At 38.3% G+C, this 72,089-nt stretch overlaps 3 protein-coding genes, 1 long non-coding RNA gene, 1 other non-coding gene and 1 pseudogene across 6 annotated transcripts in view; 2 read left to right on the forward strand and 4 right to left on the reverse strand.

The window, feature by feature from the left end:
* The window catches only part of LOC110803989 (uncharacterized mitochondrial protein AtMg00810-like), a 1,207-nt gene extending 102 nt beyond the window's left edge, over nucleotides 1–1,105 (reverse strand). Inside the window, exons 1-2 of the mRNA XM_022009537.2 lie at nucleotides 452–1,105; nucleotides 328–410 (exon numbers count right to left, since the gene is read on the reverse strand). Coding sequence (XP_021865229.2) covers nucleotides 328–410; nucleotides 452–1,105 — 737 coding nt within the window. The remainder of the gene's footprint in view (nucleotides 1–327; nucleotides 411–451) is intronic.
* Nucleotides 1,106–28,604: 27,499 nt separating this feature from the next.
* LOC130460456 (small nucleolar RNA R71) lies at nucleotides 28,605–28,711 on the forward strand. Its single transcript, XR_008920321.1, has one exon. It is a non-coding gene; the product is annotated as a small nucleolar RNA R71 (small nucleolar RNA).
* Nucleotides 28,712–34,252: 5,541 nt separating this feature from the next.
* LOC130460373 (uncharacterized) lies at nucleotides 34,253–34,352 on the reverse strand (annotated as a pseudogene).
* A 6,123-nt stretch (nucleotides 34,353–40,475) lies between these two features.
* Nucleotides 40,476–44,843, forward strand: LOC130460107 (uncharacterized). The gene is made up of 5 exons (XR_008920029.1): nucleotides 40,476–40,714; nucleotides 42,934–42,990; nucleotides 44,187–44,262; nucleotides 44,348–44,443; nucleotides 44,527–44,843. It is a non-coding gene; the product is annotated as an uncharacterized lncRNA (long non-coding RNA).
* Nucleotides 44,844–47,370: 2,527 nt separating this feature from the next.
* Nucleotides 47,371–48,465, reverse strand: LOC110803990 (uncharacterized). The gene is made up of 2 exons (XM_056841518.1): nucleotides 48,060–48,465; nucleotides 47,371–47,825 (listed from the first exon to the last, which is right to left on the reverse strand). The coding sequence occupies exons 1-2, from the start codon at nucleotides 48,463–48,465 to the stop codon at nucleotides 47,371–47,373; spliced, it is 861 nt and encodes a 286-aa protein (XP_056697496.1).
* Nucleotides 48,466–54,793: 6,328 nt separating this feature from the next.
* On the reverse strand, nucleotides 54,794–62,497 carry LOC110803992 (sugar transporter ERD6-like 5). Of its 2 annotated transcripts, XM_022009541.2 has the most exons (18): nucleotides 62,051–62,497; nucleotides 57,993–58,055; nucleotides 57,809–57,898; nucleotides 57,384–57,443; nucleotides 57,238–57,303; nucleotides 57,081–57,146; nucleotides 56,921–56,996; nucleotides 56,774–56,838; nucleotides 56,601–56,693; nucleotides 56,434–56,514; nucleotides 56,238–56,322; nucleotides 56,009–56,052; nucleotides 55,869–55,931; nucleotides 55,723–55,782; nucleotides 55,579–55,632; nucleotides 55,365–55,424; nucleotides 55,134–55,248; nucleotides 54,794–55,038 (listed from the first exon to the last, which is right to left on the reverse strand). In XM_022009541.2, exons 1-18 carry the CDS (start codon nucleotides 62,261–62,263, stop codon nucleotides 54,914–54,916), a joined length of 1,479 nt encoding a protein of 492 aa, XP_021865233.2. In that variant the 5' UTR covers nucleotides 62,264–62,497; the 3' UTR covers nucleotides 54,794–54,913. The 2 variants fall into 2 exon arrangements, with proteins under 2 accessions (XP_021865233.2, XP_021865234.2); XM_022009542.2 differs by lacking the exon at nucleotides 57,809–57,898.
* Nucleotides 62,498–72,089: the final 9,592 nt, after the last annotated feature.

The following is a 72,089-nucleotide window of genomic DNA, read 5'->3' on the forward strand; positions in this document are numbered from 1 at the left end:
TGTCAGCATCAGTAGTATAACCAACACCCCCCCTCAAGCTAGAGGTTGTAGTAGAAACTCATAGCTTGGATAAAAGCTCTTTGAAATGAGGAGAAGGTAAGGCTTTGGTGAAACATCAGCCAATTGAGAATGAGTGGGTAAATAAGTTAGCTGACTGAGACCTTCCATAACCTTGTCTTTAGTAAAGTGACAGTCAATCTTGATATGTTTGGTCCTCTCATGGAGAAGACTGGATTTTTGGCAATGTATATTGCAGATTGATTGTCACAATGGAGGGTTACTTGTTTCATATTTGTCACTCTAATTTCTTCTAAGAGTTTGACTAACCATGTAACCTTTGATGCTGCACCTGCCATATCCCTGCACTCAGCTTCTGACGAACTTCTAGGAATAGTATTCTGCTTCTTAGACTTCCAGGAAACAGGAGATTGTCCAAAAAGTAACAAGTAACCTGTAATGGATCTTCTCGAATTGGGGCATGCATCCCAATCATGATCACTTTCAGAAAGGCTTGTAGGGAAAGAGAATCAGAAGCTCTCATCAAAATACCCTGGCCTTCTGTGTGAGCAACATACCTAAGAACGTGATGGAGTGCTGCAACATGAGGCATCCTTGGAAGATGCATGAACTGACTAAGTAATTGAACTGCATAGCATAGATCAGGCCTGGTGTGAGTGAGAAAGTTGAGTTTGCCAACTAGTGTTCTGTAATGTTCTGGACAGTCATAGGGAAAACCTTCATCTGTAAGAAGTTTGGTGTTGATGGGTAGAGGTGTGACTGTAGGTTTGCTGATGTCAAAACCACAATTAGCCAACAAAGATTTGGTGAACTTTTTCAGAGTAAGGACAATCCCATCAGGCAGATAACCAACTTCAATCCCTAGAAAGTAATTCATGATCCCTAGATCTTTGATGCTGAAAGTAGTGTCCAAGTGTTTCTTCAAAGCTGTAATTGTGGGTAGGTGATTGCCAGTAAGGAGAATGCCACCCACATACACAGCTGCTAGGGTGATATGTAAGGCATCCTTCTTTATGAACAAAGAATAGTCAGTTTTTGATTGTACAAATCCTTGCTTCTGGAACTCCCCATCTAATTTGGCAACCATTGCCTTCAAGCTTGTCTAAGTCTATACAAGGACTTAGTGAGCTTACAAACTTTGTTTCCTGGGTTAGGTATGCCATCAGGCATCCTCATGTAAACTTCCTCATGTAAATCTCCATGAAGAAAAGCATTATTAATATCCAATTGATAGATATCCCATTTCAAACTAGCTGCCAGAGCCACAATTCACCTTACAGTAGCCATCTTGACCACTGATAGGCTAAAGTCGTATCACCTAATAAAAAATAACCTAAGTTCACTAGCTAGGTAGTAAAGGGAAGTCAGGATCGAATCCACAGGGAAACAGTGTTCTTTCTATTACTAATTAACTGATCCAGACTATTGGTATCAAAAGGGTTTGAATTGGTTTGTAGATTAAACTAATGCAATAATTAAAATAGAAAATATCAATGATAAAGGAATCTAGGGAAGCGGTTCACCACAAATGCAGACTGGGATTGGACAACGGACAACAACAATCAATTAACAATCATAACTAGGAAAGCATGCATCTCTCGAATCTTATGAATTCCTTAGGCAATTATAACTAGCAGGCTCTCGCTATGTACCAATTACAATTCCTATCTATTAGCCATGGATCAAAAACATCAGATTTATACCTCTCGGCGCATAATCTAAGGTTAATAAAACTCAAATCAAAATAGTCCGGCCGAACAGAATTGACGAGCAATAATGATAAGCTATAGAAATTATAATCAATCAATCAATAATCAAGTCCACATATAATCCCAATCATGCATTCATGGATCCCCTAAACGTTAGAAAATAGACTACTCACTCATGATAACAAATAACAAATAACAAAGCAAGCATATTATTGAAAGCATAATTAAAACAAAGTAATAAATCAAAATAAGAAAATAATACCTAAATGAAGAACAACGGAAATTGAAAGCTTGAATTTTTATATAAATTGAAACTAAGTGTTGGAACAAGTTTGAGAGAATAATAAGCTAAGGAAAATAAACTCACTCTTCAATACTAGAAAATAAGGTTCCTCTAAAAATAACCAAGGCTAGTATATATAGTTTGCCCAAAATAAAGCCTAAAAACTGGAAACATAAACACGCATTAAGCATCAGAGGTTGGCGTCGCCCGATCAGGCGACGCTTCACGCGATCGGGCGATGTGCTCGATAGTCGGCCCGATCGGGCCAAAATGCTCCCGATCGGGCGGTTTGCGAAAGTCCCACAGTAGTACCCAGATGGCCGCCCGATCCAGACCGGACGAAGTGCGCCCGATCGGGCGCGCATGGAAAGATTCGGTTCTCTTTTCTTTCGCTCGATCTTCGCGTTTCTCCCTCAGCTCACAGGGAGATTTGCAATCGTCAACATCATTCGCCCATATCACCGTGTCTAACTCCCGGGGCTCAACCATAAGCATCTAAGGCTCCCGAAAGTCGAGGATAATGGTCCCGAACTTTCTCGGGCTCGTTTAGTGGCCTAAATCGTCATGAAATGGGTCTATAAAGACCAATTTCTCACTAATCAAACCTGAAACTCAAGGCACACTCAATAACACATATTAGTACTAAAAACAGCTCCCAAGGGCTCATTTGATGCATAGAAGTACTAAGGGAAGGGGGTAAAACTCTATATAAAACACACATATCAAACTCCCCCAAGCTAGATCCTTGCTTGTCCCTAAGCAAGGAAATCATCGATGAATACAAGACCAACTTCACCACCAAACTATTTCATAATGAGAAACATAATTCAAGGGAAAATCTAACGAGCATGCATCAATGTCAACCAATCAAATCCACCCAACCACAAATCCTCCCTAACAATTGTCACGCAAAGCGAACCACAAGTGCACAATGGAATTCAAGACTAGTGCTCACACACTCGTCACTCATTTATGTGGAGGGTAAAAGATGTACCCGTTCGCTCTCCTCCCAACATATAAGTGAACAATGCCCTACCAAACTCACAACACTCGTGTGTCTAGAAAAACATACACTCAACCTAGTAGTCGACTCGAAATGTGTCATGTCATAACTTGCATTGATAAACAACTATTTTCACATTAATACGACTCTATGCACAAAGGTCGGAAGGTCTTTCAAGCTTGTAATGATAGGCTTAGGTAAGGGTGTGGTAAATTTGGGTAAAATGTGAGCTTAAAGCCTTGGCTTTGGGGAGCGTAAATCCTAGTAAATCCATGATCAACCACAAAGGGTGACCACAACTCTCCCACTCAACACATGAATAGAACAACAAACAAACAACACCATACTTTGTTGCCTATTTTCCACAATTACAACCAATCACTCATAAGGATAAGAAATTACAAAACCGGAGTGACAAAAGCTTTGAATTATTTTGAGAGTAACGATTTTTTTTTTCTTTTTGCTCAATCTCATTTTTTTTCTCTTTTTTTTTTCTTTTGGAACCTTCACATTCTTTTTATTCTCCTCGTCTCATTATTTTTTAACTCATTTTTTCAACAACAATCATGATAAGGAGAACTTCCCTTTTCAATAATCAATATGCTCAAAAAGTACCACACTACAATTCCCTCGCCTCACTACTATTAGCTCCCCCAAGCTAGGCTTGGGACTAGTAACCAATGGGAATTCACGGGCTTGTAATGTGGTTAGTCACCGAATAAAGGGCACAAGCACGACATGGGTAGAAAAAGAGGGAACAAATGTATCTAAATTCATCTGAAGGCTACCTAAATATAAAAAAATGCCTTCGTCCTCTACAATGTGCATGTATATGAGTCATAAAACACTACTAACAGTTTCAAACCAATACTCAAAATCAAAGACACACCAGGAAGCTATCACACAACCTAACCAATTCAACTAGTCAAGCACCAAGTCCACAAATAGTTAGTCGGAGTTGACTCATGTCATGGCATCAAAGTAATCGAATATTAAATCATGGCTGATACATCTACATTGCTCATCATCAAATACCAAGAATCAAAAAAAATTTCAATCAAAGGGGCACAGGGAAGCATGATTTTGTATTCATCGGAACGTATTTTTGTATTTTTTTTTTAAAGCAATAAACTAATCTAGAAAGCAATAAACACACCAAAAAAATAAGTAAATGCAAAAATAAAAGGAAAAACATACCTAAAATGTACAAGTGAATGAAACACCCCCCCAAGCTAAATCAGACAATGTCCTCATTGGCTCAAGGGGTATCGAACCATCTCGATCATCCTCATCATCATTGATGGCCTTGACCATCATCACCATCATCACCATCATCACCACCTCGACCACCATGACCGCTAGTGCCCGCTCCATACCCACCGTAGTGGGTGGGTGTGAAGGTGCCCATGGAACCGGGAGCTCCATATCCCTCCGCGGGATAGGTAAACCAGGAATGGTGCTGGGCATCCGGAGCAATATAGCCCTGCCTGGCATACTAATCATAGATAGGGAACATGTCCCTCAGGTGATCACTCGCGAACTCATGAAAACCGATCTCAAGCCTGCCCAACCTCTCATGAACGGCCCCCTGCTCCTCCTCGGGTGTCATGCCACCCTGTGGCCTCCCCTCATCCCCTCGAAGCCCCCTCCTAAAGTAAGTGCGAGGCTCGGGCTGAAACTGGTGGGGCTCTGGCTGTGGGTCAGGCTGGGGCTCAGGCTGCTTGTCTTACTCAATCCCAACATATAAATAGTGAGCCTGGCCGGGTCTGAAAAGGGTGCGGCCCTGAGGGTCAGGCAAGGAGAAAAGCTTGTTCCCCTCGAACATCCAATACATGGCACCCGGCATATAGAACCCATGCTCACCCTGCAAGCGGCGAAGCCCAGCAAAATAGGCCAAGTCTAGTAAGTTGCTACCCAAAATCGGAGTCTGGTTAGCCTCAACAAAGTTTACCGTGGCCATGGCAATGTGGGTGATCAACCTACCAATGGTGATGCGAGTGGTGTGCGAGCTAGTGGCTATTGAATAAAGTTAGGAAGCCATATGATGGGCTAAGTTCATTGTATACCTCGCTTCCCCCTCTAGAACATAGCCACCCAAAATCTCCAGCTGTGTACTCCTAACATTATGAGTCTCCTCTCTACCAAATATGGTGAACCCTAGGAACCTGTAGAATACAATGGGGACAGGGTGTTATATCTTGAAAGCATGCAAGTGTTGCATGCTTCCGGGATCACTATTTACGGTCAGCTTTCCCCACATTTCACAATTATTATGGGCACTACCAGGCTTCCTGAAGGAAATATGTCCTTCATCCAAGGTGCATTAAGTCTAATACCAAGGTTCAGATTAATTGCGAACAATTAATTCAGTGAGATCAAGTGATCGGAACAGCTAGCTGGAGCAATGCTTCCGATCAGTGAGTTCTAATGGATATTGAACTCACAACTTACTCTTGACTGAATCTACAAGGTCACACCAATGACACGTAATAGATCACCGGATTAAATGAATCGGAAATTCTTTTAATAGCTTTTCGGGAATTAGTTGGAAACGTATTATACGATACGACCTTTGTCGAAATCGTATATCGTATCGCGAATATTCGTAAGCTGGGCGACACGAATAAATCGTATCGTACGACGGTGATTCGTCGTATACGAAACGATAAATAATATATCGGAAATATATTAAATCGCGAATACGAAGGGAATCGGAGTTGCCGGCCCGTCGAGCCAAGCACGTAAGCGTGCAAGGCCCAACGAGCCAACAAGCTCGCGAGCAAAGGCGAGCAAGCCCAGCCCATTGGGTGCGAGCACGCAACAGCGCATCGCAACGACGAGCGAGCAGGCCCACGGCCCAGCTGCTCGGCGCGCGCGCTGTGGGCTTCGACCTGCAGTGTATCGCTGGGCGCGGGCGTGTTGTCCGTGTGTGCTTGCGTGATGTGGCCGGTCAAGGCCTTTGGTTCTTGGCCGGTTACATCATTAATACAATAGGCATATTGTATTTCCAACAACACACAATTCATATTACTCAAACCCTAGAGACACAGAGAACCCTAATTCTCTCTGTGCCTCCAAAGTGAGTTCTTCCCAAAAGCAAAGTATCTTGATCGATTGTCTAAGCTACGATAATCAAGACGGATCTGACGTGTCGGTGAACCAAGTAGAGGAACGACAAGTGGAGTCCTTTGTTCGTGTTCGTTGACAGATTATTGTGGAAAACACGCTTCGAATGTAAGTTTGCTTAATCTGTGCTTTATACATGTTTCCTGGCTTTGGGGATTGTTCCGCACATGTTATTATGTTTAACTGTATTCCCCCGACCAGTGGTATCATGAGCCTTATGTATTCAAAGCATGAATTAGCATGATTATTATTGTTTTTGGATCTGTCGAAAATTTGGAAATTTTTGTTGATTTTTCGGAATTTTTACGAATTATTGGATGAATTGCGTAATAATCAGGTCCGAAATAAAAAATGTTCGTTTTTTCGAGTTTTAAAACCCTAATTTGATTGAAAACGATTTTCTAAGATCAATTCATGAGAACGGAATTGCAAAAACAGGCCTCCAAGTATCGTTTATTGGGCGTTTTTGTTAATTTTTCATTAAAAATTAAAAGTGTCGGACAGTAATTCAATTAAAAGGTCGAGCTAAACTACTCGAAATTCCTTGAAATTTTTACAAAATGTTGTTGGGTACATGCTTGATCTATGGTAAAATTTCAGATTTTTCCGATAAGTATAAACCCTAATTTTTCCTTTCCCCAATTCGTAAAATTTGAAACCCTAATTGAATTTTATTTAATTTTGGTTTAATAATTCGGTTAATTGGGAAAGGGAATATAATTTCATGGGCCAGTGGCTGATTTTAAAAATTATTGGATTAAAATTTTGAATGGTTTCGTTAATTTTAATCGCACATAAACCAAATTATTAAAAATCTGAAATTTAATTGTTTATGAACGATTTAAAGCTTCGGATTTTATTAATTAAAAGTTCAAACTTTAATATTGATCCGATCGTTCTTAAAAGTTTGAATATTGTTAGCCCTTGATTTATTAATTTTACGAAATTGGATTGTCGTTAAAGTTTATTAAATCGTTAAAAATCGTTGTTTTTCGAAAATAAAATCGTAACCTTTTTGAAAAATAAAATTAATGCAAGTTCGTGAATTAAATTTAATTTTAATTAAGTTGGTCCGTATTACGAACCAAAGGCACGAACATGAGCATGGTGGACGTATGGCTCGTCGAGCCATACGAGGCCATTGTGCTTGGACCGAGCCGCATGCGTCATGGGCAGCAGCAGCTACGCTGCGTGCCTCGTGCGCGTTGGGCGAGGAAGGGCAGGCGAGCATTGCTTGCGGGGCTGCGACGAAGCAAGGCGCAAGCCTTGCGACGTCCAGCACACACACGATGCACAACACGCACGCAGGGGCAGCTACGCTGCGGGGACGCGGTGCACGCGCGCGATGGGGCTTGGGTGTGCGAGCCTTGCTCGTGCGCTCTTGGGCCTCACGCAAGGCATGGGGCTGGGCGCAAGCCTAGCCCGACTAAGTAATTGGACTTTTTTTGTTAAAAATCGTTTAATTTGTTTGGCTTCGTATATTTGCATTAATTTGGGCTAACGGGATATTTAATTTAATATTTTATTTGCTTGGGCCGGGCCGCGGTTTTTATTTAACATTTCATAATTAATTATCCGGAATAATTATTGGTTTGAGTGGGAGCCACTAAATGAAATTAAAATGAAATAATTATTTTTTAATTATTTTCGTAGGTCGCATTATTTTAATTAAATTCAATTTTAATTAGAATAAAGTCTAAGGATTAATAATTTGGAAATTGATTAATCTTTTAGGACGCGTTTATGTGAACGTTAATTTTAATTAATTCACGTAAATACTTGCATATTTATATGGGCCATTCGTTTTAGCATACGAATGGGTGACTGCGTAGAATATATATATTTTATGCAATGCAGGTACTCCAAGTGACTAGTATGGCCAATTTAGGATAGTTAAATACGGTCTGCGCACCGTTCTATCTTTGAATGTAAAGTTTTAAATATGGTCTGCGTACCATGGAAATTTTGATGTAATTATTATTTTCAAGTATTTCTAAGTTTAGAACTTTAAGTTAGCATTTGAACGAAGATTCAAGACGATGCCAAGATAACAAGGAGGAGATGAAGATTGGATGCATCAAGACAAGATGTTTTGGGCCATACTAGATCACCATTTATTTATGCACTTCTATTTATATATTATGCGTGAATGTATGAATGTATGTATGCTTTGCATGAATAGGTTGTTTCATATGACTCGATTAGATTAAGTTCACTAAATAATCGAACCAACATAGAAACAACTAGGTCCAAAGTAATATTGAGTTTAAAAATTGCCTTCCAAATCAAGCACTTACAAAAATCTAAGGATCTAAGGTAGTAGGTTTACGCTAAAGCGAGGTGCTATTTTAGTTGACTTAGGTGGTAAAGCGTCCTAAAGGAGCACGTTGATTGTGGTTTCAACTCAAACAACAATGGCATTATGTTGTGGCAATGGGATAAATTATGGTATTAATTTATTAACCAAGAGTAATTTGGAGATTACTAGCAATAGGTTTTGCTTACCTGAAATCTTAAACTACTTAAGACATGCTAAAGCTGCTTAAGGATTTAGGACTTTTGGGGTCTTGGAATCGTTTCGTTCATTTTGGACCATGTTTTTTCTTTTTGCATGAATGAAATGTTTAATAGCTTTGATGATTGCGTGAATGCTTTTATTTCAAGTTATTAAAGTATGATAAATGTTTTTCTTTGCTAGTTCATTTTGTAGAATCGTAAATCTTCAACTTTATTGCGTTCGGACGATAGAACTGCGATATTTCCTCGGTCGATTGGTAACTATTTTGAGAGCGATTCTCAAAGAAAAGGAGAGTGAGAGCGTATCTTGAGCGCTATTTTCTTATATTGATCTTCATGGTTGTTTTCAAACTAAAAATTTGAATGGTAGACCAATTGGACCTCATATATTCAGAATACTGGGTAGTTTTGAAATAATGAAGTATTGAGTTAAAGACTCATGTATAACCAATGGTTAACAACCAATTTTCTTTTGATTCGATAATGAATTAGACTCATTAGATGTTGTCATTCAAAGTGAACAAAAGAAAGGGACTTTGTAAGCGTAACAAAGTAAGAAGATCAAGCAAAGAGTAAAATCTTTAGGACTATAAGAAAACGTGCTAGAAAGGATAGAAAAGGGGAACAAAAGAAATGAATTCAAGATTCAATTTCTACCTTGAAGTTTATGTTAAAGAGAAACGACTTAGCAAATAGACTCCTATGGTATTAGATTACCGCTTGAGATTCTAACTCTTGTTAAGAACTCAAATTCCGGGAGCTAAGTCTGGTTGCTTGACCTACAAGTGGGAAATGAAGCAAAGTTGTGCTACATTAATTGTAGGGTCATCACGTTTGTTTTAAAGTCCTTCTAAAGGCTGGAACTTAATGGTATTATGTTCCATTAATCATCATAATCAATTTCTGTTTGGACAACGAAAAGACTCACATTCAAAGTAAACAAAAACATTCGTTAAGTGTTTATTTGAATGAAATGGTCATTTAAGGGTTGAGTCATATGATTGATTAATAAACAAACGAATCTCTTCACACTCAAACTTCAGAAGGTTCAAATCAAACATTTGATTTGTGTTCCACATATCTTTGGAAATGTCATACGACCATATCAACAAGTCAACATTCTATGATTCCATGGCATGGATTTTTGAAAGTTGGTTAATTAAAGACATGTAGGTCTTGCTTGTTGAACATGACATAGAAATGGACTATTGTTAGAAGTTTCTAGACAATGAAATTCATGGGCCAAAGATGGATTTTATGACTTACCTATTTCACAAGAATTTGAGAAAATATAGCTATATTTACTCAAAGTGAAATGTGTGAAATGCTTCAATGCAATTCACAAAAGGGTATAAAATCAACTTGGCAAGAATTTTGGAACATCTAGGCTGGGTCAAGGTGATGTTTGCATGAGCCAAGAAAGATTATCTAGATTGTTTATATGGAATTATAACAATCGAAGCTCCATAAGAATATGGTATGTCCAAATGGAGAAATTGGAATCTATTCCGATTTAACGATAATCACGACTATTTTCCTATATAGTTTCTAAATGATACTCTCAAGTGACTTTCACACTAAACAAAGTTGTCAAAGCTAAGGATAAGATGTCATAAGGATTGAACTTCGGTTCAGTACATCTTTTCAGTACATATATATCTAGGGTTGTCAAACCCAGTGGAGTTAGTGTTTACATCAAACAAACTCAAGTATAGATATATGTTTCTTTATGAGCGACTCATAGAAACAAAAGGTATTGATTCTACCACAAATCTGAGAACATATGGTTGTTGCTCTAGATAATGGCTTTTAGGAAACCATCATATTTTCAAAAAGGCAAGTGGGAGAAAAATGACCTCGAATGGACTTCGAGTCAAGCAACAAACAAATGTAGGATACTTAAGAGTCTTTGGAAAAGCTCCGTACTTAGAAGCCTTTGGAAGAGCTTCAGGAAGACTTTAGAAGTGCTTCAAGAGAATCCTAATACTCATTGGACTTGAGTAATGTATTTATAGACACTAACGTTTGATGTTCAATACCTACGTAAATCGTATAAGGAATAGAATTGAACCAAGATAGATACATAGATATCTTGAGGGATGAAAACTATGAAGACTTTGGAAAGTGCTTCAAAAACATACGACTTACAGGTTAGCTACGACGAATTAAAATTCCCAAGTAGGGTTTGAGGCCATCAAAAACATAAGCATGGTTCGAGGCCATACAAAATGGGTTGAGGCCATTTTATCCGAAATATCTTCATCTTAGAGAATCAAATCTATGATTTGGTTGATTTGCATAAAGGGTTTACTCCCATTGGTTGCAAACATATTTTCAAAACATACAAAGATGATATTGTATACACATACAAAAGAGAAGCTAGATTGGTGGTTAAAGATTGTAAATAACTTCACGACGTTGATGTTGAAATCTTTTTCACCAAGTCGGAATGCTTGAACTATTTTGGATAAATCTAGCAAGCATTGCATATGGCAATATGGCAATTGGAAAACGAAACACCTTACTCAATTGGATTTGTATAAAGGAATTGTGTACATCACACAATGTAAAAGTTTTGGATGCTAGATAAAAGAGCAAGCTTAAGAAATCTATTCGTAGATTAAAGCATGCAAGTGGGAATTGTACCATATTTGTTTAAAAGGCTATTGAGCAATCATAGATTTATGAAAATATGGATCATCTTATAGATGAGGAGTTTAGTGGGAGCTAAGTCATGTTTATTGGTTCTATATATGAGATACATATCTCTCTATTGAAAATGACATTCAAATTCTAAATGGTAAGATTTGAAAGTATTTGTCAATATTAGAACCAAGGCGAAACTTAGAACATATTGGGTTAAAGATCTATTGGATAGGATCTAAAGCGTTGTTTGGATTATATAAAAGTAATTACTAAGTCAAACACAATGGAGAGACTCAAAAGAGACTCTCAACCCATATGAGTAAGTCTAAGTTATGAATGCTTTAACTACGTATAAAGCTAGGCTGTTATCACTAAAGTTAAGCATGAAGGACCTTGAAGAGGTGCCTTCGCCTTATGTCACATGGCAATGCCAAGATTTTAGCAAGATTCAGTATCTCTTGAAACAGAATAAAGCTAAAAGTTACATGGATGGATTTTAAAATGCGAATGGTTTTTGCATTACAATCAATCATGTATAATGTGATATATAGATCGCCAAGATAACTCGTGAACATTGGATCGTGACGAGTTTATACCAATCTCTATTGATCTGGATCAAAGATCATTGGAACAGTATCAAGAACATCCAATACATTTGGATATGTAGGATGAGCACTTGATAAGAGGAAGTGAAGATAACTAAAGTTTTGATGCTACATGCATTTGCCTAAGCAAAAGTTGAATCTTGTTGTTAGGCAAACCATAAACATACACGGGCAATTAGGCGTCGTGATTAAAAGGTGGTAACATAGGTTCTAAACCATATGTGATGCATGGGAAACTGAATCAATGATTAGTTTCCAAGTTCTCAGTTCAAAGATGTATCTCCCACATCTGTGTGAACTGGTTGGAGCATTATTCCAAACGGAAGCATCATTTGAAATTCTACATAATTGAAATGCATTCATTGTTGCCTAAGAAGCAATGAAAGGAATTGTTTTTAGTGGGAGTTCTTCAATGAACTCAGGTTGATCACAAGTCTGCTACCTGGATGATTTTCTATTTTAGATATGATTATCATTATAAACAGCAACGAAAGACTAGATCATTCTAGAAACACATTCAAAGATCTTTTCATCTTACATCGAAAGGCTTTCGATAGAAAAGATGCTAAGGATAGCAAAGTATGATAAACTAAAACTCTCCATTGAATGATACACAACATTAATATGCAGATATAGAATCAAGTTTGAATTCCATGAATGTTTTAAGTATTGGGTGAAAGGCCTATATCTGTAAAACATTAAATGCTTGATTTTGGGTTAGAGGCCCACAAATTGGTAAGCATTTGGTTTAAACATTTATCATTTATGAAATTATATTTCATAGTTCATTTAATCTTGGTTTAGTATTAAATGATAAGTCCATGTGATTCGAATCATTCAAATGGGATGTCAAGATGGATTCTTCGACAAAGAAACACCCATAAGTGAACTTGAATATTGAAGTCACAAAGGATCCCTAATCCAGGTCATTGAAAGGTGGACGACCAATGACTAATGAAGATTAGATTGCAAGTAGATTACTTAGTTCTGTTTCTTGAACTAGAGTGACTGGATGTCAGAATCTTTTGCATAGATACTTATTGGATCTTGTATCGGATTGACCATGAGAACACTTTAAGAGATTAAAGTCATGTCATAGGTAGTTCTTATTAATGGTGATTAGAAACTGTTCCTCAGAACATGAGCGATTATGTCTGCTCGTTTGAGAATTAGTTCGCTTTGATACTAGCTAAACGTCGCACCGTAAAAGGAGGCTATAAAAGCAGTTATTGGGTGTACTATGAATCAAAGTGAGTGTTCATAGATTGCAAGAATGGATTGTCCTTCTATCTTTTATAGGATATGGTGTTGTTGTGTAACATGGCCTCTCGGAGAGTTAGATACTGTAAAATGCATGGCCGTGCTCAGAATGGTTAGGCTTAACCTTCTGCAAAAGTTTGACAGTTGAACTCTGTAATCCGAGAAACACTTCTGGACCTAATAAGGATGGCTTGGATCTTACCTTATGTTCAGTAAGTAACACTAAGTGACAAAGGAATGTGGATGCACACTTGTCTGAATGACAAGTGGGAGATTGAAGGAAATATGTCCTTCACCCAAGGTGCATTAAGTCTAATACCAAGGTTCAGATTAATTGCGAACAATTAATTCAGTGAGATCAAGTCATCGGAACAGCTAGCTGGAGCAATGCTTCCGATCAGTGAGTTCTAATGGATATTGAACTCACAACTTACTCTTGACTGAACCTACAAGGTCACACCAATGACACGTAACAGATCACCGGATTAAATGAATCGGAAATTCATTTAATAGCTTTTCGGGAATTAGTTGGAAACGTATTATAGGATACGACATTTATCGAAATCGTATATCGTATCGCGAATATTCGTAAGCTGGGCGACGCGAATAAATCGTATCGTACGACGGTGATTCGTCGTATACGAAACGATAAATAATATATCGGAAATATATTAAATCGCGAATACGAAGGGCATCGGAGTTGCCGGCCCGTCGAGCCAAGCACGTAAGCGTGCAAGGCCCAACGAGCCAGCAAGCTCGCGACCAAAGGCGAGCAAGGCCAGCCCATTGGGCGCGAGCACGCAACAGCACGCAACAGCGCATTGCAGCGACGAGCGAGCAGGCCCACGGCCCAGCTGCTCGGCGCGCGCGCTGTGGGATTCGGCCTACAGTGTGTCGCTGGGCGCGGGCGTGCGGTCCGTGTGTGCTTGCGTGATGTGGCCGGTCAAGGCCTTTGGTTCTTGGCCGGTTACATCATTAATACAATAGGCATATTGTATTTTCCAACAACACACAATTCATATTACTCAAACCCTAGAGACACAGAGAACCCTAATTCTCTCTGTGCCTCCAAAGTGAGTTCTTCCCAAAAGCAAAGTATCTTGATCGATTGTCTAAGCTACGATAATCAAGACGGATCTGACGTGTCGGTGGACGAAGTAGAGGAACGACAAGTGGAGTTCTTTGTTCGTGTTCATTGGCAGATTATTGTGGAAAACACGCTTCGAATGTAAGTTTGCTTAATCTGTGCTTTATACATGTTTCCTGGCTTTGGGGATTGTTCCGCACATGTTATTATGTTTAACTATATTCCCCTACACTTCCTACTAGGGGTAGTGGACAAACCAAAAATTCCACCAAAATCAACAATACTCAAATTAACATTACGGTTCATTAAACGAAAATGAACAGAAGATACATTCCTATAACCATCTCTACGTAAAAGCAAAGAACTCAGAAACTCCAATGTCAATCGCCTAAATGTGAGACACAACATGCTATACATATTTTTCATGCCAACACCACAAAAACTCGTTTTACATCTTGTTCATTACCCATATGATGAAGTGATTTTTGACATATAAAACGAGTAGGGATTACCTCCCTCTTTTTGAGGTGGATGAACCGATCACGTTGCCACTCCGTAGTAAAAATAACGTCCGGAAAGTCCCGGTCGGCTTCGAACTGGGGCGGCGGCGGTGGTGGTGTCGGCTCACGAGCTCGGCTTGTAGAAGCCTAATGTTGATTCCTTGCTTGCATGGTGCAATTCCTCTTAGGATGGCTAGACATTGTTGAAAATCTGAATTTTGAAAGTTTTGGGGTTTTTTGGTGGATTTTGGGATTTGGTGGAGAGTGGTGGAAACCAAAATTAGTTAGGTGTAGGTTGTAAAGGATGATGAGAGGAAGATTTTGATGTATGGTGTGTTGAATTTGGTGAAGAATTGAGTGAGATATGCGGGTTAGAAGTTTTGTGAGATTGGGGTTTAATGGAGGAAGAGAGAGAAAATAAGTTGTAGAAGAAGATGAAAGTGAAGGGATAGGGATAAGGGAGATTCGTGGCTTATGATCGCAGAATTGCATCTCGCCCGATCGGGCAGCGGTTCGCCCAATCGGGCGAAATAATAAACTTCAGAACTCGTCCGTGCGCGCCCGATCGGGCGCACTTCGCCCAATCCGGATCGGGTGATTTGCAAACCCCTTCGAAACTTCTTCCTTGACCAAATTTATGCCTCTTGACTTTTAGGTAACGTCATCATCAATCGCCCGATCGGGCGATTTACTCGCCCTTGGAGTCGATCGGGCAAACATCGCCCGTTCGGGCGATTTTCAAGCTTTTTCCTTGGATCGACACGCGCCCGATCGGGCGCACCTCGCCCGATCCGAATCGAGCGATTTGCAGGCTACTCCGTTTCAGCTTTAATTCCACTTTTTCGAACTTGGAGCCTTAGACCTGCAAGCATTAAACACCCAAGCAGTAAAATGCCCTCTTCTCACCTCTCCAATACCAAAAACTACACTGAAACACACACTTGAAAAGAATTATACTAAAGCACACAAACGAAAGCAAAAAGTACACTACTGAAAGCGATAAATGGATAGTGAAATACTCATCCCCCGATTAAATTGATGCAATGTCCCCATTACACAATCCCAGTTTATGCGCAGAAAACGAAAGGAAGGGGATGAGAGCCACGACAACTCATCGAATGGGGCACCAAAGATGGTGCCATCTGGTGTCAAATCAGTTGCCTTGGATGAGCTATGTGGCGCGGGAAGTGACAGATCACGACCCCAATTATGAATACGGTGCCCACCGTTGACAGAACCTTCGGCCTTTTGGGTCTCAACATCATCAAACCGTGCCTCCTTCCGAACCCATGCCAAAGAGTTGATACTCCGGTCACCTCCACATGTAAAACAATTCGAAACACGTGCTTTCTCCAAAGGGTTGATAGAGTTAGTATGAGTCAATCCACCATCGAAATAATCATTAGACACATTGACACCACAACATGACTCCTCTATCATAGGACTTTTAGCAACATGGGTTAAATTGAAAGTAACTTTATCATCCCTCACATTTAAAGTCAGCTTGCCATTCTTGACATCAATGATTGCCCCCGCAGTGTGTAGGAAGGGTCGACCTAAAATAATAGGAATCTGCCTGTCCTCTTCCGTGTCCAACACAACAAAGTCAATAGGAATAAAAAATTTACCTACTCTAACAGGCACATCTTCTAAAACACCTAGGGGGTACTTCACAGATCGATCAGCCATTTGCAGAGTTATGTTGGTAACTTTTAAATCACCCATGTTCAAATTAGTACAGACAGACAGGGGCATGACACTAACACTGGCACCTAAATCACATAAAGCTTTTTCAATAAAAAGATTGCCAATGTTACACGGGATAGAGAAACTCTCGGGGTCCTTCAACTTGGGTGGTGACTTATTCTGTAGTAAGGAACTGCACTCTTCAGTAAATGCAACAGTCTCCACCTCACTAAATGCTCTCTTCCTAGTCAAGATGTCTTTCATGTATTTAGCATATGCAGGTACTTGAGTAATTAATTCAGTGAAAGGGACTGTTACCTGCAGATTCTTTACCACTTCTAGGAACTTACCAAACTGCTTGTCTAGCTTGTTCTTAAGCTGACGGTGAGGGAAGGGAAGTTTGATAGGTGGAACTTGTATCTCAACTTTCTTCTCAACCCTTGTGCTAGCTTCCTTCTCCTTGACCACCTTCTCACTCTCTTCTGGCACAACATCTCTGACAGGCGCCTCAACATCACCTTCAATGGTCATAGGCGGCCCATCATACTCATATCCACTCCGCAAAGTGAAAGCATTTACAGACTCTCTGTGCACGGGCTGTGAAGGGAGATGACCTTCGGGTCTCCCTGCAAGAGTAGTAGCCATTTGCGCCAACTGTGTATCCATGATCTTGTTATGAGCAATAAGAGCATCAATTTTGGCATCCTTTTCGTTCAGAGACTTCTGCAATTGCAACATCATATTCCTCATCTCTACAAGCATAGGATCAGACTGTGTGGGTTGAGGTTGTAGTGATGGAGGGGATGTGTTTTGTCTAGGGAACCCATGTGGTCCACTAGACTGCTGGCTGTAGTTGCTCCGCGGTTGGTATGACTGTTGTGGTGGTGTGAGGGGGTCGAAAAAGCACGAGGCTAATGCGTGACCTCGTCCCTCGTGGGTGTGACGATTCTTTTTATTCAATCAAGTGTAATTGGATTTCCTGTGAGTATACACCCAATTGACTAGTAATATAGGAGTCGCCATTCAGTTTTTAACGACAATGAGAAAAACTGACAAAACCCGATTATCGTGACATAAAGGGAGTGCAATTATGTTTGACCACGACGGCCGTAGGTTCCCTTGTGATCCCTGGTGTGGGGATCTCTCAATATACACCCGCAAGGTAGAGATTGAGGGTTCGGGGTACTATAACTACCGAGAGGAGTACTTCGCTCGTCGATAACTCCAGAGGCAGGATATCCTTACTAGCTCAGCATGAATAATTGAAAGGACATGCGTTAACTATTAAACTAATCTGAGTTGATTTTAGCAATATGCAACATATAACACTAATTCGATCGTGATTATCTGATTTAAATAGCATTAAGGGACTTACCATGATAATCCGATTTCCCAAAAATATTATATTTGTTAGGCGTGATAGAACAATCAGATTAGGTTAGTTTAACAGTTCATAAAAAGGGCGAGGAAAGCAGTTAAATCATCGAAAAGGGACACGTTACGACGCACCCTTGAGAGGTGCGTCACGGTTCTCAGAAAACTAACCACTTTGACTTTTCTATTTCTCCTTTTTATTTAACGAATCTCAATTATGGGACAGGATACGTTCTGTTCGATTTATGGATCGATTGAGACAGAACGCGTGAACAGTTTCGCAGCGAGAGGCTTAGGCTAAGGGTTGGAGTCAATACTCAGAATATAATTATGTGTTGTTGTGTGTCCTTTCACGTCGAATTTAGGGGCCTATTTATAGGGAAGAGTTCGTGGAAAGATAGAATTGCAGAGTTCTAATCCACAAAGAATTAGGAAAAAACACGTACCCAGGTATTTTCAGCGCCCAGGCCTAGGCGCCGAAGATTTCGGCGCCCAGAGCCAGGCGTTGAAAATAGGGTATGGGCTGTTTTCTTTAGTCAGATTCGGATTCCTGAAATCCGTAGAGTTTGAGATTAATTCGAGTCTTTTAGCGCGTATCAATTTTACGACGAAATGCGTCTGGGCCCGTTACGAACTCTAGGCTCGTTAGGATTTTAATTAATACGTAACTCTTATTTCTGAATCATATTAGGAATAGGATTCTCGCAGTTTTCTATCTCATTTAGGATTTATGTTGGAATGCAACACCTAATTCTGACAGGTTTCTATCCTTTATGATTTGCCACTTTTAGAAGCTACCTTTTACGACAGTTACTATTTTTAGCAGGTTTCCATAAATAGCAGGTTTTGGGTGAAATGAAATGGGGAATCGAGATTCGTTTATTTTATAGGAGATGCGTTGTCAAGTGGAGGTTTTACGTCTTCATCATCGAACCTTTCCCGTTCGGGAATGGGGAAAAAGTAGGTGTCTACAGTTAGCCCCCACTTTGACTGAGTCTTGGAGTAAGACGATGGTCAAAGTATTAGACGGAGTGCGTCACACAAGCCATGGTGTATGTGACCTGTTTTGCGAGGGTCTCACGAGCCCCCGAGTGATAATATTTGACTTAAGGGTCATCACTTGAAGTGTCGACATATCCCTCACGTGTCATTGGGATTTGTCAACTGATAGTATAGAAACTTCCTCACTTTGTCATTGGAAGGATCTAAAGGTGCGTAGAAACTCCCTCACTTTGTCATTGGGAGTAGCTACAGAGTTTTTGAAATCAAAGCTATAAAGTGTAATTGGGCCTGGCCAAGCCCAATCACGAGGTAAAAACGTTTTTTTTTTTTTAAAGATTCTCATTTTCAGGACTAGCTAAACGAGAAAACCCCCTTGTTTTTATAGGACGTAAAACGAAGGAAAATCCAGCACCCTTGTTTTTATAGGACGTAAAACGAAGGAAAATCCAACAAAAGTTATCGCTGCAGCGACTAAGGACCTGCGCGGTATGTGATGCAGACCCCGCCCGCTGAAGGTGGGCGAGCCTGTCCGCTGAGGGTGAACACCCCGTCCGATAGAAGTGGACGAATCTGTTTTTGAAATTTTGAAAATAAGGACCTACGCGGGTTGTGACGTAGACCCCGCCGGCTGAAGGTGGGCGAGCCTGTCCGCTGAGGGTGGACACCCCGTCCGATAGAAGTGGACGAATCTATTTTGAAATTTATTTTGCTTTTTTGAAAATAAGGACCTACGTGGTTTGCGCCGTAGACCCCGCCGACTGAAGATGGCGAGCCTATTTTAAATTTGAAGACTTTATTTTTTCGAAAACTGAGGACCTGCGCGGCTAGTGACGCAGACCCCGCCCGCTGAGGGTGGGCGAGCCCTGTCCGCTGAGGGTGGACGTCCCTGAACTCGTTTTCTTTTTGATTTGGGAACTCGCGCGGTTTGTGACGCGATCTTGCGGACTGAAGATGGGCAAGTTCCTATTTCTTTGGTTCTTTGTGATTTCTTTTGAGAATTTCTTTTATTCATTCTTGCAAGAGCGAATTCTTTCGAGGGGTGCTCGAATTTAGTTGTAACCTGAACGTGGGCTGACAACGGGCTTAGACGGACCATTGTCTCGTGGTCATCATCTTTCATGGTCTTGAGCTAGTCTTTACGGCTCAATTTTGCCACTACTTGGGTCCTTGATTAGGGGACTACGTATAGGTATCAACGGCGACCTTTGTCTTGAGGTCGTAAACCGGTTTTTTTTTGAGACATCCAGACACGTAGTCTGGGAATATTGTTTTAACTTTGCATAATATATATTTTCTTTCGAGCTCCCAAGCACTCATGCTTGACGGTCATTTCTTGTCAAAGAGGTTCCTTGGGGATACGCATTCTGTAATGTCCATGATCGTGTTTGGGATTGTGCTCGTAAGTGCGAGCGACCCTTGTAGTGGTATGCTACTCTTGACAAAGTCGTGAGGTGCAACTTTCAGTAAGGAAATTGGCAATTTTCGAGTCGAATGGATGCGGCAGGGCCCAAAAGAAGTTAGGGCCTTTTTTTTGAGCCTGGGTTCATTTTCGGCGCCCAAGCCTGGGCGTTAAAGATTTCGGCGCCCAGCGCTGGGCGCTGAAAATAATTTCTGGCGAGGTTTCTTGATGACATAGTTGGCCTCTTGTTCATTCTCTTATTTCACTTGGAAGTTCTATGTATTCTCTCTTCTTTTGTTTTTTTTCTTTGTTTTTAGAACGTGATGATTTTCTTGAGAAGTCGTAGCCGATTGGTGGACTACGGTGCTTGTCACTTTGGGGCGATTATTTTAAGGAACTGTTGCTCTTAAGGTGTACAGTTATTGCAATAGTCGGGCGAGTCTATATGGCCCGAGGAACATACCTTGAGGTGTAAGACTTTGATCGCTCTTATATTTTTTGAACGTGTTCGTGAATGATGATATGTATGTGCGAACGAGCGTTCATAGAATGGCCGTTGCGTGCGGTCTGTTAATCAGTTCCCTTGAATCAATTTTTTTTTGAGCAATGACTGATTTTGAATAGTTTGCTTAGAAGCTTGATAGGGATCAGGCCCATTCATGAAGTGGGCTCAAGCATCGTGCCCTTTCGATCGTTCAAACATTTCCTTCGAGATTTTTTATTTTGCTATGGTCGTTTCGTAGCTTGGAGCCCCCAAGTATGCACATTGGGATGCTTCCTTTTGGCGTACGATTTTTTGTAGGTTCTTTTGAAAAAGGTGCCTTGGGGTTCCGCTCGTGTAGGTGCGAGCCATCCCTTCCGTGGTAGGTAATGTTTTGCTACCTTTAATCCTTAATGTAGAAGTCGTGTGGCTTGCATTTTGAATTTGGGCGATAAGTAGTCTTTGCCTCTTTTACACATGCTCTTTAGTGCAACATGCCTTACTCTTTTTTTCTTAGACTTCTACCGTGGGATGGTTGAACTTATGGTGCGACGTAGGCTTGTGTGGCCTAACAGCGTGTCTTAGAACATTCCTCCAGGTGTTGGGATATCATTATTATTTTTTGAATTGGAGTACTTTATCATGCCTCGTTCAGGTGTTCGAACAAGTGTAGCATCATCTGCGTGGGTTTGCACGGCTTATTACTTCGTTCGATGCGAGGATCCATAGGTGTTTCTTTCTTATTTTTATATCTGGGCAAAACATGGCTAGTAGAAAGATTCAGCGCCCAGGCTGGGGCGTTAAAGATATCGACGCTCAGCTCTGGGCGTTGAAAATTATTTCTGGGCAGAACTTTGACAGTATTTTTTTCTTTCGCTTTTTTTTGGAACGATGTAGACTGTGTAACGGGCGCTTTATAGGGCGAGTGTTATGTGCAGTGGTTTGATCGGAGTTTTGGTGACTCGCGATTTTCAGTTACCCTTGTTAGTGGGGTGACTTTATATATTCTAAGTAGTGCTTAGAATTTGGGAGGGGTTGTAGCCATTCTAAGATTTGTTTTTCACAATTTAAAGCTTAGTATTGTGCCCCTATGATGTATGTATAGCATTAGCGTCGAAAATTTGCGATAAAATCGTCATTTCGAGCATTTTTAGAGTGTGTTTCTCAAGCCCCCAATTGTAGCTACGGGATTGGCTTGGTGCTATAATGCTCTGCATACGTCTTTATGCATTCATGGTGACAGGGATCATGAATAGTTTGAACCAGACTCGTTTAGTGCGAGGTACGTTCGAGTAGTGACCTGCTACTTCTCTTGTAAATTTCGTATTATGCGACATCGCCATGGTCAAGGTAGTAACATGTGGAAGTGTGCCTTGACCAAAAGTTAGGTGCCTTTCTTTACCCATAATCATATTTAGAAATCTTTTTGACTCACTTTGTAACATCGAGATAAACACATACTTAGCTTAAACCAACGACACTTTATTATGTTCGAAGAAGTCTTTAAAAATCATTTGAAAATTATTTAAAATCCGAGTCCTACTGTGTACAGTCTGAGGTGTCCTAAGTAAGTTGACTCATAGAAGGGTTCGTACAGGATTACATGAATCAAAATACTGTTACGATTTTTGGAATGCTGTCTAAGGATTTGCTGGAAGCCAGGGTGCAGGCGTCAAGATATACTTGTGCCCGTTTGGCATATGCTTTAGGCTTTTAGGGCCATCTTTTCCAGAATTGTAGGAATATAAACCGTTGTCAAGTTGACTTAGATTTACTTGGTGTATGTCTGTACAAAAGGTCAAGGTATATTTAGTTCTTTCCCTAGCTCTTTCATTTCAATTTTTAGCCCCCAATTGCTATTATGTCTTCCCATTAAGGACGTTTTTAGATTTCAATTTTAGATGCCCGTGTCATATGTCTGAGTAAGGTGAGCCTTGGTTAAGTGCCAAGTCCTATTGACAATGTCTGTTTTGTTTTTTTTTTAAAGGGGATTCGCAAGCATTCAAATTACCATGAACGGGTGCCCTGAGTTCGAATGAACGATGGGGCGATGCCGTAGAACAATCCTCTTTATTGCAAGCTTACTGCCTTTGCTACTTGTTGGCGATCATGACTGTGTCTAGTGGTGAAAGAAGGTCTTTAAGCGAACGACTATGTCTAGTGGTGAAAGAAAGTCTTTAAGTGAGTTAGTTCGTTTTAGAGAGGGTCAAGTCGAGTACTTTAGAGGTCATGGACGCTTGCGTTAGCCCCCATTAAATTGAGGCAGAGTGATCTTTTGAGTCTTGGCTAAGTGCCTAGGAGTGTGAGTGCTCCTTCTGGCAAGGGTACGTGCCCTTATTATTTTTCGATGTGTGCTCATTAATTTTGGCATCTTGATGACCCGGATTCTTCTTTTGACTTAAGTTTTTCTTTCGACTTGGATTGCAAGTAATTAAATTTCAATAAGGGACTTCTATTTTTTATTCTTGTTTTTCTATAGGCTTTAATATTTTTGTCAAATTGGTTGGACCGAATCATGGATTGCCTACGTATCCGCCTTAAATAGATTTAATTTGGAATCAGGTCTTGCGTAGTTCTTAGCCTAGAAAATGGTTTCTTAGAATGCCGAATTTGATAAGTATGTTCTGAGGTGGAAACATATTATTTGAAACGGTAGAATAAGTGAAGTTTATTATTATTTTAATCTACTGCTTTGCCGTAAGCGAAAAAAAAATTTTATATATTTTTTGAGTACATGTATTTTTTGGTGGTACGTATGTCTGAATACGTGTTGTACCCCTCCAAGTGTTCGTTATTTTTCCGTGCATGTGCGGATAAAATGACGAGCACTTCTGGACAAAATTTGGCGAGCAGAGAGATTCAGCGCCCAGGCTGGGGCGCTAAAGATTTCGGCGCCCAGCTGTGGGCGCTGAAAATTATTTCTGGGCGGATCTTTTTTGTGCGCTAGATGCTTCTTTTCCTTTTTAGACTAACTTTAGAGGCGCTTTGCAAAGTTTGCTTTTGTATTATTTACATTTTTTGTACTTTTCATTTGTCTTTTTTTTTTATATTCGTGACTCAAGACGGTTTGAAAGGCGGGTTGAATGAGATAGGATAATTTGTATAGGTATTGGTCAAGCATGAGGATTATATTAGCTAGGGCTCACAATTTGCAGCCTCGAACTAGTGTCGTGAGTTTAAATTAACCAAGGTCAATGAGTAGTATGGGGACGGCTTAAGGGTATATCAACAGTATGTATACACACAAGTTATATGGTCATTATGCTAATGGTGGTGTAAGAACAGGTTTTGGGCTTTGGAAATAATGGGTCTGACGCACGTGTCAATGGCCGTGCGTGGTTTGCGGTTGACAACAAGTTCAAGAACAAGAGTCGAGGTAATGGTTTCTTGGGTTATGGCAATGAGAACATGGATGGGTTAGATGAGCTGAACAGGGACCCCAGAGCGAATGCGTCTAAGAGCATAAGGATTGGAAAGGGTAGACATCGTAGAATTTTATGATTTGGATTGGTTGACTCAATTCTCTTCCTTCGTTTACTTGGGTAAATTTCGTACTTTGGGAGGTACGGGCTAAGTATTTCATGGCTCGCTCTTTTCGCTCTCCCTTTTCTCTTTCTATTTTTTCTTTTTGCTTGGGATTTCTCCCCAACATAAATACTTCAATCAATTTGGGCTAAAGGGTAGATGGTTGTGGTCTTTGAGTCACGAGGCGAGACTGAGTGAGCCTCGTTTGGTGGGCCTATAGTGGACCTTTTAATTTTCGTAGGCCTAGGGTGGACCTTTTAAATTGTCTTACTTTGCAAGCGTATTTAGTCGTTTCTTAAAATGTGCAAATAGCGTAGATTCAAAATGTTGCTTTTACCTTATTGAAATTTAACGAAAGAATTACATCGAAAATAATTTTTTGTTTCTTTTCAGATTCCGGTTTTACGGGATTTAATTGGAAGTTGTGATTTAGACTCAAACTTTCATTAATCTTTCTGATTATAACCCGTGTTTGAATACAAGGAGGTGGCCTAGACTCAAAATAATGACATGGCGTAAGCCTATAATACTTGACCAAGCGACTCTCAGACTTAGGCTAATTGGACCATAACTTTTGTTGGTTGACACTTTAGATTTTAACCCTTGGGTGTTCACTTGTCATGCGCCATTTTGCTTAATGTTGGCAAGGTAGTTAGTTGGGGAGATCGAATTTTTATTTTTGCAAGACTAGAATCATTAGTGCGGCTTATCTCTTAGCGTGTATTGCTTTACCCCAATGGTAGCCTTATGGCATGCCGATTTGGGTATTTTCATGGTTTGTCATGTTGTATTTATGGAAAATATTTTTAGTCCGTACTTAGGGGTACTTCAAGGAGCGAGTGGCTCAAGAGGACTATGATAGTCGTGACCCAATGTGATCATAAGCCTTGAGGCCATTAATTTTGTGCTAATGGTATTGACACCTTAGGTTCACTTTGGGGGTTGTGCGACTATGGGGGAATGATTTTCAGAATGTTACTGTTTCCATTTTGCAAATACTATAATATATTCTTTTTATTGGTGAGAGAGAGTATTAAGGCCGTTGATTCTTAGCAAAGGATGACAATTACATATGGGTGCTTATTGATTTAAATGTTAGGAGAGGAGACTCAATATGGTTTAACCTTTTAACTTGCAGAACGACACCAAGCATTAGGACCGATTCTATGGGTAAGACAACTAAGACTTAGGATTTAGATTGTACTTTGGCATAGCCTAGTCTAGACTCGGATTTATTTTTTTATTCGAACATTATTTTTCTTTGAAAACTTCATTTGAACATTATTTTTTGAATACTTTGCCCATGTGACATTCAAGGTTTAATTAGTATGCTCGGTTTTGATGCCGAGCATTGTCGTTGTAGGAGGCCTAACAACGACACAAAGAGTTATTTATTTTTATTTTTTTGTCGCTTTTAGAATCGAGTGCCTTTTCATACGCCCTTGCAGCAATTTTCACGAAAAGTTTTTTTTTTGCTACGTGTTTTTTTTTGCGCGGGCACCGAGGCTGCTGTGCCTGACCAAAAGGCCAGGCAGCAACATCAGCGCCAAGCAGTGGGCGTGAGAAATTTCGGCAGGGGCGTTGAAAATGCGTCCCTGGCTGGTTCTCGTTTTCTGTTTGCGTATACTTTTATTTTTGCGACTTTAATTTTGCGTGCTTGCCTTATAACGTCCTTTACGCGTTGTGCAGCGTTTGTGGGATTCGTTACAGGCCATCCCGAATGTCGCTTTTTTTGTGGCGATCGTTCGGGTTTGCGGAACACGTATTGTGGTATAACTCTTTGGCCAATTGGTTTATGAATGTTTGGGCAATTTTTAAGGTCGTTAGTTTTCTAGCATTATTTGTCTAGCATTATTCGTACGCACAATCATAACATAGTCACATAGTTCGCTACACATAACTACATTACAAACATGGATTTGAAAATTAAATATGTCACGTAGTTTATGATAGGCTTCTATGGGTAGTATTTGCGCCTGGCTTGGTACCGCTTCTATCGTAGATCCAACACATGCCCCGGTCGAGGTAGTGTCTTCAACAGACGAATTTCGCTCAAGAGGCCAACCCGCAAGTGCAAGCCAAGGGGGCATGCAGGCGAGAGGGACCTAATGAGCGAGCGATTGGGTGTACTACCTGCACAAGTACCGAGTGGGCAACATGCGCGGCGTATGCACCCCCTTATTGGCGAAAGAAGGGTATCCTTAGTCCCAACTCCCGAGGGAGCCAAGATTCGTTATGATGTTCTGTCCGTTCACATTAATATGCTGATTTTCAGGTCGTACCAACTTGATGGGGAAATAAACGCGGGGTAGGATCGTTTCACCCTTCGGCTATTTTGATTACCTACAAGCACTAGTATTTCCTTCACTATCCCCAGTGGAGTCGCCACTGTGAGGGGGTCGAAAAAGCACGAGGCTAATGCGTGACCTCGTCCCTCGTGGGTGTGACGATTCTTTTTATTCAATCAAGTGTAATTGGATTTCCTGTGAGTATACACCCAATTGACTAGTAATATAGGAGTCGCCATTCAGTTTTTAACGACAATGAGAAAAACTGACAAAACCCGGTTATCGTGACATAAAGGGATTGCAATTATGTTTGACCACGACGGCCGTAGGTTCCCTTGTGATCCCTGGTGTGGGGATCTCTCAATATACACCCGCAAGGTAGAGATTGAGGGTTCGGGGGACTGTAACTACTGAGAGGAGTACTTCGCTCGTCGATAACTCCAGAGGCAGGATATCCTTACTAGCTCAGCATGAATAATTGAAAGGACATGCGTTAACTATTAAACTAATCTGAGTTGATTTTAGCAATATGCAACATATAATACTAATTCGATCGTGATTATCTGATTTAAATAGAATTAAGGGACCTAGCATGATAATCCGATTTCCCAAAAATATTATATTTGTTAGGCGTGATAGAACAACCAGATTAGGTTAGTTTAACAGTTCATAAAAAGGGCGAGGAAAGCAGTTAAATCATCGAAAAGGGACACGTTACGACGCACCCTTGAGAGGTGCGTCACGGTTCTCAGAAAACTAACCACTTTGACTTTGTTATTTCTCCTTTTTATTTAACGAGTCTCAATTATGGGACAGGATACGTTCTGTTCGATTTATGGATCGATTGCGACAGAACGCGTGAACAGTTTCGCAGCGAGAGGCTTAGGCTAAGGGTTGGAGTCAATACTCAGAATATAATTATGTGTTGTTGTGTGTCCTTTCACGTCGAATTTAGGGGCCTATTTATAGGGAAGAGTTCGTGGAAAGATAGAATTGCAGAGTTCTAATCCACAAAGAATTAGGAAAAAACACGTACCCAGGTATTTTCAGCGCCCAGGCATAGGCGCCGAAGATTTCGGCGCCCAGAGCCAGGCGTTGAAAATAGGGTATGGGCTGTTTTCTTTAGTCAGATTCGGATTCCTGAAATCCGTAGAGTTTGAGATTAATTCGAGTCTTTTAGCGCGTATCAATTTTACGACGAAATGCGTCTGGGCCCGTTACGAACTCTAGGCTCGTTAGGATTTTAATTAATACGTAACTCTTATTTCTGAATCATATTAGGAATAGGATTCTCGCAGTTTTCTATCTCATTTAGGATTTATGTTGGAATGCAACACCTAATTCTGACAGGTTTCTATCTTTTATGATTTGCCACTTTTAGAAGCTACCTTTTACGGCAGTTACTATTTTTAGCAGGTTTCCATAAATAGCAGGTTTCGGGTGAAATGAAATGGGGAATCAAGATTCGTTTATTTTATAGGAGATGCGTTGTCAAGTGGAGTTTTTACGTCTTCATCATCGAACCTTTCCCTTTCGGGAATGGGGACAAAAGTAGGTGTCTACAGGTGGTGGTTAGTAGGGTTGTTGTATCTGATGGGGGTTCTGGGCATTAGTACTCCTATATGATAGCAGGTGGTTATTTTTATACCCCTCACTGTAAGAGTTGGAGTACGGATTATTCTGCTTGTAGGACTGGAACGCATTGCACTGTTCGATAGGGCTCCTACATTCCTGTGCATAATGACCTTGCATCCCACAACTATCACAGACATTGGCAAATTGGGCACTCATTGCAGCGACACTAGCATGTTGGGTGGACTGAGAAGATGCGATTTGCATATTATCTAGCTTGTGATGTAGGGCAGTTAGCTGAGCAGTAAGCTGTTCAATAGAATTCATCTCATGCTTGACACCCCGGTCGGCAAAACCTCTAGGATTCCCATATTGGGCACTATGAATGACCATCTCCTCAATCACCTCTAAAGCTCTAGACACCTCCAGTTGCATAAATCTCCCACTAGCAGCAAAATCTAGAATAAGTCTAGACTCGTTACCCAGACCGTTGTAAAATTGTTGGATCAAGAACCAGACATCCATACCATAGTGTGGGCACTCTCTCTGCAGATCCTTGAACCTTTCCCAGACTTCAAACAAGCTCTCATCTGCTCGTTGGGTAATGGAAATTATCTCTCCCCTCAGACGAGCCTTCTTCTCAGGTGGGAAGTATTTCACATAGAAGGCAAGAGCCAAAGAATCCCAATCGGTAATTTTCATAGCTGCGCGGTTGAGACTATTAATCCATAACTTTGCCTTCCCACTCAATGAAAATGGAAAAAGCATCTCCATAGTCTGCTCTGGTGTTAGATTCTTCTGCTTAACAGTGGCACAATATTGAATGAAAGACTGAATATGGAGATTAGGGTCTTCACCCTTTTCCCCACCGAATTGGTGTCTCTCAATCATATTTATCAGCTGGGGTTCAATCTTGAAATTCTCGACCGCAATAGAAGGCATGATCGCCTTGGGAAGCACAGACAGACTTGGCTTAGAATATTCTGTAAGCCTTGGCACAGGTGGGGGTGGTGGTGTTTGGTCACCCATCTCTGAATCTGTATGGAATAGATTGCTAATCAGATGGTCGGATTCAGAGTCCGAATAGTCTCTCAACTGTTCAACGAATCTACGTCGTCTACGGAAGGTCCGTTCAGGTTCAGGATCGAACGAAGTCAGATCGCTGGTATGGACAGTCTTGGGCATAAACAAGAAAAAACTAGAAAACAGTCGTGAGATCCGATCTCAAGGAACGGGAGTCCCTTGAGAAGTAACAAACAATAATCTAGGATTAACAATTAATAACAGAAAATAAAACCGTTTCCCTGGCAACGGCCCCAAAATTTGACAGGTTAAAGTCGTATCACCTAATCAAAAATAACCTAAGTTCACTAGCTAGGTAGCAAAGGGAAGTCAGGATCGAATCCACAGGGAAACAGTGTTCTTTCTATTACTAATTAACTAATCCAGACTATTGGTGTCAAAAGGGTTTGAATTGGTTTGTAGATTAAACTAATGCAATAATTAAAATAGAAAATATCAATGATAAAGGAATCTAGGGAAGCGGTTCACCACAAATGAAGACGGGAATTGGACAACGGACAACAACAATCAATTAACAATCATAACTAAGAAAAAATGCATCTCTCGAATCTTATGAATTCCTTAGGCAATTATAACTAGCAGGCTCTCGCTATGTACTAATTAAAATTCCTATCTAATAGCCACGGATCAAAAACATCAGATTTATACCTCTCGGCGCATAATCTAAGGTTAATCAAACTCAAATCAAAATAGTCCGGCCGAAAAGAATTGACGAGCAATAATAATAAGCTATAGAAATTGTAATCATTCAATCAATAATCAAGTCCACATACAATCCCAATCATGCATTCATGGATCCCCTAAACCCTAGAAAATAGACTACTCACTCATGATAACAAATAACAAAGCAAGCATATTAATTGAAAGCATAAGTAAAACAAAGTAATAAATCAAAATAAGAAAATAATACCTAAATGAAGAACAATAGAAATTGAAAGCTTGAATTTTTATATAAATTGAAACTAAGTGTTGGAACAAGTTTGAGAGAATAATAAGCTAAGGAAAATAAACTCACTCTTCAATACTAGAAAATAAGGTTCCTCTAAAAATAACCAAGGCTAGTATATATAGTTTGCCCAAAATAAAGCCTAAAAACTGGAAACATAAATGCGCATTAAGCATCAGAGGTTGGCGTTGCCCGATCGGACGACGCTTCGCCCGATTGGGCGATGTGCTCGATAGTCGGCCCGATCGGGCCAAAATCCGCCCGATCGGGAGGTTTGCAAAAGTCCCACAATAGTACCCAGATGGCCGCCTGATCCGAACCGGGCGAAGTGCGCCCGATCGGGCGCGCATGGAAAGATTCCGTTCTCTTTTCTTTCGCCCGATCTTCGCGTTTCTCCCTCAGCTCACAGGGCGATTTGCAATAATCAACATCCTTCGCCCATATCACCGAGTCTAACTCCCGGGGCTCAACCATAAGCATCTAAGGCTCCCCAAAGTCGACGATAATGGTCCCGAACTTCCTCGGGCTCGTGTAGTGGCCTAAATCGTCATGAAACGGGTCTAAAAAGACCAATTTCTCACTAATCAAACCTGAAACTCAAGGCACACTCAATAACACATATTAGTACTAAAAACAGCTCCTAAGAGCTCATTTGATGCATAGAAGTACTATGGGACGGGGGTAAAACTCTATATAAAACACACATATCAACCACAGGAGAGAAGGTTTCCTCAAAATAAATCCCATATTTATGAGTATAACCTTGAGCAACCAACATAGCCTTACATCTTTCCAAAGAACCATCTACTATGAGTTTGATTTTAAATACCCACTTACATCCAATAGGTTTCTTCCCATTAGGTAAATCAACAACTTCCCATGATTGATTGTTGAGTAATGCCTCAATCTCCTTTTCCATAGCTTGCACCCACTCAGGTTTCAAAGCTGCCTCTTTATAAGACTTAGGTTGAGTCAAGTTTTCAATAGGCATCACCATAGCATGATGATGGCTTGGAAGGATTGTGTAAGACACTAGGTTACACCAATGTCTGACTGTATTACAGTGATATTGTGCCAGGTATGAAGGAGGTTTATGAGTTCGGGTAGACTTTCTAAGAGGAGGTTATGTGAGATCAAGGGTCATGTTTGGTGGAGGAGTAGGAGAAGGGCTAGGTGTAGAGTGAGGAGATGAGAGAGGAGTATTGTTTAAGGAAGAGAAGGGAGAAGATAGTGGAGTACTTTGAGGAGATTCCATATTTGGAATTGGTTGATTTGTGAATAGGATGTCATTGTCTGGTAAAATAGGAGTATGGACAGGAAGAAAGATGTAAGGTGGAAAATCCGAGAAAGAAGAATCATGATTAGAGGAGAAGTGTAAAGGGAAATGTGTCTCATGAAATGTGACATCCCTAGAAACACTAATCTTGTAAGTTTCAGTATCTAGAACCTTGTACCTTTCTGTGTAGGTGAATACCCAATGAAAACACTATGTTTTACTCTGGCATCAAATTTGCTCCTGTGTACTTTTGAAGTAGACACATAGCATAAGCATCCAAAGGCTCTCAGATGATCATAAGAAGGTTTGTGGCCATGCAGCTTCTCCTAAGGGGTCAAATTACCTATACTCTTCAAGGGCATTCTGTTGATCAAATATGTAGCACAAAAGTAATCACTCCCCACAGTACCTTTTTGAAAATCTAAAGCCTGGTCTGTTTCTAACAAGTGCCTTTGTTTTCTTTCCACAACACCATTTTGTTGTGGCGTTCCACTACAACTGGTTTGCTGAATAATGCCTCTATTCATAAAAATTTGTTTCATTTCACCTTCTCACAATTCCAAAGCATTATCTGATGTGACACACATAACCTTGGTATTGAACTGTGTTTCTACCATGTTCAAAAAAGAAATAATCACTTGTACAACATCAGTTTTAAACTTCAAAAGGTAAGTCCAGGTAGTTCTAGTAAAATCATCAACAATAGTAAGAAACATAGAACAACCATTGTGTGTTTTATTCTTGTAAGGTCCCCATGTATCCAAATGAATCATTTCAAACATTTTAGTAGTCTTAATAATACTAACAGGAAAGGAACTGATATGTGTGTTTTATATAGTGTTTCACCCCCGTCCCGTAGTACTTTTATGCGTCAAATGAGCTCTTAGGAGCCATTTTTAGTACTAATATGTGTTATTTAGTGTGCCTTGAGTTTCAGGTTCAATTATGAGAAATTGGTCTTTTTAGACCCGTTTCGTGTTGATTTAGGCCACTACACGAGCCCGAGGAAGTTCGGGACCTTTATCGTCGACTTTCGGGAGCCTTAGATGCTTATGGTTGAGCCCCGAGAGTTAGACTCGGTGATATGGGCGAAGGATATTGAGGATTGCAAATCGCCCTGTGAGCTGAGGGCGAAATGCGACCATCGGGCGGAATTAAAAGAGAATTGAAGCCATCTACACGCGCCCGATCAGGCGCAGTTCGCCCGGTCCGGATCGGGCGCCCATCAGAAGCTGATTTCAACCTTTCGCAAACCGATCGGGCGGATCGGGCGACGCCAACCTCAGCAGTATTTCGCGTGATTTCTTTTCCGTTTTTAATGTTATTTTTGGGCAAACTATATAAGCTAGCCTTTATTATTTTGTAGGACATGTTTTTATTCTAGTTTTCCATTACTTAGTTTATTTTTAGTTCTCTCTAATTCTCCAAACACTTAGTTTTAATTTTAATCAAAGATTCAAGCTTTATTATTTCATTGTTCTTCAATTCGGTATTATTTCTTGCTCTATTTTAATTCATTGTTTTGATCATGTTTTCTATTATGTTAATTGCTTTGTTATTTATTATCATGAGTGAGTAGTTTAATTTCTAGGGTTTAGGGGATCCATGAATGCATGATTGGGATTATATGTGGACTTGATTATTGATTGATTGAATTATAATTTCTATAGCTTATTATTATTTCTCGCCAATTCTGTTCGGCCGGACTATTTTGATTTGAGTTTGATTAACCTTGGATTATGCGCCGAATGGGTATAAATCTGATGTTTTTGGTCTGTGGCTATTAGATAGGAATTATTTCTGGTACGTAGCGAGAGCCCGCTAGTTGTTCTATCCTAAGGAATTCATAAGATTCGAGAGATGCATGTTTTCCTAGTTATGATTGTTAATTGATTGTTGTTGTCCGTTGTCCAATTCCGGTCTGCATTTATGGTGAACCACTGCCCTAGATTCCTTTAATATTGTTATTTTCCGATTTGATTATTTGCTTTAGTTTGATATACAAACCAATCCAATTCTTGTTACCAGTAGTCTAGATTAGTCATTTAATAGTAGAAAGAACGCTTGTTTCCCTGTGGATACGATCCCTGCTTCCCTTGCTATATTTTTAGTTGGTGAACGTTAGGTTTATCTTTGATAGGAGTGCGATTTCGCCTGTCAAATTTTGGCGCCATTGCCGGGGAAACGGTTTTATTTTCTGTTATTAATTGTTTTTCTAGATTATTGTTTGTTACTTCTCAAGGGACTCCCGTTCCTTGAGATCGGATCTCACGACTGTTTTCTAGTTTTTGCTTGTTTATGCCCAAGACTGTCTATACCAGCGATCTGACTTCGTTCGATCCTGAACCTGAACGGACCTTTCGTAGACGGCGTAGATTCGTTGAACAGTTGAGAGACTATTCTGACTCTGAATTCGACTATCCGATTAGCAATCCATTCCATACAGATTCAGAGATGGGTGACCAAGCACCACCACCGCCACCCCCACTTGTGCCAAGGCTTACAGACGATTCTAAGCCAAGACTATCTATGCTTCCCAAGGCAATTATGCCTTCTATTGCGGTCGTGAATTTCAAGATCGAACCCCAGCAGATAAACATGATCGAGAGACACCAATTCAGCGGGGAAAAGGGTGAAGATCCTAATCTCCATATTCAGTCTTTCATTCAGTATTGTGCCACCATTAAGGAGAAGAATTTAACACCAGAGCAGACTATGGAGATACTCTTTCCATTTTCATTGAGTGGGAAGGCAAAGTTATGGATTAACAGTCTCAACCGTGCAGCTATGAAAATCACCGATTGGAATTCCTTGGCCCTTGCGTTCTATGTTAAATATTTTCCACCGGGGAAGACAGCTCATCTGAGGGGTCAGATACTAGGTATCTCTCAACAAGCAGATGAGAGTTTGTTCGAAGTTTGAGAGAGATTCAAGGACTTGCAAAGAGAGTTCCCGCACCATGGTCTGGATGACTGGTTCCTGGTTCAGCAATTCTATAATGGTCTGGGTAATGAGTCTAGGTGTCTTTTGGATTCAGCTGCCAGTGGGAGATTTATGCAACTGGAGGTGCCTAGGGCTTTAGAGGTGATTGAGGAGATGGCCATCCATAGTTCCCAATATGGGAATCCTAGAGGTTTTGCCGGCCGGGGTGTTAAGCATGAGATGAATTCTATTGAACAGCTTACTGCTCAGCTAACTGCCCTACATCACAAGCTAGACAATATACAGATCGCATCTTCCCAATCCACCCAACATGCTAGTGTCGCTGCAATGAGTGCCCAATCTGCCAATGTCTGTAATAGTTGTGGGATGCAAGGACATTAGGCACAGGAATGCTGGAGCTCTATCGAACAATGCAATGCATTCCAGTCCTACAAGCAGAACAATCTGTACTCCAACTCTTACAATGAGGGGTATAAAAACAACCCCCTACTATCATATAGGAGTACTAATGTCTAGAACCCCCATCAGATTCAACACCCTCCGCCACCACAACAACAGTACCAACCGCCACCACAACAGTCATACCAAACGCGGAGTAACTACAACCCGTAGCCTAGTGGACCACCTGGTTTTCCTCCACAACCTCAACCCACACAACTTGATCCCATGCTTGTAGAGATGAGGAATATGATGTTGGAATTGCAGAGATCTCTGATCGAAAAGGATGCCAAAATCGATGCCCTCACCGCTCATAACAAGATCATGGATAAACAGTTGGCACAAATGGCTATTACTCTTGCAGAGAGACCCAAAGGTCAACTCCCTTCACAGCCTGTGGCCAGAGAGTCTGTAAATGCTGTCACTTTGCGGAGTGGATATGAGTATGATGGGCCGCCTATGACTTTTGAGGAAGAGGTCGAAGTATATGTCAGTGGTGTTGTGCCGAGAGAAAGTGAGAAGGTGGTCAAGGAGAAGGAAACAAGGGTTGAGAAGAAAGTTGAGATACAAGTTCCACCTATCAAACTTCCCTTCCCTCACCGTCAGCTAAAGAACAAGCTAGACAAGCAGTTTGGTAAGTTCTTAGAAATGGTAAAGAATCTGCAGGTAACGGTCCCTTTCAGTGAATTAATTACTCAAGTATCTGCATATGCTAAATACATGAAAGACATCTTGACTAGGAAGAGAGCATTTAGTGAGGTGGAAACTGTTGCATTTACTGAAGAGTGCAGTGCCTTCCTACAAAATAAGTCTCCACCCAAGTTGAAGGACCCCGGGAGTTTCTCTATCCCGTGTAATATTGGCAACCTTTTTATTGACAAAGCCTTATGTGATTTAGGTGCCAGTGTTAGTGTCATGCCCCTGTCTGTATGTACTAAGTTGAACATGGGTGATTTAAAAGTTACCAACATAACTCTGCAAATGTACTCATAGATCTGTAAAATACCCCCTAGGTGTTTTAGAAGATGTGCCTGTTAGAGTAGGTAAATTTTTTATTCCTGTTGATTTTGTTGTGTTGGACATGGAAGAGGACAGGCAGATTCCTATTATTTTAGGTCGACCTTTCCTACACACTGCAGGGGCAATCATAGACGTCAAGAATGGCAAGCTAACCTTAAATGTGGGGGATGACAAGGTTACTTTCAATTTAACCCATGTTGCTAAGAGCCCTATGGTAGAGGAGTCATGTTTCGGAGTCAATAATTCTAATGATTATTTTAATACTGAATTGACTCATACTAACTCTAATAACTCCTCGGAAAAAGCGCATGTTTCAAATTGTTTTGCAGGTGGAGGTGATCAGAGTATGAACGCTTCTGCATGGGTTCGAAAGGAAGCACGATTTGATGATGCTGAGACCCGAAAAGCCGAAAGCTCGGTGAACGGTGGGTACCGTATTCATGATCGGGGTCGTGGTCTGTCACTTCCCGCGCCACATAGCTCATCCAAGGCAATTGATTTGACACCAGATGGCACCATCTTTGGTGCCCCCATTCGATGAGTTGTCGTGGCTCTCATCCCCTTCCTTTCGCTGTCTGCACATAAACTGAGATTGTGTAATGGGGACATTGCATCAATCTAATAGGGGATGAGTATTTCACTATCCATTTACTGCTTTTCGTAGTGTATTTTTCGCTTTCGTTTGTGTGTTTTAGTATAATTTTTTATCAAGTGTGTGATTCAGTGTAGTCTTTGGTATTGGAGAGGCGAGATGAGGGTATTTTACGGTTTTGGTGTTTAATGTTATGCAGGTCTAAGGCTCCAAGCTCGAAAAAAGTTGAATCAAAGCCAAACGGAGCAGCTTGCATTTCTCCCGACCCGGATCGGGCGAAGATCGCCCGATCGGGCGCGTGTCGATTCAAAGAAAAATTTGGGAAATCGCCCGCCCTGGCGATAGTGGCCCGATCGACACAAAAGGCGAGTGAAATGCCCGATCGGGCGGAATCCCGCCCGATCGAGCGGTTGATGATGACGTCATAGAAAGATCAAGGAAGGATTCTGGGCTGAGAAAAGTCAACAAAACAAGGCATCGCATTTTGCCCGATCCGGATCGGGCGCGCATGGAAAGAAGAAAAATGTTCAAAAATCGCCCAATCGGGTGAGCTGCTGCCCGATCGGGCGAAACGCGAATCAGCGAGCTTAAACACGGGCCTTCTCCTTTTCCTCGACACTTTTCAACATCTTCAACCTTATTTTCTCTCTCTTCCTCCATTAAACCCCAACTCTCACAAACTTCAATCCTCCATATCTCCCTCAATTCTACACCAAATTCAACACTCTTTACATCAAAATTATCCTCTCACCATCCTCTACATCCTACACCCAACAAATTTCAGTTTACTCCACTCTCCACCAAACCCCCAAATTCAACCAAAAAGCTCAAAAACCCTCAAAAACTCAGATTTTACACCATGACTAAACGACCAAGGAGGAGTTGCACCACACAACCAAGGAACCAACATGAGGCTTCCACAAGCCGAGCTCGGGAGCCGACACCACCACCTCCACCGCCCCAATTCGAAGCCGATGAGGACTTCCCGGATGTCATTTTTGCAACAGAGTGGCAACGAGACCGATTCATCCACCTCAAGAAGAGGGAGGTAATACCCACTCGTTTTATTTGTCAAAGGTCTTTGCATGCAATGGGTATTGAGAGTGATATAAAACGTCTTTTTCATGGTGTCGGTATGAAGGATATGTATAGTATGTTGCGTCTCACCTTTAGGCGTATAACTTTAGAATTTCTGAGTTCGTTGGCTTTGCGTAGAGATGGTTATAGAACTGTGTCGGCGGTTCAGTTTCGCTTGATGAACCATAATGTTACCATGAGTATAGCTGATTTTGGTGGGATTTTTGGTTTGTCCACCGCCTATAGTAGGAAACCTGGTAGTGCACATAACAACTGTACAATGTGGGGAAAGCTGACGGGTAATGATAATCCCGGTAGTATGCAACACTTGCATGCTTCCAAGATACAACACCCTGTCCCTATTGTTTTCTACAGGTTTCTAGGGTTTACAATTTTTGGTAGAGAGGAGACCCAAAATGTGAGGAGTACTGAGCTGGAGATTTTGGGTGGCTATGTTTTAGAAGGGGAAAAGAGATATAAAATGAACCTAGCACATCATATGGCCTCCCAACTCTTTTCTATAGCCACTAGCACACATACCCCTCGCATTACCGTTGGTGGGTTGATCACCCACATTGCCATGGCCACAGTTAACTTTGTTGAGGCTAACCAAACCCCGGTTTTGGGTAGCAACTTACTTGATTTGGCCTATTTTGCTGGACTCCGTCGCCTACAGGGTGAGCATGGGTTGTTTAGGCCGGGTGCCATGTGGTGGGTGTTCGAGGGGAACAGGCTTTTCACCTTACCTGACCCTCAGGGCCGCACCCGTTTCAGAGCCGGCCAAGCTCATTATTTATATACTGGATTTGAGGATGAGCCGCAGCCTGACCCGCAGCCCAGCCTAACCCACAGCCAGAGCCCCACCAGTTCGAGCCTGAGCCTCGCACCTACTTTAGGAGGGGGCGTCGAGGGGATGAGGGGAGGCCACAGGATAGGCCTGCACCAGAGGAGGAGCAGGGGTCCATTCATGAGAGGTTGGGAAGACTTGAGCTCGGATTCCATGAGTTCGCGGCTGATCACCAGAGGACCATGTTCCCTTTCTACGATCAGTATGCCAGGCAGGGCTACATTGCACCGGACGCTCAGCACCCTTCTTGGTTTACCTATCCCGCGGAGGGATACGGAGCTCCCAGTGCCATGGGAACTTTCACACCCACCCACTACGGTAAGTTTGGAGCAGGCACTAGCGGTTTTGGCGGTCGGGGAGGTGATGATGGTGATAATGGTGATGATGGCCAAGGCCATCAGTGATGCTGAGGAGGATCGAGATGGTTCGATACCCCTTGAGCCAATGAGGACATTGTCTGATTTAGCTTGGGGGGGTGTTTCACTCACTTGTACATATTAGGTATGTTTTTCCTTTTATTTTTGCATTTACTTATTTTTGTGTTCTTACTTTGGTGTGTTTAATGTTTTCTAGAGTAGTTTATTGCTTTGAAAAAAAAATACAAAAATACGTTCCGATGAATACAATATCATGCTTCCCTGTGCCCCTTGAACGAAAATTGTTTTGATTCTTGGTATTTGATGATGGGCAATGTAGATGTGTTAGCCATGATTTGATATTCGGTTGCTTTGATACCTTAACATGAGTCAACTCCGACTAACTACTTGTGGACTTGGTGCTCGACTAGTTGATTTGGTTAGGATGTGTGATAGCTTCCTGGTGTGTCATTGATTTTGAGTATTGATTTGCAACTATTAGTAGTGTTTTATGACTCATATACATGCACATTGTGGAGGACGAAGGCATTTTTCTGATTAGGTAGCCTTCAGATGAATCTAGATACATTTGTTCCCTCTTTTTCTACCCATGTTGTTGCTTGTGCCCTTTATTCGGTGACTAGCCATATTACAAGCCTGTAAAAACCCCATTGGTTACTAGTCCCAAGCCTAGCTTGGGGGAGCTAATAGTAGTGAGGTGAGGGAGTTGTAGTGTGCTACATTTTGAGCACAAAGTGGATATTGAAAATGGAGTTCGTCTTATCATGTTTGTTGTTGAAGATGAGTTGAAAATGAAAAGAGATGAAAGAACAAAACAAATGTGAAGGTTGCTAAAAAGAAAAAAAAAGAGATTGAAAAAGAAAGAGAAAAATCTGTTACTCTCATAAAAAGTTCAAAGTATTGTTTCAATCAAGTTCTGCAAATTCATATCCTTATGAGTGATTGGTTGCAATTGTGAAAAAAGGCAAGAAAGTATGGTGTTGGCTATTTGTTGTTTTGTCATGTGTTGAGTGGGAGATTATGGTCATTATATTGTTTGATCATGGTTGTTTTTAGGATTTATGCTCCCCGAAGCCAAGGCTTTAAAGCTCACATTATACCCAAATTTACCGCACCCTTACCTAAGCCTAACATTACAAGCTTTGAAGACCTTCCGACCTTTGTGCGTAGAGTCGTACTTATGTGAAAATAGTTGTTTATCAATGCAAGTTATGACATGACGCATTTCGAGTCGACTACTAGGTCGAGTGTATGTTTTTCTAGACACACGAGTGTTGTGAGTTTGGGAGGGCATTGTTCACTTATATGTTGGGAGGAGAGCGAACGGGTACATCTTTTATCCGCCACATAAATGAGTGACGAGTGTGTGAGCACTAGTCTTGAATTCCATTGTGCATTTGTGGTTCGCTTTGCGTGACGATTGTTAGAGTGGATTAGTGGTTGAATGGATTTGATTGGTTGACATTGATGCGTGCTTGTTGGATTTTGCCTTGAATTATGTTTTTCATTTTCACTACGCCAAAATAAGTAATTAACAGCGCCTAATTAATAGCGCTTATTAGAAAGCGCTGCGGTTAAGCCTAATTAATAGCGCTTTTTAAAAAACGCTATGGTTATTCTTAAATAGCAGCACTTCATTTTTAATTGCTGTTAAAATGCTATTATTAGCACTTTAACTATTTCAAGTAATACGAGTAGGAAACCTAAACCTATGGTTAGAATTTTAATTAATTTCGTTCTTAACAAAAAACAAAAGGAAAAGGTGAAAAAATTAGAAATGGTTCTCCTTTAACCTCCCACTATTTCCGGTTTCCCACGCATGAGAACACTCGCAATTTACAACTTCCAGGACTCAAAATTTTCCTCAAAAATTCCCAAATTCACTCAATCTAAAATTTCTCAAATCAAAAATTCAAGAGTACCCTTCGATCGAAATCTATAGGGTTTTGGTTTTCGGCTTCTTCTCCAGAGATCGTTTTTTGACGGCGATTTTTACTTCTTCTCAAAACTCAAGTTGTGGCTGAATTATCAATTGTGAGTATGTCTTTTAAATTAGCAATTATTGTTGTTTAATTTTAAGGTTTATCAATTATGAATTTGCGAGTTTGAATAGGAATAGGAATTTCATATGTTGGTTTATCAACTAGTGATACTCGATGTTGAGGATTTATCTAGGTGTCGGAATTTTATTTTAGGAATTAGGATTTTCTGTTGTTGATGGGGATTAGTTTTTACTGGTATAAATATTTTTAAATTGCAAACAATGTTATATGATAGAGACCAAAAAAATTGTTCATAATCAATCATAGATTGAAGTTTTCTTAATAATGATGTGTTGTACTCCGTATGATTAATTAAGATGTGTGAATATGTGAATGAAATTCATCTGTTTTGTAAGATTGATTTGAAATTAGATATGTTGAACTAGTTACTGTTTTGGTGCTAACTTGGTGTCGATTATGTTCATTGTTTTACTTAGATAGTGGTAGTATTGGAAATGTAGTGGTAAGTTCAGGTGCTGGGTCGCTCATGTCACATGGTAGGCTGGGTTAATCTTAGTGGTAATGGAGAGTTGGGATTTAGTGAAGAAGATTGTGATTATTTTGATGGGAAATGGGTTGGGATGAGTGTTATCCTCTGTATATTTCTAAAGATTGATTGTTTATTGATAGAAGTTTTAGGTGTTCTGAGAATGGTAGACCTGATAATTCCTATAATAAATGGAGATGACAAAACAACAAATTCAATATGCGCAGGTAGAACAACAAAGCTCACTTCATTTAATTTGTTATTGCCATAAAAAATATGATGTAACCTTACCAACTTCTAGTTTAAATCATGTTGTTCATACATTCAAGGCGTTTAATATTGAATGTAGACTACCTGGATATATTTAGATAGGCCTTGTGTTTCAACTTATTTTTATCTGTTCTTTTCTCTTTTGGACTTCTGGCTTCCAATGTGTAAAGTAGCCATACTCTCAATAAATAATTAAATGTTTTGGAGATTTGTAGTTTGTATATCCTCAGTTATTCAGTTCTTGTCATAATTTGCAGGTCCTACTCCATGTCCTTGTATAAGTGTCTAGTGTTTTGCTAGTGCAAAGGTAGGAAACATTTGTTCTTCCATTGCACAGTAGCTTATCTGCGATAGAGGATTTTCTTTAGGGTATTTTGGAATTAGCTGGTACCCCGCTGATTGTTTTGAGCCATTAGTGCAACATATATGACTAATATGAGTTTTGGGAGATTTCAGGCACTAACTTTTGTGTGTGTTTACTGGGTAATTGGCTGGAGAGGAATAGTAGCATTTTTTTGGAATGGATTGTCTTTACTAGTTAATTTATAGGTGTATTTAGCTTATGCTCATTAAACTTTTATGGCTTGTACTTTTCAGATGTAACAGATGCAAATGTGCTTGTCCTTTTTATTCTTTCTTATTGATCTTAATGGTCTTAAGGTCCTGCACCCCCCGTATGTCTTCTATTTTGGCTTTAATTCTTTTTTTTTTCCTCGTAAAAAAATTATTTTAGAGTACTGGCTTGAGATTTCATGTAATCCAATTTATATATTGGCATCAAAGCTCACTTCATTTAATGTGTTATTAGCATAAAAAATATGATGTAATCTTACCAACTTCTGGTTTAAATCATGTTGTTCAGACGTTTAAGGCGTTTAATAATGAATGTAAACTACCTGGATAAATTCATATATGCCTTGTGTTTCAACTTGTTTTGGTTTTTTCTTTATCTTTTGGACTTTTTAGCTTCCAGTTTGATTAAAGTAGCCACATTATCAATAAATAAAATGCGGCTGAATTCTGTGAATTAATGTATATTGAACATACCTAGGAGAAACACCAATTGAAGAAGATGTACATTTGTTAATTATATCGGTGCAAAAAAGCATCCTGGAAGAAATTAGACAACATGAACCTAGATAACAGTGAAGCGAATCCTAAAACATCAAACCATATATATCTTACTGAATAATCTTAGTGAATCTAGTATCCTGTGCAATCCATCTAAGAACAGTAGTAGACTCTTATGTCCTCATCTGATTCCAACCAGCTTAGTGTTCTATACATCCAACTGAGAATGTTGCCAAAGTAACATCCATTATTAGCTCTGATAATAAGTCTAGTTTTCCTTTGAAGGAAAATCCTTTGACGACAAGGAGGTGATTTCTTGAATTATCTATTTAGTTTATCTTTTTACATTTACCTGACTTCTTTTAGTTCTGATTCTTTGCAAGGTTATAACCCTATGTGAAGATCACTTTCACCAAGAAAGAGTTTAAGCAGCTTTTGTAGTAAGTGAAATTTATTTAATTCTTGATCCACTTTTTTAATATTTATGATTTGTCAGGCTTCTAAGTGTAATGATTGTTTTTCAAGTCAAATAAAATATAAAATTTAATATATCCAGAATACTGGAGTTTGCTAATCATCCAGCTCCACTGAGGTAAGTGGTTCTGTGATTCGAGAGCATATGTGATTCGAAGAGCTTGCGTGTATCGCTTCAGTATTCTCTGTTATTATTTAACTTGTGTCACTTGGATCAATCATTATATCGACATTTTTTTTAAACATAGTGGTTAATTTGTAGGATTCAAACATATTGCAAATTTAATTTTGGAATTAGAAACTAAGAATGAAAAGAAGCCTATGTTGTCTTATGAATGTGCAGAGTGCCGACACAACTTCTAGTTGAGCTTTGATTATGTACTCAGGATCAATGAATGAAGTCTAACCTATGTTGTCTGAATAGTGTATTCTGCAGACAAAACTTCTAGCTGAGCTCAGATTATATACTCTGATTAACACTGAAGTATAGATGTATAATATATATTGTCTAACATTGTGCAGACGCAGCTTCTAGTTGAGCTGTGCGCTTCATCTCCTCTACTGTTCCTTTTACTCTGTTTCTGCCAACTTTATTTCTCTGCAAAACTGTGGATTTTTTTCTTTGATACTACACTGTTCACAGGGATAAGCTCATTTTAGATATGGATTTGAAAGTAATTTCTGTTATATGGTCACGTTTTTGTAAAGTGGTTCAACGCCCTCTCTTTCCTATTTCACTGTTGGTTCTTATGAATATGACTTTGGAAAGACTTTATCTGCATAAAGTTAGTCTGGGCTGGGTAGTTTGTTGTTTTGCCCAGTGTTCATTGATTATGTTTGTTCAAATTTGTTCTCCTGTAAAGTTCCACTGTAGGTCATTTGATTAAAAATTCCTTGTGATAGTGCAAAAGGCATCTTATCATCTTAACTGCTAAACATACTCCAAAAATTCTTTAAGAAGGTTTTGAGTATATATTTCCATTCTTTATGGAACATCTTATCAGAATCTTCGCTGCATATATCTGGATTTTTTTTGTATCATGTAATTGAAATATTCCTCTTTTTACTACTAAATGATCCTTCTCATTTTGGGATGATGATTTTCTTCTGTTTCTTTAAGTTATGTCATTTAAAGTTAAGTTTTTTTTGGTTTTGTTTGCAGAGCACTTTTTGGTTTTCGAACTGAAAAAGGATTGTTGAAGAAAATTAAAATGAGCACCAAGTGGATACAGATACAAGTATGTCCTATGATTTATGTTTATTGCAATTTTTATTTGTTTTTTAAAGTATTCAAAAGTAATTGATTGTATTTTTCTTGTGTAGTGTCCTCGGCAAAAGAATGCCATGGATTCTGGATATTATGACACGAGATACATGAAAGAGATTATCGACCATAAGCAAACTCGAATATTTGAAAATGTATGTATTTTTCTTTGTTCAATTAAGCCTAGACATTATTATATGCATTGTCACTAATTAATGTTAATTTTCTCATTTTGTAGTACTTTCATGATTGCAATGTTCCGAATTATGATCAAGGACAAATTGATGAAGTCAAAGCTCAATGGACGCGTCATGTTCTTCTCGTGTGAATATTCTGGTGGATTAATTATGTTTTTCGACTGGAATTTCTCTAGAATACTTTAATTTTAGTTTATTGGTTTGAAATTAAAAGAAGTATTATATGACAAGGATACTTCTTTCTGTTTTCTAGTGTGTTTTTATTCTTCTGTGTATTTAGGCACATATGATTTTTTAAGTTATGCATGAGACATCGAGATGCTTATTTGATATGATAGAAATGAAGTTGGATCTTATATATTACCCTGTGTAGGCTCTAAAATGTTTTTATATGTTATTACGGGTATTTAATAATTAAAAATTAAAATTAAAAAAGAGTCCGACAAAATAAAAAAACTGCACTTAAATAACAGCGCTTTTTTGTTACACGCAATTAATTAATTTAAATTAAATTAATTATAAAATTTCTCGCCATACCGAAGCTTTAATAGCGCTCATGTATTGAATGCTATTAAATGATGTAATATTAACAGCACTTTCAAAAAGCGCTGTCATTCTTTTAACAGTGGTGTTAATTAACAGCGCTTTAAAAGCGCTGTCTTTCATTCAAAAAAGCGCTATTAAAAGCTTATTTTGTTGTAGTGTTTGAAATATGTTGGGGGTGAAGTTGGTCTTGTATTCATCGATGATTTCCTTGCTTAGGGACAAGCAAGGATCTAGCTCGGGGGGAGTTTGATATGTGTGTTTTATGTAGTGTTTCACCCCCGTCCCTTAGTACTTTTATGCGTCAAGTGAGCTCTTAGGAGCCATTTTTAGTACTAATATGTGTTATTTAGTGTGCCTTGAGTTTTAGGTTCAATTATGAGAAATTGGTCTTTTTAGACCCGTTTCGTGTTGATTTAGGCCACTACACGAGCCCGAGGAAGTTCGGGACCTTTATCGTCGACTTTCGGGAGCCTTAGATGCTTATGGTTGAGCCCCGAGAGTTAGACTCGGTGATATGGGCGAAGGATATTGAGGATTGCAAATCGTGCTGTGAGCTGAGGGCGAAATGCGACCATCGGGCGGAATTAAAAGAGAAGTGAAGCCATCTACACGCGCCCGATCGGGCGCAGTTCGCCCGGTCCGGATCGGGCGCCCATCAGAAACTGATTTCAACCTTTCGCAAACCGCCCGATCGGGCGGAATTTGGCCTGATCGGGCCGACTGTCGAGCACTTCGCCCGATCGAGCGGAGCGTCGCCCGATCGGGCGGATCGGGCGACACCAACCTCAGCAGTATTTCGCGTGATTTCTTTTCCGTTTTTAATGTTATTTTTGGGCAAACTATATAAGCTAGCCTTTATTATTTTGTAGGACATGTTTTTATTCTAGTTTTCCATTACTTAGTTTATTTTTAGTTCTCTCTAATTCTCCAAACACTTAGTTTTAATTTTAATCAAAGATTCAAGCTTTATTATTTCATTGTTCTTCAATTCGGTATTATTTCTTGCTCTATTTTAATTCATTGTTTTGATCATGTTTTCTATTATGTTAATTGCTTTGTTATTTATTATCATGAGTGAGTAGTTTAATTTCTAGGGTTTAGGGGATCCATGAATGCATGATTGGGATTATATGTGGACTTGATTATTGATTGATTGATTATAATTTCTATAGCTTATTATTATTGCTCGTCAATTCTGTTCGGCAGGACTATTTTGATGTGAGTTTGATTAACCTTGGATTATGCGCCGAGAGGTATAAATCTGATGTTTTTGGTCTGTGGCTATTAGATAGGAATTATTTCTAGTACGTAGCGAGAGCCCGCTAGTTGTTCTATCCTAAGGAATTCATAAGATTCGAGAGATGCATGTTTTCCTAGTTATGATTGTTAATTGATTGTTGTTGTCCGTTGTCCAATTCCGGTCTGCATTTATGGTTAACCGCTGCCTTAGATTCCTTTAATATTGTTATTTTCAGATTTGATTATTTGCTTTAGTTTAATATACAAACCAATCCAATTCTTGTTACCAGTAGTCTAGATTAGTCATTTAATAGTAGAAAGAACGCATGTTTCCCTGTGGATACGATCCCTGCTTCCCTTGCTATATTTTTAGTTAATGAACGTTAGGTTTATCTTTGATAGGAGTGCGATTTAGCCTGTCAGGAACTCCTATGTTGTTTAGCAACAGGAAAAATCTAACAAATATTGTCATCTGAAACAGTACTAGCTATATCATTAACAACAAGATTGATCTTAGAAAATGGCATATGGCCAAGTCTCAGGTGCCAAACCTTTGCATCTGCTGCATTTGAAGTTGAGGCTTTGAGATAAGTTGTAGAAGCTGCTTTAGTTATCTGTTGTTGTCTGGTATCAACATTGTATAAACCAGAAGTCACTTTACCAACAACCTGTGGCCTTTTCATTAAATGGCCTTGAAGATAACATTGATCAACAGTAAATGAAATTGTACGTTGATGATCTCTGCACATCTTATTAACAGATAACAAGTTGTACTAAAACTCAGGAACATGCAATACATCCTTCAGTTGTATGCTATCATTAAATGTAACTGTCCCTTTATGATGTACAATAACTCTTCTTCCATCAGGTATAGTGATATATTCATCAGTGTTAGTAATAGGTTCATAGTGGTCAAACATATTAAGTCATGTGCACATGTGATCAGATGCCCCACTATCTAACAACCATGTAGAATGTGAGCAAGTAAGTAGACAAAATGAATTACCTGCCATGAGTGCATGGCCAAGAGTATCTCCCTCTTCTGTATGTGTATCTGGTGTTCCCTTGTCATTTTGTTGCTTGTTCAGAAGACTTAACAACTATGAGCATTGGTCTGCAGTAAAAAAACCAGGTTGTGGTTGTGTTTGACTTGGTTCTCTGTCATTAGGATAAAACTGATTCTGATATTCAACCATGTCATCATCAAAGCTTTCATCAGAATAGGTGGCTGCTGCAGCTCTCTTGTCAGTTTTGAAACCTGTAAAACCTGGTGGGAATCCATGTAGTCCAAAACACCTTTCTGTGCTATGGCCATTAACCTTACAATGATCACAAAAATAACTAGAAGGTTTCTTGTGACCAGTTCTAGTTCCTCCAGGCATACTAGCTACCAAACTGTGAGTTGTTGTTCTTACTATACTGTGGTATGTAAGTGTTGTAAGTTCGTCTGTTCTGATAATCATTGAATCTTCTCCTGTCTGCTGCAAAAGCATGGCTCTCATTGTATGCCATAGGTTCACAGTTTTCTCTTTGTCTCTCTTCTTAAGCCAACATTCTGTATGCATGAGACAAAGTTGGTAAAGGTGGCATCATCAGCAAATTCCCTCTAGCAATGCTTAAATGATCTCCTAATTTTGCATAAGTCTGTGTTCTTGTTGCATCTTGAAAATTTGTTGAGTCGGATTACATGTGCATTGGTTACAAGTGCAAGTAGGCAATGGATTTGCTGCACTGATCTTGTCCCAGATGGACTTGATTTCTGTAAAGAATTCTGCAATATTCTGACTACCTTGGGTGATATTTGTAGCCTGTTGTTCCAAGGAGTACAATTGTGGTCTAGGTACAAAACCGAACATGTCCTCTAAGTCTTCCCATATTTCCTTAGCTGTACCGAAATACAACACACTTTTAGCTACGTTTGGTGACAGATTAAACAATATCCATGATATCATCATATCATTACATCTCAGCCATGCCTGGTATGTAGCATGTGTAGCATTTGGTTTTGGCAATGTTCCATTCACAAAGTCTAACTTGTTCTTAGACGACATGGAGATCATCATGCTTCTTTTCAAATGTCCATATCCATCTCCTCCAAACTTCACTGAAACTAACTGACTAGCAGTGTTATTTGTAGGATGCAAGTAAAATGGACTAGAAGGATCTTGATTTGGTGGTAAAGGTGTTTGGGCCATTTTTGAGTAATTTTAGTATTAGGTTTTGGAATCAGTGAAAGGAAAAGAAAGCTGAAACAGATCAAGAAAAATAATTTCTGACTGATTTAATCAGAAAATCACACAAAATCACACAGCAGTGATTATCAGAACAAGAACAATTTCTTAACAATTTGCTACAACAGAAAATAGAATTTGATCAAAAAAATGCTTACAAAAACTGACTGAGGAAGAATAGACCTTCTAAATTGATATTCTCATAATTTAGATTGAATCATACCATTGTAATCAGGAAACAAAGCTGAATCAGGATCTTAAGTTCCTGCTCTAATACCATGATGAAATCATCAACAACAATCCATAACAGATTCGACAGAAAGATGAACTGAGAGAGAAATAATATTGAGAGCTTTCTTATTTCTTAAGCTATTGTAATTGTAATTCTTAATCACTGAATAAAGAGTAGAGAAAAGCTATTTATACAATAAGATAAGATAACTAAGCATCATGCATTGTGAGCTGACAGCTCAGCAATTATGTTAGAAGGGTATCTTTCCAGTGTGTGAAGCACCAGCCGTGCATTGGTGTGCTTGTGATGAGTCAGCAGTGTCAGCAGCAGTAGTATAACCAACAGTTTGAGCTTGAGAAACTTGCCGATTTTTCCGCGGTTGATGGAATACTCTTGGAGTAGGTTTTAGAAATGGGGCATAATGTCCAAGTCCAACCAGATGTGAAGGTGGAACAATTGAATTCGTTGACTTTCCAGATTGAACAAAAGATATTTCTTTGTTTGACTGTTTCATCTTTGTTACGTCCTTTTTCGTTTGGTAACATGCCCATCTTCTTAGACATGACTATCACGAGAAACTTTATCAGGAGAATGCATTTGATTAGTGCCATCAGTCCGTATTTCCAAATTAGAAGCAACATTTGCAGTGTTTACCTTTTTTGTACAATGAAGATATTATCAAAGGGGAAGGGTGTTATGGCTCTGAGGTCAACACTCCTTAATCAACCAGAGAATTAGTATCTGAGTGAAATAATTCTCCAAAAGAAGGGACAACTATGCCCTATCCTATTTTTGGATAAGAATAAAGGCTCAAAAAAGGCAATTCTCTTTAAAACTGCAATCTTTATGGGAAAAATTTGAAAATGTTTAAAAATGAAAATCTTCAATTATATTTTGATCATGTCTCAATCATGCTTAGTCAAATTCGATCTAATGGAAATGTTAAAATTATGAAGAAGATATTAAGAAGCCTTATGGAGAATATGATCATAGAGTGACTACAATAGAAGCTAATTAATAATGATTTATAAGCACTTAGTTTAATCTAGCTAGCTAATGAAATCTCTTTTAGCTCGTGAAGAAAGAATCATGGTTTCATTATTCTTGATACGAAATAGATTAAACTTTTGTTAAAACTTTCCCATCATTCATCTGTTGGGAAAGATTATAAATAATCTTGCAGCGGAAATAATAATCGTTTTCCCTTTCATGTATAAACAAAATAGGCTAACAATTATATATCTATGATATAATAAAAACAACTTACAAGGTGTTTATAAGATATAAACTAATATTCGATGGTATATTCTCAAAATGTAATGTTTATCTATATATGAACTATCTCACAATGTTACAATTTCTGAATATATTAAGTATCAATCTAATTACATATTTATAACATCCTATTACTAAGAAACTAATGATGCAAATTATCGCAGAATAATTTGCCAATAAATGTTTCTTGCTTTCCCACTTCTTTTCCTTCTTTTTCTCTCCCTTTTCTCTCATTTTATTTCTCTTTGTCTTTACTAATTACATCTTCTCCAAATAAGGAGAAACAAATCTCCCCCTTCCGACTTATTATAAGATTTTTGATAAACCTGCTTCCCCTCTACATACATCAAGATTTTGCATGGTGAATATTTTGGTCATCATATCCGAGCCATTGTGGTCATTATGGATCTTTTCCAAATGCAACAGCTTGGCTTCAAAGACATCTTGTATCCAATGATACCTTACGTCTATATGTTTAGAACGGATATGAAAGGTAGGATTTTTTTCCAGATGAATAGCACTCTGACTGTCACAATAAAGTATATAATTTTCTTGTATAATTCCTAACTCTTGTAGAAAATTCTTCATCCACAAGAGCCCTTTGCAAGCTTCTGTCACAGAAATATACTCGTCTTTTGTTGTTGATAATGCAACATATTTTTGTAACCTTGATTGCCATGATATAACTCCCCCTGCAAAAATCATCATGTAACATGATACTGACTTTTGCGAATCAACATCAAGCCATAGTTGCATCTGTGTAACCTTTTACCACAGGATCTCCTAGACCAAAGCATATGCACATTTTTGATGTGCCAAGTAAATACCTTATTATCTATTTTACAGCTTCCTAGTGTTCTTTCCCTGGATTATAGAGAAACCTACTAACAACACCTACTGAATAGGCAATGTCTGGTCTTGTACAAACCATAACATACATCAAATTGCCAACTGCAGATGCATAAGAAACTTTATCCATATCTTCTCTTTCTTTATCACTTGTAGGACATTGTTGAGAGCTTAATTTAAAATGACCTGCAAGTGGAGAGCTCACCAGCTTAGCCTTATGCATATTAAACCTTTCAAGTAGTTTCTCAATATATTTTTGATGTAACAACCATACCTTCTTATTTTTCCTGTCATGGGAAATTTTCATGCCAAGTATTTGTTTTACTAGTCCTAAGTTCTTCATATCAAATAAATTATTCATCGCCTTCTTCAAATTGGGATTTTATTGGCATCATGACCAATAATTAACATATCATCAACATAGAAGAATATAATGATAAAATCTCCCTCTGCAAATATTTTAATGAGCACACAATGATCTGATGTCGTCTTTTGATATTTATGATCTTTCATAAAAGACTCAAATTTTCGGTACCATTGTCGCGGTGCTTGTTTTAAGCCATACAAGCTCTTATTCAAATGACATACTATGTGTTCCATATACATTTCTTCTTCCAAATCACCATGTAGGAAGGCTGTTTTCACATCTAGCTAGTTGTTCAATTTCCAAATCCAGGCATGCTGCCATGTGAAGAACAACTCGTATTGACGACATTTTCACCATTGGTGAGAATATTTCTTCAAAGTCAATACCTTTCTTTTGACTGAACCCTTTCACAACCAACCTAGCTTTATATCTTGGTTGTGATTATTTTATTTAGTCCTTAGTCTAAACACCCACTTATTTTTGAGTGCTCGTCGTCCCTTTGGTAGTTGTACCAAATCAAAGGTGTGATTCTCATGCAAGGATTTTATATCATCTTGCATGGCTTCCATCCACTTTTCCCGATGTACATCTTTCAAAGCCTCTTCATAGGGTACATCTTTCAAAGCCTCTTCATAGGACTCTGGTTCTCCCTCTTCAGTAAGTAACTGATATTCACCTCCAGCCAATTTTGCTGGAAGTCGTCTATCTCGAGTGGATCTTCTTAATTCTACTTCATGAGATGATTGATTTTCTTGTTATGGAATATGTTCCACATTCTCATCATCATGAGGTTGGTCATCTTGGTGTAATTCTCCCCCGTGATCATCAATTGCATCCGGAGAAGGAATTGGATTTATGATTATAGGCAATTCTTCATGGGATGTTGTGGATTTTCACAATTTTTATATGTCTTCTATGGTTTGGTCTTCAAAGAAAACACCATCTCTGCTTCTAACAATCTTTCTTTCAGTAGGACTCCATAACCTATAACCGAAATCATCTTCAGGATAGCCAAGAAAAATACATTGTTTTGTCTTGCTGTCAAGTTTTGATATTTCATCCCTCGGGATGTGAACAAAAGCTCTACATCCAAACACCTTCAAACTTTCATAATTTAATTTTCTTCCAGACCATATCATCTGTGGAACATCACCATCAAGTGGAACTGAAGGATAATGATTAATCAAATGAAATGCAGTCTTTACTGCCTCCCCCCAAAAAGATTTGGGTAACTTTGCATGTGATAACATCGAACGAACTTTCTCCGTGATCGTTCAATTCATTCTTTCAGCGAGACCATTTTGTAGAGGTGTTTTTTGGACAGTTTTCAGCTTTATCCCATACTTCCTGCAATATTCTTTAAATGGGCCTCTATACTCACCACCATTATCAGATCGCACACATTTTAATTTCATGCTAATTTCTCTTTCTAATTTTGCATGAAACTCCTTAAACGTGTCAAAGACCTGGTCTTTACTTTTTAAAAGAAAGACCCACACTTTCCTGGAATGGTCATCAAAAAATGTAACAAAATATGATGCACCACCAAGAGATTTCTCTGTCATAGAACAAACGTATGTGGGAACCAAATTTAGAACCCGAGATCTTCTAGATGATAATTTCTTCAAAATGAAACTCTGTGTTGTTTTCCTGCCAAACAATCAACACATGATTTCAAATTAACATCCTTCAAAGGGAGGTGTTTCTTTCGAGTGAGGATTTACAATCCCTTCTCACTCATATGACCGAGTCGCTTATGCCATAGCTCAGTCGAACATTCTTTAGCTACATTTAGTTGTGAGCTGAGCTTCCCATTTGCGACATAAAGGGTTTGTTGCTTCTTTCCGTGAGCAACAATCATCGCGCCTTTTGGAAATTTTCACTTACCATTTGAAAAGTGATTTGAATACCCTTCATCGTCAAGTTTACCAGCTGAAATCAAATTCAGCAGAATATCTGGAACATGTCTGACATCGTGTAGTGTAAGCATACAACATGTACTGGTTTCCAAACAAACATCTCCAATACCAATAATTTTGGAGGATGCATCATTTCCTATCATTACAAAGCAGAAATCCCTGCTAGTGTAAGATGTGACATAATTTATATTTGCAGTTAGACGATACGAAGCACCTGTATCAATTACCCGACTACAATCATCACTTGTTAGGTTATAACACACGTCATCACCTACAAAATAAATATCATTACCTACTGTTGTAGCCATGAAATTTTTCTTATCTTCATTATCACTACTCCTGTCATTCTTAGATCGCATGTCCCGCTTCCATATTCTACATTCACTTTGCTTATGTCCTGGCTTATGACAATAAAAGCAAGTGAACCTCTTTTTGGATTTTGATCTGCCTCTATATTTTTCTTGACTTTGAAAACCTCTAAACATTGGTCTCCCACGATTTTCAACAATATGTGCTTCAGTCTGATTTGTCGAGGCAAATTCTTTCCTTCTAACTTCTTCATTGAATAAGTTGTCTTTCACCATATCAAGGGTGCGCTTACTACTCGGAGCCGAATTTCTCAACGAGATAACAAGACTTTCCCAACTATCAGGTAATGAGCTGACGAGTAATAAGGCTTAGACTTCATCTTCAATTTCCATGCTGACATTTGTTAACTGATTAACAATGCCTTGAAATTGATTCATATGTTCTGCCATATTTTTACCTTCCTTGTATAGAAGACGAAATAATCTTCTCACCAATGTAGCTTTATTTAAAGTTGTCTTCCTCTCATACATTGACTCAAGCTTTTTCCAAAGGTTGTACGCATTGGTGTCATTAGCAACATGTTGAAAAATGCTTTGATCAATATGTTGTCGTATCAACCCGGCCGTCTTACGATTCTCCAATTTCCATGCATCTTCGGTTTTATTTTCCGGTTTATTTTCTTCCTCGATGGGCTTATACAAGTCCTTACAATAAAGGATATCCTCCATTGGAGACTTCCACATGGAATAGTTGGATGATGTCAATTTAATCATTCCTGATAGGCTTACCATCGAATCTTCCATTTGTTTATATACGACGACGTATATGTACGTATCCGGCTCTGAAACCAGACTGTTGGGAAAGATTACAAATAATCTTGCAGCGGAAATAATATTCGTTTTCCCTTTCGTGTATAAACAAAATACGCTAACAATTACATCTCTATGATATAATTAAATAACTCACAAAGTGTTTATAAGATGTAAACTAATATTCGATGGTATACTCTCAAAATGTAACGTTTTTCTATATGTGTGAACTATCTCACAATGTTACAATTTCTGAATATATTAACCATCAATCTGATTACATATTTATAACCATCCTATTACTAAGAAACTGATGATGCAAATTATCACAGAATAACTTGCCAATAAATGTTTCTTGCTTTCTCACTTCTCTCCTTTTTTTCCTCTCCTTTTATTTCTCTTTGTCTTTACTAGTTACATCTTCTCCAAATAAGGAGGAATAACCAACGTCATCATCATCAACCTTTCAACGCTCTTTGGAAAATATCTTTCTTGGAAACTAAGGAAATTAAGGAAATTGATTTATCCATGATTCATCATCAACCTTTCAACGCTCTTTTCATTTTATTACTTTTACAAAACAATTTTCAACAATATTGAAAGTGATAAATGTAAGTGAAAAACATCTGATAGAATGCATAGGTACGTTATATCACTGCCAAACATCACTCATTGTCTTATGAACTTCTTCGAGTGTCTTTCCTTTTGTCTCAGGCACCAATTTCGCCACAAATATTAGTGTAAACACACAAACACCCGCCAATACGAAAAACGTCCCTAAGACAATTCAGACGATATCATTTATCGTGTGATCGAATATGTTGAAAGGGGAAAAATAAGCAGTTCGAGTTCAAATGGGGTGGAGCATTTACCTGAAGAACTCCATTCCATTGAAAAGTTGAAAGCATATGAAACAATCCATGATGATAGACTCGATACTACAGCAGCAATACTGCCTGCTGAACCTTTTATGTTCAAGGGATATATCTGAAAGCAACATCCACTTATTTAACTTAGATTATAACATCAAACCTGTAATTTCTTTCTGCTACTATACCTTATGTACATACTAATCTGAGATTAAACACTGGAAGTAATCATACCTCCGAAATAATAATACAAGTTCCTCCCCCTACACCGATTGGATAAAAAGCAACATAGATCTGCAGAAACAAACTTTGTTATCAGACATAACCATATATCTATCAGTTCATAATAAGTAATTAACCATCTACACCATAATATGTGTGTATTGACAATTTGACAATAAAAAAGATAGAACTGATAGATGGTTAAGTCGCTTTGAGTTTGAGTTACCAATATGCCAATAAGTGCGATAGAAGGACTGATACCACCCAGAAAATGATGATCCTGATTGAATAACAAACAAACAACAGAGTAAATCATTAAAGTGAACCTCGGAGAAATTGTTGCAATAGAAAAATGCTAGCTAAAGCAAACCTCAAACAGAAATGCGAGCCCTGTCAACGAGCAGCCTATGAAAAGACCAGCTGCTGAAATCTGCAAGTTATGATCTCATCATCTTTCTGTAGGATATTTATGGTCACACTAAACTCAAACTTGATAAGTTAGTTCACTGTTCTAACCATAATAAGAGGGCGCCTCCCACATTTATCCATCAAAATTACACCCAAAACCACACTTGGAAGCTGCAAACACGAAGACAGTATGACACTTTTTTAGATTAACATCAGTTTGTAGTTTAGATTAATTAAAAGTCGAGTACCTGGAAAGAGGCCAGTGCCACAGTTCCCACTTTAACTGAAAATCCTGCTCAATACCAAAAGAATCCCCTTTAACAATCCAATCCCATATTTATCTTCCCACTTCTAAGCGCGCAATAAGGAGATTTAGATCAAATGGTAAAACTGAAGTGAAAACATTTTATGTAAATAGAGAAACAATAAGCAGTATGTGTAGTCAGTGAAATAGGGAGGTATTAGGTGTTAACTGACCCGCTGATTCAAATATAGAACCGGCATAAAATATGATCCCATTTAAACCAACAAGAGCACCAAGTGCTGAGAGACCAATTCCAACCTAAAACATATGCATATTAAGCTCAATTACAAACCGGGTAATAATTATTAATTAGTGCGATAAACATACATAATACAAGTTCATGATTGATTTGTTAGAAGCTAAACTTACTATGTGCGCATAAGCATATTTCCTCTGGAATAGTTGTAGGATGCTAACTTTTTCTATTTGATCAAGGGCTTCAGCAGAGTTCTTCAAAATAAGCAGAAACATTATATCATATCATACACCAAATATTTCCAAGTAAACATTTGAACTTTAACGGCTAAATCTGTTACCCTTATATCAGCTGCTTCTTGAGTAATATCGACAAAACCTCCCCTAAAGCATTGCAATGCTGCTTCAAACTCCTTGTTTTTACCCATCATCATCTGTTGTAAATATATCTTTAATAATCATTTGAGCATTAGTAATGGTAAGTAGTTTTTCCTGTAGAATTAACATGCATTACCAGCCATCTAGGGGATTCTGGAATGAAGAATATACCGACTATCTGTACAAGACTTGGAATAATTCCTGGTACATAAGACTTTTATCATCAGGAGAAATTTCAGATTGAAAGAACTGAATTGAGGTACATCAAGAACACTGAAAATACCAATCAGAGCTAAAGTACGCCATGAAGTGACTAGTCCTATGAGAAAGGCTGCTGATACTCCGACTGTTATCATTAACTGAAACAAGATATAATAAGGCATATGTAAGTAGGAATACAAATTTAATTTACTCTGTGCGTAATTAGATGAATTGATCATTACCACATGGAGAATCACAAATCCTCCTCGGAGATTTTTGGGTGTAAATTCTGCTACATATACTGGAATCTGAGTTAGCATTATGATGCATAAATTGCTAGCTTCACTAAATTTTGATGTACAATCAGAATTAAATGAAATTGCAGAATTTCAAGCTTACAGCAAAGCCTGAAATGCCCCCAGTAAAACCCAGCATCCATCGGCCCAGATCGAGCAGCCACGCACCCTTTCATTCAGATATGGATTTTAGTTTTCTAGAGACTTTCAATTCTAAATTAAAAAAAAGAAATGAGAGAATGAAAGAACCTGGCTAACTGATATGGCAAACCACCCAAAAATGAAAACTAGAGAAGTTAGTTGTAACACCTGCCTTGCCAAAAGCCAAGTACAATTGATCAAGAAAACAGAATTAATCCAGAGTAGTACTTCCTCCGATTTTTAATACTCGCAACGTTTGTATGTTTTACACTATTCACATATTCTTTTTTTACTATTGTTGGCGATTTATAGGTAAGATAAAACATAATCATGTAGGATCTTGTTAGATCCGTCTCAATTTGTAGTTTCAAAATATTAACTTTTTATAATTTTTGCTTATAGAGAATTAAAGATATTAATGATCAAAGTTGTGCATAGGAATGCGTGAAAGTGACCAACGTTGCAAATATTAAAAATCGGAGGAAGTATGTAACATCGTGAATTTAGAACATATTAATTAAGATAAAACGTACGCGCCTTCGACCTATGTAATCAGTTAACTTGCCACATACTACAGATCCTAATGCTCCTCCAACAGTGAGCAGTGAACCAAAGAGAGAAAACTGGACAAACAAATACAGATTATTTGAGGATAATGAAGATTGACATACATTACTGTACTTTAAATTGAAAGAAAGACTCAAAAAGAGTGCATACCTGGGCTGTTGATAAATCAAGTTCCTTCATAATCTCAGCTTGCACAGGTGATGTATATCCCACCTGTTAGCCACAACATCAGTAAAAAAAAATGTATGTTTCCCATGAATTAAGATTTAGGTCGTCCCAAAATTATATGTACTCTCTAAATGGTAAGGAGTATCAAATTTTTATAATTTTACTACAACGAAATTAAAGATCTGAAATTTTTTATTTTATTTTATTTTTTGATAGAAGAATTTCTTTTATTTTTAACGTCTTATTTAGTGCTGCTATTTGAGACTTACTACGTACCACCTTAAAAAAGAACATCTTGTAAAGTACTCTCTCTGTCGCTTAATACTCCCACCGTTTTGACCAGACAAGTTAGTCAATACACAACTTTGACCATTAATATGTTTAACTACATATTATAAAAACTTATAAAATATAATATTTTGAAAATATATATTAAGATGAAACCAACATTATATTATATACTAACATTTGTTTTCATATACTAGCTAAAAATAAAGTAAGATCAAAGTAAATTATATGAATAGTACAAAAAGTCAAAACAGTGCGATTATTAACGTGCAAAGTGAGTAGAAACTTAATTTTTCAAAAACTTTCAAAATTGTCTATCGGTTAACGGTTACGGTTAATCTTTCGGTTCAATGGATCCGACGTACTCGTATTTTTCATTTCCACTCTTTTTCTCTTATAAAACAAGATCTATGACTTTATTTCTTTCTGTTGTTCAATTTACTACATCAAATCCAAATAGTTTGTTGATTTGAATTGTTCTTTAATACTCCGTACTGAAGTTTAGTTGAATTTGAGGGTATGCTTGAATGTAACTTTGTTGGTAAAAGTGGGACAAATTAGCAATAATTAGGGTTTTTAATCACTCACTTGTAGATTAAACTGATATCGATCATTTGTATGAATTTAGATTCATTCTTACATTTCAATGAACTTACGGTTCTTCAAATTAATTAAATTCAATCTAATAAACAATCAACTTTTTTAATTAATTTAGTTTGATGATGAAGTTATGAAAGATATTTTTAGACAATTCTATACAAGGGACACCAAAATGACACTTACGAAAATGACTTCCTTTATAGAATAGAGAAGAGATGAATATATGATTAAAACTTATTAACCATGATTGAAATCTACTACGTATTAGACATGAGTTAAACTTATTAGAATTTACCGGACGTGATTGAACTCATTTGAACTTATTGAAAATAAATTTATGTAAATCTTATTTTTTCAGAAGTGAAGAAAACATAAACTATGAGACTCTGAGAGAAAGGTAAAAAGGAAAGGGAGGGTGGGTGAGAAATTATTATGTCACATACTTAGAATCCTGAGCGCATTTTGATCTCCAATGAATTTGAATACATATCTACATGATCACTAATTCATAGTGTCCATAAAATATAAACATTATGTGTATAAGTAAGTGATTGTTCCTTTTCTTTCAATTAGTTCACGACGAAATTCACCTTCCTATAATCCTATTACATAAAGACTATAAATTTGATTTTGAGTCAAATTTAATTGAGAGAACAAAGGTAAAAGTTTTACCAACTTTATTCTAGATATTATAATATTATTAAACGGATAATAAAATTGTTTGTTACGTATTCCTTTTAGGGTGTTTCACAATGTTTGTTACGTGGGAGAATATTTTTCTTTTATAAATCTATCATATTGTCATTTTTTGTGCCAGCTTTTCATTTTAATTGGTCCAATTTTTTTAACTCATTAAATTTCTTTACAATTTCCAAGTATGTTAAGTTAGCAATCTATGTGCTTTTTCATTATTGGTTCATTTTGATAAATAAAACAATGTTATTGGTTGTTGTAATGATTAGTGGATTGAGGTTTTATTTGGATTAATTTTTTAATAAAAAAGAAAAATAATCTTTATTATACGTTAATAAACGTGCAAAAGCCCAAACATATATAACAAACAAAAAGAAACGGATGGAGTATAATTTTGCACATTATCAATAATAAATACAAGTATTAGTAATTGGAATAATAGAGTGGTTAATTAATGGATGGTAAAACAAATAATTTTTACTACGAAGTATACAAAAATATTAGGTACAAAATCGTGCCTCGTAAGGGCTTAACGCTAGTTTCAATGGGTTGAAGCTTATAGGAGTAGTTAACTAAAATTATTCAATTTTGGGGTTTGTTACGAAGTTATGAACTGATAGGCATCATTTGTGTAGGTGGGAGTATGAAATTAATAGGGTGGGACAACGTGGGTGAATACGAGGGATGTTTGGCAAAAAAGAAAGAAAAGAATACGAGGGATGAGAACTAAAGAAGGGGCATTGAGAAATAATGGATGTAGAAAGTCAGAATTGAGGTGTTAATTGGAAAGTAATTTGAAGAAAAAGGGACAAAAAGAAAACTGTCGGTCATAGGGCCCAATTTGACAAAAATACAACATAAACGATTAATCGGTGGCGATTTTCAAAGCTTTTTAAAACTTAAGGTCGTAACTCGTAAGTTTTAATATATATTTTTTTTAAAGATGTTAAATTTTAAAAAGTGGCATATATAGACGGTAAAATTCAAAATGTCATGACGATCGTAAACTGTGTATTTTTTTTAAAAAAATTTTATGGTAAGAAGAAGAATGGATCTTAATGGATCGGAATTAGGTTAGCCAATACGATAACTAGGTTTTTGCTTGAGCAGCTAAAGATCGATGTAGGTTGGGTTGGGTTGGCCTGAAGCCCGATTCGGAACATGTACGAAAGAGCACGACCCAACACGAGCATGAAAAAAGCACGGCCCAACACCGGCACGAAGTCGTGGGTCGTGGGTCGTGGGTCATGGGCCTTAATTTTTTGGAAAAAGCACGACAAGTTACGACACGACTCGAGCCGGCACGACAAAGCCACTAAATTTAGTAAAAATTAGCCTTAGGCATGACGGGCCGGCCCGACCGACACGAAAGTCCGTGATGGGGTTCTAAACTTGAGAGTTTCTCATCAACTCCACGTCTCCACCAACTTGGGTTGGTTATCAAATATGTGTACACATTGACAAATGTCAAATGAGTACAATCAAAATATAATGAGTATTCTTTCAGCACAAGACCGTGCAAAGACAGAGCTGGGCGAGGCAGCTATCTGATATGTGTTGGAAACACATATAAGTCAACAAAACGACAAGATAGGGAAAAAGCGAAGTACCATTCATATAAAAACAAATACCATTCCTGTTAAAAAAGAGTCTCATTTCTGTAAAAGAAGTACCATTTTTTTTTTAAAAGTACTCCCTCTGTCTCAAGGCCGGCTAAAGGGATGTCCAGGTGGACCTACATCACCGGGCCATAAAATTTTGGGGCCCCAAATAGAAATTATGTTGGTTAAACCCCAATAACAAATATTATATATTTAACAGATGTTTTGTTATGCATTATGTAATCTTTATCTCAGTTGGTAAGGTCTCATAAGTGTGGTAGTTGAGACCAATATTCGAATCTTTTTGTGCCCTTTTTTTTAATATTAATATAAAAAGTTATGGGGGCCCAATATCTGTATTTTAGCACATGGCCTCCGGGGCGTAGTTTAAGACACTTGAATTGACTTATTAATTTAAGGGTGGTAGTTGATAATGAGTTTTTTTTTTAATATAGTTAGTGGGAAATGTGCAAGGGGTAGTGGGGTATAAATTTTTAAATGAAGTTTTTTTGTAGGGAGTGAGTTAGTAGTTAAGTGTGAGAAATAATATAATATCGGTAATAAATTTTCATTTATAGAAGCGGTGCAAGTATTAAGAGACGACCTGAAAAGGAAAACGGTGCGAGTATTAAAAAGGGAGTACCATTCAATTTTTTTTTCCCCTACTTTATCTTTTTCCGTAATATGCATTTGCAAGTACATATCAGATATTCAAATATACTACTTCTTCTGCAGAGACATATCTCTTGAACCCAATGGCGCAACACGACAAGACATGACCATACAAGAATGTTATAAAATCAAAGATTATATTTGAGTGACTGTGCACGAAGAGATGATGGAGGCGGAATTACTTACAACAAAGCCAAAGGAAAAAGAACCCAAGACTGCTATGAAGACGGAGAAAAGCAGCATTGGAGTTACCGCCGCTGCCGCTGCCGCTGCCACCGCCAACGACGTATCATTTGCTTCTGGTAATGGTGGAAACAACCCATGATGACCAGCTTCATCAACTAGCTTATCATTATTGTCGGTGTTAAGTAGAAGCTGTACTTTAATTTCTTCCTTCATTTATCGAGTCACAGATATTCTTGGGTTTCTTTTTTTGGGAATGAAATGAAATGGATGGGATGTGGGTTAATTTCCTTCAAACTTTGTTTTTTATGTGATACTGTGATACATGTTAATTTCTATCAATTTTAATTGTCGGGCGGACCACTACCACCTCGATCATCCTGATCGATCTTACAAAGTACGTTAGAGTTAGGTGGTGTATGTGGCTATAACTCTTTCGCAATGTACGCACGTGATTTATCATTTTCACAATAATATCTATTACCTCCGTTTTTTTTTTTTTACGTTTTCCTTTTTGGTATTTCAAAATGTTCTTTATATTTTCTTTTATATTATCACATAAATGACTTAGTATTCTATCAAAATTTGCGTCAAATTATTATTTTAACCAATTAAATTTATTGGGTCATTTAATATCTCACACTTTTCCATTGGGACATTAAATTTTTCTCATTTTCCAATATCAGAATTTTGATAAAAGTGAAAACATTATAAATAATAAACGTAATTTATCTTGTTTAAATAAAAAAATTGAGGAATCTCGATGCCAATTAATTAATCGTTAAAACGCATGAAAAATACAAAATGTAAAGAACAAAAAGAGACGGAGGGAGTATTTTCTATCATTTCGAAAAAAATATATCATAAATTTCACAAAGTTGGGTGAAAAATATAAGGGTGATACTTAATGCAGAAAAGATTTACTTTATGCAGAAAATAAAATTACCAAAAAATCCCTAATAAATTAATAAAAATTTATTAAAAGAAAAAACATCCATAATCAAATGCTGCTGCTAATCTACTTTTACGTGTTGCCTGTACTACTCTTAAGCTCGAACAGAAACCAAATATGCAGAAACCAATCAAAAGTCTCCCTTCTAAAATTCAGTTTTTAAATGCTCTCAAATCTATCATCCCTAACTGCTGCTGCATTAATACTCCGTATAATAGAAAGAAAAATCATCCCTAGCTAACTATTGTGTGTTAATATAATACTTCGTAGAAAAAAAAATCCTCCTTCTGTTGCTGCGTAAAATCCTTGCGGTTAAACTCGCGCGACCACAGAAGCTAGATCAGCCGCCTACAAGCCTCATGGTTGTGGAATTGACGGAGCGGTGGGGTGAGGTTTTGGGAACATTCTAGAGAAAGCAATAGACATTTGTTTGGTTTAAAGGTCTGAAGTGTATAGACGTGGGATTTAGTTATTTTTATTAATTAATTAGGGACATTTTCGTAATTTTATTTTCTGTATAAAGAAAATCTTTTCTGCATTAAGAAGCTATGAAAAATTAATAAAAGGTTTGATAAAAATAAAACAAAGTATGAGACTAAGAGTGAGTACAATTTACAAAAATAAATCCTATACTCCCTCCGTCCCGGAATACTCGACCCGGTTTGACCGGCACAGAGTTTAAGGGACTTGAATTGACTTATTTAATTTAATAAGTAGTAGTTGATAGTGGGGTATTATTTTAATGTAGTTAGTGGAAAATGTGTAAAGGGGTGGGGTGGGGGAGAGTAGGGGTTGAATTTTTAATTATTTTTTGTATGGAGTAGGGGGTAGGTGGGTTAATAGGGGTGGAGTGAGAAATAATATAATATTGTTAGAATATTTCCATTTTTAGAAACAGGTCAAGTATTAAGGGACGACCCGATAAGGAAAACAGGTCAAGTATTCCGGGACGGAGGGAGTATAATCCTAACACTTGTAAAAGCAAGTAGTTGGAGTTACTATTCATGTAATAGTGAAATTACCATAATATCCCCAAGTTCATTCACAAATATGTTTTGGCTTTTAGCTTACAGACAGTGTTTTTATGTTTTTGCCCTTTTGCGTCATGTCGACCTCTTCAGTTCCATTTTCGGGCCAGCCCTAGGTCTCGTCACAAAGTCTTTCATGGCTAGGTCAGTCTTCTTCATGGAGAGGAGGGAGAAGGTCATGGAGATTTGCTCTGATCTTCCTCAAAATCAGCAATTTTCTGTAAGTTTTTCCCTTTTTGTAAATCATTATCATCAATCAACTCATTTTAGTTCCTTTATCCAAGTCATCTCATTCGTTCAACTTCAATGGAATTTCAGATACTATCTTCTTATCTTCCCTCAATTTATGATTTTTTAGAATTTTCTGTATTTAAATGTCGATCTTTGGGGTTTTGGTGTTTCAGATTAGGGTTTACGATTTCGATCATCTATCTTATGTAACGCCCCGACCTCTAATTCAATTATTAAAGTATAATTAGCAGCGGAATTAACCTAATTTGGTCGGGACATTACCCGCCGTAACTCCCTATTGGGAATTACAAGGCAACCATCAATCATAAGCTACTAAATCCCAAAAGTTAATATAATAATTCCTTATATTACCAAAATAAAGTGCATAACTTACTACAAGTCTTTAATTAAACTATTAAAACATTAAGCATAAACTAAGTGAATATTATTCAAGTGAAATTCCTCGCCACTACTCGTCTCCATCGTTCCCCGCAGTACCTAAACCAGAAAACAAAAACGGTGAGCCGAAGACTCAGTACCGAACTATTCTAGCAACGTAAATTCATTTCAATTCATTTTATTTAATAACACAGGGAGAATAGAATAATGTAAAACATTTTATAAAGTCCTTTATTTATTTAATTCATTCATAACTTTAGGGTGCACCTGCTAGTTGTGGCAAGTATGACATGGTGGAACGTCTTCCACGATGGACCGCTGTCCATAAAACATGGGACCTTGGCCCGAAAACATGAGAGCCTTGGCTCAATGGGCGGATGCCCCATGGGTACATGCATGACCGAGAATCGTAACCTGTGAACATATACTGCCAAACGGACTAGGAATTTCACTTTCATTTATCATGTTTCGTTTAATTTTACATTTTAGCCTTTTTACTTCAGTAGAAGTAACATAATTCCTTTAGATCATGAGATCATGATAAAACATCATTTAGATCCTGGGATCCATAAAATATCATTTCTTTCCTGGCATCATAGAGACATCATTTCATTCATGGTTTCTTATAAAGATCGTTTTATCATAATTTCAATCAATCATATTATAATAAATAATTCAATCAAATCACATTTCATTTCCCGCAATTCATAAAACATGTCAAAACATTCAGTTCATAAATCAATCATAACATTGTAATTTCATAAACGCATTTATAAGGGAATTGCGGGTACTAGCAATAGCCGTTACCTTAATTCCGCGTTACGTTAAGCTTGGTCCTTGGTTCGTTCTTTCTGAGCTCCGAGTCCGGATTCTTTCAAAATATTAAATTATGGAATTAATATTAAAACGATAAATATTGTAAAATTAATATTGTAAAATTAATATTGAAACGATTAATATTTTTAGTTTATAAATCTATTTTCATATGATATTATTATATTCCATTTTTTTTTTTTTTTTTAAGTCAATAAAATATAATAACTTCCTGTAAATAACAAATAATTATTATTAGTTATTTATATAGACAAACTATGAAATACTTATCAAAATTATTTGAAAAAGATGAATAATAATAAGGTTTAAAGAGAATAGAATAGATCTTACCAAAGCCCAAGTAATTTAGAATTGGGCCGGCCCGTTTATGTTTTAATTAAGCCAAAGTTCCAGAATTTGGTTCCCTGACTTGTGAAAGTCGACCAAAGGGGAGAGCAAGAACAGGGCCGAAAAGGAAGAAGGAGAGGAGGGGATGGCTGCACTGACGTCGCTACTCGGGCAAGGTGGAGGGCGGTGTGGCTGGTTCTGGGCGGCGCAATGCGCGGGTGATGGTGGTGGCAGGGAGGTGCGGTGTCGACTGGGGTGGCTTCGTGAAAGAGAGGGGTGGAGGGAGTTGGGCGCAGCGGAGAGGGACGACGAAGGGGAGGTTGGGCGCGGGGGAAGGGACGGCGAAGGGTGGTGGTGCTGCTGGGTTGTCGGAGCAATAAGGAGGGCGTGGTACGGTGGTTGTAGGCGGCAAGAGTGGTGGTGGTGGTTTGATTTGAAATTACAGTAAAGGTGAGAAATTTTATGGATTTCAATGGTGAAAATTGTAATTGATTGTTAATCTGATTTGTGGTTCATTTGGGATGGTTGAGCAGCTATTTATAGTTGTCATGGGGCTCCATGAATGCAACAACTCAGCTTGATTGTATTGACAAGTGGAAGAAATTGAATCAATGAAAGTGATGATTAAGATGAGCTATTCTAGTTTAGATTTCCAGATATTCAAATAGGTTTGATGAGTAAGTCTTGAGTTGCATTATGGTGGTGACAAGTAGATTGAGTTGCCTTGTGGTGGTGACAAGTAGAAAGTGAAGGTTTTGACTTCCATGGCCAAAGTGGCGTGAGGAAGAAGAAGAGAAAGAAGAGAAACTGACTTTTTTCATTTAGGTGTTAATAAGGGTAATTTCGTAATTTTGAGCTAATTTTCAGAATTTAATTACTATTAACTAAAATTAAAATAATGATTTGGCTAAATTAATTTCCGAAAATAATTTTATAAAGTGCAAGTAATTGAATTTATTTTCCGAATAAGTCGTTAACGAAAACGTACGAAATATTTAAAACGTAATTATTCTCGAAAATACGAGATTAATATAATCTGAAAAAAATAAATCGTGAAATAAAACTTTTGTAAAATAGGTTTAGTTTTTGAATAAAGATAAGAACGTTTCGAAATTATTTAGAATCCGAAAATATTAAGATTAAGCTTGTAAATATGAAATTAAATTATAAAAATTAAAAATTCAAGCGAAATAAAACTTCGTTAATTAAAATAAAGTTTGAATTTAGGATTTAAAATGATTTTAAACTAAATAAAAATACTTAAGCATAATTAGTCGAGTTTTAAAAATTCGGGGTATTACATTCTTACCCCCTTAGAAAAAGTTTCGTCCTCGAAACTGGAGCTCAGTCGAACTTTCCATTCTTAGAAATCATACATGTCATACTCAATCGTTTTATTCGTTATGCAAATATGATCGAATAACATTATAACATAATCATTCATATAACATAATAAAGATTCATACGTCTTATCGTTTCTAAACGAATAACTGGGGATATTTCGATCTCATTTGTGCTTCGACTTCCCATGTGGCTTCAGATGTCAAGTGATTGGCCCACAAGACTTTAACCATTGGAATTACTTTGTTTCTAAGTCGCTTTTCTCTTCGTTCATGAATTTCAATTGGTTTTTCCTCATATGTAAGATCGTTACGCAATAACAAGGGTTCGTGCGTAATCACATGACTAGGATCAGGAACATATTTTCTTAACATCGACACGTGGAACACATTATGCACCTTTTCCAAGTCGGTTGGTAAAGCTAGCCGATATGCTACTGCTCCTACTCTTTCTAATATCTCATATGGCCCGATGTATCTTGGGCTCAATTTTCCTGTTTGACCAAATCTCATTATTCCTTTCGTTGGCGAAATTTTCAAGAACACGTGATCTCCAACTTCAAATTCTAATGGTCTTCTTCGTTGGTCTGCATAACTCTTTTGCCTACTTTGTGCTGCCTTCATTCTTGATTGGATCAAACGAATCTTGTCAGTAGTTTCTTGAATCAATTCAGGTCCTATAACACGTGCTTCATCAATATCACTCTAGCACAACGGTGTTCGACATCTCCTTCCATAAAGAGCTTCATACGGTGCCATACCAATGGTGGCCTGATAACTGTTGTTGTACGAAAATTCAACCATAGGTAGGAACTTTTCCCAAGTTCCTTGAAAATCTAAAACACATGCTCTCAACATATCCTCAACAATTTGGTTAGTGCGTTCTGTTTGACCATCAGTCGTTGGGTGAAATGCAGTACTGAAGTTGAGCTTTGTTCCAAGAGCTTTCTGCAATTCTTTCCAATAGGTGGATTGATATCTCGTATCACGATCAGAAATAATCGAACTAGGCACCCCATGCAATCTCACAATAGTATTCACATATAGTTCAGCCAGTTGATCTAAACTCGAATTGTTCTTTACTGCTAAGAAATGTGCTGATTTTGTCAATCGATCAACAATAACCCAAATAGAATTCATTCCCTTGGTTGACCTCGGTAAGCCCAAGATAAAATCCATCGACACGGAATCCCATTTCCATTCTGGCACATCCAGAGGTTGTAACAAACCTGCTGGTCTCTGATGTTCGATCTTGATTCTCTGACATGTCAAACATTTAGCCACATAATCTGCTACTTCTTGCTTCATATTGCTCCACCAATACACTTGCTTCAAATCTTTATACATCTTATTTCCTCCTGGGTGAATCGAATATGGTGAACTATGAGCTTCTTCTAAAATTCTCTTTTTGAACTTCTCATCATTAGGCACACATAATCTTCCCTGAAACCTTAACGTACCATCTTCTTGAATGACAAAACCGAGTGACTTTCCATTTCCCACCCCACTCCTTATTCTCTCTAATTGTGAGTCTTTACATTGCGCTTCCTTAATCTCATCAATCAAAGTTGGCTTTATTACCATCACATTCAAACAAGCACTTCCTTCCTTGATAAACTCAATTTCCATCTTTTGCATATCATCTTGGTTGGCTCGAGAAAAAGTTAGGATTGAGCTTAGGTGAGATTTCCGACTTAATGCATCGGCAACAACGTTAGCCTTTCCGGGATGGTATTGAATATCAAGGTCATAATCTTTAAGAAGTTCTAACCACCTACGTTGTCTCATGTTGAGTTCTTTCTGGGTGAAAATATACTTAAGACTCTTATGGTCAGTGAAAATTTGACACGACGCTCCGTACAAATAATGTCTCCAAATTTTTAGAGCGAAAACAACAGCTGCAAGTTCGAGATCATGGGTAGGGTAGTTTTGTTCATGAACTTTGAGTTGACGCGAAGCATAAGCTATAACTTTTCCATTTTGCATTAAGACACATCCTAACCCCTTCTTAGAAGCATCACTATAAATCACAAATCCCTCAGTCCCAGATGGAAGGGTAAGAATAGGGGCAGTGGTGAGACGTTTCTTAAGTTCTTGAAATGCACATTCACAATCATCGTTCCACACAAATTTGGTATTCTTCCTAACTAATCGAGTTATGGGTAAGGCAACCTTAGAAAAGTCTTGAACGAATCTTCGATAATATCCAGCTAAACCCATAAAACTCCGTACTTCAGGTACATTGGTTGGTCTAGGCCATCCTACAATTGCTTTTATTTTCTCGGGATCAACAGATACACCTTTCTCAGAAATAATATGACCTAAAAATGATATTTTCTTAAGCCAGAATTCACATTTCGACAACTTAGCATATAACTGGTTTTCAATCAACATATCTAACACTTTTCTCAGATGCTCCTCGTGTTCCTCATTACTCTTAGAATATACCAAAATATCATCAATGAAAACAACTACAAACTTATCAAGGTATGGTTTAAAAATACGGTTCATCAAATCCATAAATACAGCTGGCGCATTGGTTAATCCAAAAGGCATCACAATAAACTCATAGTGACCATATCTGGTTCTAAAGGCTGTCTTTGGAATATCCTCGGGTTTAATTCGAAGTTGATGGTATCCAGACCTCAAGTCAATCTTTGAAAACACTTTTGCACCTCTAAGTTGGTCAAACAAATCATCAATACGGGGTAAAGGATACTTATTCTTAATAGTAATCTTGTTTAACCCTCTATAGTCTATGCATAACCTCAAAGTTCCGTCCTTTTTCTTCACAAACAATACAGGGGCTCCCCAAGGTGAAACACTAGGTCGGATATATCCTTTTTCAAGTAACTCATCTAATTGTTTCTTTAATTCTTGTAACTCAGCTGGTGCCATTCTATATGGTGCCTTAGAAATAGGGGTTGACCCTGGGGTTAATTCAATGCTGAAATCTAATTCTCTTGATGGGGGCATACTAGGTATTTCTTCTGGAAAAACATGCGGGTATTCACATACAACAGGGATGTCAGTAATGGAAGACGCAGGGGTATTTAGGTCAACAAAACTACATAGGTAACCAGATAAACCACTCTCAATCATTTTACGTGCTCTCAAAGCATGGACAATTTGAATCGTTGGTTTTCTTACTAACTTATGGAATGAAATTCTATCTCCATTTGGTGTTCTAAGGGTCACATTTTGCCTCGAACAATTAAGGTTAGCTTCATACTTAGTCAGCCAATTCATTCCCAAGATTACATCAAATTCAGATAGGTCAAAGGCTACTAAGTCTGCTAGAAACTCTACTTTTTCTATTACAATGGGACAATCTCTATACATGGTTCTACATTTCACTCTTTCTCCACTAGGAAGGGAAACACTCATAGCATGAAAGTCACAACAAGGTTTCAAACTTAAACATTTAGCAAACAATGGTGAAATAAAGGAATGTGAAGCTCCAGAATCAAAAAGAACATGGGCAGGTAAAGAATGGATAGAAAAGGTACCGGTGATAACATTATCATCCTCATCTGCTTCATCTTGTCTTATCACAAAAACTCTTCCAGTTGGCGGTGGTCGAGGTGGGTTGCGGTTTGAACCTGAGGCATGGTTGTTGTTACGACCACGATCGTTGTTAGTTGGAACTGGTCCTCTCATGGTTGACGTCACTTGATTTGGGCAATCTCTGACGTAATGATCATGACTTCCACATCGGTAACAAGCATTTGTGCCCACACGACATTCACTCTCAACATGACTCCTTTTTCCACATTTGGCACATCCTTGCGATCGATTGTTCCTTCCCTGAAATCCTTGTCCCCTATTATTTCCTTGATTACTATCGTTCCTCCTTTGATTTCCCTGATAACTTTGGTTAGGCTTCTTTGCTCCTCCTTGGCTTTGGTTATCATTTCTCCTTTTATACCCAACATTCTTCACTTCTCGAAGTAATACCACTCGCTCTACATTAACTGTGATATCGACCAAATCCTGATATGAAGTAAACCTTTGAGTGGACAACCTATCCTGGTACTTAAGGTGCAGACCTCGCTCGAAACGGTTCATCCTGGACTGTTCTGTCGACACCAAGTCTGGTGCAAACCTTGACAACTCCATGAACTTATTTGCGTATTCCAGCACGCTCATTGTTCCTTGTTGCAGGTGGAGAAATTCATCTTCCTTTTGTTTCCTTAAGGATGGTGGATAAAACTTGTCTCTCATTAACTTCTGGAGTTGGTCCCAACCAAATCCTGACACATTCTTTCGTTCCTTGTTGACTTTCCACCATAATCCTGCTTGGCCCGTTAAATAAAACACCGCAAAGTCAACCTTCCATTTCTCCGGGCATTGCAGGGTTTCAAACAACTGATCAATGCGACTTATCCAATCCTCGAACTCAACTGGATCGGGCTTGCCATCGTAGGATGGTGGGTTGAGCGATGAAAAGTTCTTGAACATCGTTGCGTTCTCGTTCCCACTTACATCTTTCTTTTTCCGAGAATCATGGACTAACTCGGCCAACATTGCACTCACATTTTCCAACCGTTCCATTCTCTCCTCATGTCCATCAACATGGACATTCTCCTAGTGGATAACATTGTTATCATCATGAACATGGTGCTCATTGTGAGCCCCGTTGGTGACATCATTGACAGCATCGATAGTCGACATTCTGTGTAACATATCTTATCAGATTGAAGCAAAATAATAAAATAATCCCTTTGATCCCGTTCCTACACTCACACTCATATTCATTTTAACTTAGCAAGATTTAAGAGCATTCTTTTTAATTCATTCCTTAAAACTCTTTACTTAAAGCCTAATAAATTCAATTCGTGCGAAAACCCATAAGTTTTAGCACTTATGGTCCAGAACCTTTGCTCTTGATACCAAACTGTAACGCCCCGACCTCTAATTCAATTATTAAA

The sequence above is a fragment of the Spinacia oleracea genome, chromosome 4 (genome assembly GCF_020520425.1).
Source record: "Spinacia oleracea cultivar Varoflay chromosome 4, BTI_SOV_V1, whole genome shotgun sequence".
In the NCBI taxonomy this organism is placed as follows: Eukaryota; Viridiplantae; Streptophyta; class Magnoliopsida; order Caryophyllales; family Amaranthaceae; genus Spinacia; species Spinacia oleracea.

Bases quoted from the DNA above. Each gene is read 5' to 3' on its own strand.
- LOC110803990 (XM_056841518.1), bottom strand. From the start codon at position 48,465: ATGGCCCAAACACCTTTACCACCAAATCAAGATCCTTCTAGTCCATTT. The intron at 47,826-48,059 runs GTAGTCAGAATA...TCATGCATACAG, and splicing joins GGCTACAAATATCACCCAAG to AATGTTGGCTTAAGAAGAGA.
- LOC110803992 (XM_022009541.2), bottom strand. From the start codon at position 62,263: ATGAAGGAAGAAATTAAAGTACAGCTTCTACTTAACACCGACAATAAT. The intron at 57,147-57,237 runs GTAAGCTTGAAA...ATGCTAACTCAG, and splicing joins GGGGCATTTCAGGCTTTGCT to ATTCCAGTATATGTAGCAGA. The intron at 56,694-56,773 runs GTAATGCATGTT...TATTTACAACAG, and splicing joins CAGAATCCCCTAGATGGCTG to ATGATGATGGGTAAAAACAA.